We start from the raw sequence: 72,089 nt of genomic DNA on the forward strand, positions 1-72,089 counted from the left end.
AAAGAAAGACAGAACGAAGTCAGCATGAGCTAAGACACACAGCAGAAGATGAGTAAAATTAACTCAGCCTTGTTAAAAGAAAAGTCTTCTTCAGAATAACGCTTGAAGGCAAAGCCGACTGAAGAAGCTGAGTAGAATGTAACTCAGCATAGATAAAGAAAAAGATTGAAGGCCAAGCCGAACAATCAAGCTGAGTATTCGTCAGGATAGCGCCAATGATCCGTTGACTAAAAGACAAAGCCCGGCACAGGTCTGCACCAATTCAAAAGTCTCGGAAATCCGCCTAGAGACCTTTTCGAGACGCATGGATCAACTGGCATTTGGCAAGAAGACAAAACTGGCGCTAGAAGATGAACCTAGCGCAAGAAGACGAAACTGGCAAGCCTGACGCCTGCTAAAATCAGACGACCGGATTGGCATACGATTCTGGAAGCTGACCAATGAATGACGATTGAAGACCGTTACTCCCAACGGATATGTCAAAATTCAAATGATTTGAAGCTTCAGAATTCACTATAAAAGGACAAGTTCATCACTTGGATCCTTACGACACATACAAGCCAATACAGACAGAAAAGCAAATCTTCACAAGAGTGAAAATCCAAAATAGAAGCTGTCAGAAAACAAAGCAAGTTCTTACACCCAATTTCCAATCATTGTGTAAAAGTCTAGAGTGAATTTGTATTCATCTAAAGTGTTCTTCATTTAAAGAGAACAATCCCGTATCAATTGTAAACGTTAGAAGAGTGAAGCTGAGTACTCAGTTTTAGTACTCAGCGGTAGAGAAAATCTGAGTGTTTGGTTATAGCGCTCAGTAGGATTGACTCAAAAAACAGCAAAGCATATAGGGTGTTTAATAAACGAACTCAGGTTGTAGAAGAGTCTGTCCATATTGAGTTCAATGAAACTGACCATGTAGGGAAGATAAGTCAGCCTACCGAAGATGACCCATGCTCAGCTTCCGCTGACCAAAATGGAGCCACTGAGTCATCACCTCAAGGGCTGACCAAAGGTAAAAATGAACCTGAAATTATCTTTGCTGACAAATATAATCCTGCAGAGATTGTTGAAACACCGATTCCTGAAAACTCAACACTGCAAAAAGAAATCAAGATTCCAAGAGGACACTCAGAGAAGTCCATTCTTGATGCTGCTGAGAACACCTTGATGACCAGAAATCAACTCAGGAGATATCTCAGTAATGTTGCGTTCCTCTCAGCTCATGAGCCAAAGAACTTCTCAGAAGCTGAGCGCGATGAATTCTGGATAAACGCTATGCTAGAGGAACTTGATCAGTTCAAGAGAAACGAAGTATGTGATTTAGTGCCTAAACCAAAGAATTAAAAGACCATTGGAACGAAGTGGGTATTTCGCAACAAGTTAGACGAACAAGGTAACGCAGTCAGAAATAAAGCCAGACTTGTAGCTCAAGGTTACAGTCAGTAGGAAGGTATTGAATATGGTGAGACCTTTGCACCCGTAGCTAGGTTAGAGGCAATAAGAATATTGTGTGCATATGCTAGCTTTATGAACTTTAAATTGTTCCAAATGGATGTTAAGAGTGCATTTCTTAATGGAGTTATAAATGAAGAGGTTTATGTTAGTCAGCCTCCAGGGTTTGAGGATTCAAAATTTCCAAACCATGTTTATAAACTCAAAAAGGCTCTGTATGGCCTAAAGCAAGCACCACGTGCTTGGTACGAAAGGCTAACCAGCTTCCTGCTGACCAGGAACTATGTCAGAGGAAAAGCTGACACAACCTTATTCATTAAGAAAAAGGGTAAAGATACCCTGTTGGCACAAATATATGTAGATGATATTATCTTTGGTGCTACTAACGAAACTATGTGCAAGGAGTTTAGCAAACAGATGCAAACTGAGTTTGAGATGTCAATGATGGGAGAACTCAACTTCTTCCTTGGACTTCAAATCAAACAAGGTAAAAATCGCATCTTCATTAGTCAGACCAAGTACGCTAAGGAGATATTGAAGAAATTTGATATGGAAGGATGTAAGCCCATATCTACCCTAATGGGTACTGACACTGTGCTTTGTGCTGATGAGAAAGGTAAGTCGATAGACAGCAAGTTATATCGAGGTATGATTGGCTCTCTACTTTATCTAACTGCTAGTAGGCCAGACATTCAGTACTCAGTATGTTACTGCGCTAGATATCAAGCTGGCCCAAAGGAATCTCACTATATAGCTGTGAAAAGAATTTTTAGACATTTGCAGAGCTCAGTAAATGCAGGTTTATGGTATCCAAACACAAATGACTTCACACTCATTGGATACACTGACGCTGACTATGGATGAGACAAGCTGGAGCGTAAAAGCACTTCAGGAGGATGTCACTTCTTTGGAAGCTGTCTAGTGTCTTGGTTCAGCAAGAAGCAGTCATCAGTTGCCCTGTCAACCATTGAAGCTGAGTACATTACTGCTGGAAGTTGTGTGGCTCAAGTCCTATGGATTAAGAAACAACTGGAGGATTATGGAGTGCAAACGAAGACAATAGAAGTCAAATGCGACAACAAAAGTGCCATTGATTTATCCAAAAATCCAATCCAACACAGCAGGATGAAGCATGTCAGCATTAGGCATCACTTCATCAGAGACCATGTACTCAAGGGTGAGATCAAGCTGACCTATGTTCCAACAGATGAACAGCTTGCGGATATCTTCACAAAGCCCTTGGCTCGTGAGCAGTTTAACATACTAAGGGAAGCTATCGGTATGTCTAATCCTGTTCAATAAGTCTTCTGCGCTAAATGAATGTTGAGTGATTATAATATGCCGAGTGATTATTGCTTGATAAGTAACTATCATATACTGAGCTAACATGAATGACATAAAATCACCTTATGCTGAGTAGACATACATATTGAGTGATTACTATGTGTTGAGTTACTAAGCATGCTAAACATCCTATCTATACGAAACGACATACTCAGAACTCCAAACGTTTAGCATCCTAGATACTGACTAAAGCCACTTGCATAATTAATGCTAGCACGCGCATTTAAGTAGCCACCTAGGATGATGTAAGCGTAATGATTAGAAAACCATGCGCCGAATGTGTCATTAATGCCAGAGATAACTATCGATTGATCAACTCGAGGACAAACCGCCATTCCGACCTATCAGATCAACTCAAAACGACTATAAATAGTGGACGATTTCCCACTAACTTCTCTTTACACTTGAAATCTTTGGCATTCGATTTCTCTCTCTAAATTCCCAAAGTCTTCTGCACTTCTCAAGTTCTCAAGAACATCATGTCAAACGATTCTCAGAATATGTCCGAGGAGCAATACGACGCTAATCGCTCCGACATTAATCCTCCTTCTCCTGCTGAGCAGGAATATCCGGAGACTTCCACAGAGTCTCAAGAACAAACCCACGGTCAGCATGACCAATCTGTTCCCAAGGCCAGCATGCCTCGTAAAAACCCTCAAGCTGACCAAGCAACTCCATCGAAAAAGAAGAAGGAGAAAACAAACAAGAAACCTAAGGAATAGACGTTCTCCCCGGTCTTCAAAAACGTCAAAAATCTTAAGGTTTTCCGTTCCCGCTGGTTCTCCAAAGGATTCGTAGAAGCTGAGAAACCCTTTTGCGAGTGGATTTCAAAGAATGGCTGGACCGAGCATTTCTCTCTCCCTGGAACCACTTACCCGCAGTTGGTGAGGGAATTCTACATGAATCTAAGAGTTGCCGATGATAATGATGACTACATGATCACCAAGGTCAAGAACAAGGATATCATCATCACCCCGTCTTATCTCGCTAAACTGTTAAAGCTGAAGGAAAAAGGATCTGAACTCAGGTGCACGAACGACTACTTGCGAGTTAATTACGTTGTTGAGGTCAGCCTAAAAAACAAGCCCACTATATCCTGACCAACTTCCTGTTCCCCAAGGTAAACTCCTCCTCCTCAGCGTTGAACTTTGAGCAGTGCTTCATTTGGCATATGCTGAACTACAAGCCGCTCAACATGCCCGTATTTCTCATTGGGGCATTTCAAAGAAGCACCGGGATCCCCAGGATGGGTTCTCTCATCACCAGAATACTTCAGGATCACCAGGTCAGCTTAATAGAGGAAATTGAGATTGAGGGTACTGAAACCACCGCAGCAGTGCTGTTTGGCTTAGCTCACAGCCAACCCATTAAACCCAAGAAAGGAAAGGGGGCTATGGTTGAAGATGCACCGGCTGAGGAAGAAATGGTTGAAGGGGATAATATGGTTGAAGAAGCACATGCTGAGCTAACCAAGAAAGGGAAGAAAGTTATGGTTGAAAAAGAACCCGCTGAGCGCACTAGGCAGGACAGAAAGAGGAAAGCTGACCAATCCTCAACCAAAGACATTAACACAGCTCCAAAGAAGCTTAGGATAGTATCTAGTGCAAAGAAAGCTGCTCTTGTTGAGCAAGCTCAAGGGGAACCTAAGTCAGCCGAGAAACAGAAAAGGCAAGTTGAGCCTGAGGAAGAAAGTGAGGAAACACCTGATCAACCTCTGAAGAGGAAGAAAACCTCTGGGTTGAAGCCAATAGATGCTAACCCACTTGACTTTGTGATTACAAAGGAATCACACTTCGTGCAAAGTCAAGAAATTGATCTGGAGAAGACTCCTTATGATCAGGAGGAAGAACAGGGTGGTACTGAGGGTCAGCCTCAAGCTGACAAGATGGGTTCTGCTGAGCCAAGTAACACAGGTGCTGCTGAGCAACCTGCTGAGAACCAAGCTGAGTCACTAGTGAAGGACAAGGTTGTAGAAGGCCTTGATGCTGACCTTGGACTCAACTCTTCTTCTGAGTCCCTTGACTCTATTGCTGCTGATCTTTCTCCTCAAACCCACACTCAAAAGGACAGCACAAAAAAGCGGTTCAAACGCAAGGCTCTGAAACCCAAAGTCATAGACTTATTGGATGAATCTCCGCTGAGGGACCCAATCACTGATCACACTGGGCTTCAATTCCAGTTCTTCACAAACATCATTGAACCCACTCCCGACCAAGTGAAGGAAAAACAAGCCTCTATTTCTCGAGCTGAGGAACAAGCCGACCCAAAAGCTACTAAGGGTCCAATCTCTGCCGACACTTCTGCTCATCCTTCCACTGAGCAAGTGCTCGAAGTCCATGCTGCTCAACCCAACAAGTTAGCAAAGGAAACTCCTCCTGCTCAAGCCAGCTCTGAGTTGCCTCAACCTCAAAACTCTACTCAGCCTCAGACTGACACTGAGCAGGTTAATAACTCTGCTGCTAAAACTCTTCCTACTCCTATCAAGCAGACAGAAAACCAGTCAGCTCCTGCTGCTGGCCTAGATCAAAGTGCATCTGCTGACCAAGCTGGCACCTCCACTTCCAGGTAGCACCAAACACCTCCTCCATCCGGTGCTGACAACAATATGGCCCCCGAGCATAACACTGGTGAATCCTACACTTATCTGAATGCTTCTGAGTCTGGAAGGAAAATCATTGACTCAGCTCAATCTCTAATTCAGGATATTCATCAGTCTCACGACGATGCTGCTGGGTCTATTCTGTTGGTCCCTTATAACGCTACAAGTATAGTTCCAAGGGGGGGGGGGTTAGGAACTATTTAAAAATTTTAAGTTAGGGCAGACTTCTTTTTCGTGAGAAAAAGGTTTTAACAGCGGCGCTGAGTGAATAGCAAGATACTGGCTTAGTCAGCTGGTGACTAGGTCAGTTTCTTTACTTGAGTCAGGAGATAGCACTTAGAGTCTATTCCTGAGCTCAGATATCCAATGCGCACAACTCAGATTGACCTCTTTACTTGGTCAGTTTTTGTTTAAGCAAGCAATATATAAATAAAGGAGTTTAAGGTTAGAAAGATATTACTCAGCAGATTTATCCAGGTTCGGCCTCCAAGCCTACGTCCTGTCCCCGGAACACGTTCCGAGATTTCGAATTCTCTACTGAGCTCTTTAACGGTAGAGCATCAAACCTTTTACAATCTTAGCAACTGAGTATAACAAGAGTACCTTCCTCTATACCTCTACTCAATCCTAATCTCTCGCTGAGTACTATAACCGAGTACTCAGCCTCTCCTTTATAATTCTAGAAATGATAAGTGTTTGTCCTAAACAATGATTGCTAAGACACTTTAGATGATTGAATAATCACTCTAGACTTTTACACAAAAGATATGAAATTTAGTGTAAGATTGCTTTGCTTTTTCTTGCAGAACTTTGCGTAGAAATTTGGTCAGCGTAATGGCTTGATCAAGTTCTGTGTTGAATGAAGCAACTGAAGGGCACTATTTATAGAGACGTCTGAGACATCGGTCATTTCGAATTTCGAAATAACCGTTGGAGGGAAACGGCTTTCTGTCGTTGTCATCCTGTCTTGCTCAGAGCTCTCGGCCAATCAGATTTGAGTATCTTCTATCCTCGGTCAGCTTTTGGTCAGCTCGGCAGAATGTCTCTCCATTTATGGTAAGGTCAACTAGACAGCATTCTGTGTCTTCTGAACTTTACCCAAAGTGGAAACACTTTGTCTGGAGGTTGTTCTTGGCCAGCTGCTGTCTTGTACTCTTTATCGAATCAACTCAACAGCTTCGTCCCGAAGTTGTTCCATGAAGGTCTTCTAGATCCTTCTTCCGCTGAGCTGCGTTTTGTACATAACGACAGCGTTTTGACATACGCAGGCCGAGTTGCCTTAAACTGTTTGACTTAGGCTTTGACTTCCGTATTGGGCTTTGGGCTTTTTAATCTTTGTGTCTTATAAACAATTTAACTCAACATTGAACAAACACATTAGTAGAATAAATCAAAGCATTTAAACTTAGTGTGTTTAGAATATTTTTAATTACACTTAAACAATTTTGTCAAATCAAAATTATGTGGAAAGGTGTTTCAACAAACTCCCCCATTTTGATGTTGGCAAAACTATTCAGCGAAGAACTCAGTATTGAGCTCTCCCATGATAGTTGACCTAATATAACTTAGCAAACTCCTCCGTCAGGGTTGAGCTACTGACTTAGTTTTACTCTAAACATTTAAGGGTTTAATCGAGTAAATCTAAGGTCAGTTTTCAGATATAGGTCAGCTCATGAAACATATTCTATTTTACTCAGTGTTTAAGCGGAAGTTTTAACATTCAGAGGGCGCTGAGTAATTTGTTGTTCAATGAGTCTTATAAGACAGTGTTTTATAAACATACAAGTCAATGTCAAACATGTTATCAACATTGATGTAATTGAAGATACATAATAACTTAATACACAACATCGTAGAAAATAACTCAGGTTTTGGATAAGAAGATGCAAGTATTGATATTAATAGAAGTAGTCAGCGTATACAACAAAAGATAAGTAAAAAACATAGTGACTACAAACTTAGCATAACTGAGCTAGCCTAATTTCTATTTCTTTTTCTTAGGCTCATGTTGTGTTCTAGCTTGTTCTTTCTCCCCCATTTTGTCAGCATCGGGAGGAGGAATCCTAAAGGCGTTGGTTAAGACAGCTCTGGTCAGTTCCGTAGACAGCGCTTTAAGTCTATCGGCGCTTTCATTGACGCCGTCAAAGATAGCAACTCCATCATCTGAGACCTCGGTGGGTATATTGAGTTCAGCAGCGCTGATCATGCTTACTATGAAAGCTTGAGATTTACCTATCCAGGTAAGTGCATCGGACAGACCAGCAACGACTTGATGAAATGTCTTCAGTAAGGATGTGTCGTAGTATTGACGCTGAATGTTGCTGTGTCGTACATAGTTAAAGGTTTGTCTTGTGACAGACAATATCTCATTTTGCTTCATGGCGTCAGTGTCCATCTCTTGTTTGTTCAAATTCAACAATCGAACAGCCTCTCTAATTTGCTCAACTGAGCATTGAGAATAGGAGACCATTTGCTCATTGGTCTTGATTTGCTCAGTGTGAAGCTGAGCAAAGAGCATTTTGACTTCATCAGAAGTTGCATATCGCGTGTTCGCAGCTGACAAGGTCTGAACTTGACCTTGAAGAGTGTTGAGATGTTGAACTATTGTCAGCTGGAGCTCAGCCAGCTTTGTGATGGAATCCTGCTTAGGTTGCTGTGCTTGAATGGAGACTATGACACTCAGCAAATCCTTGAATCCCTTAACTTCATTGAGAAGTTGAGTTACATGGGAGAGCTAATTTGTCTCAACAGTAGAAGACCCAGCAGCAGGTGGAGTGGTTTGATGAAGGTCTTTAATTAATGTTTGCACCGAGTCGATGATTCTTTTACTAGACTCGGTGGCATACAAGTAGCTGAGAGAGCCTTCATAAACTTGCCTAGTTTCCTCAGTATGACCGGTTGGAGGAGGAGTCAAAGGAATAACATGGTCAGTGACTGGAAGTGTGTTTACAATCTGCACTTGAGTCTCGGGTAGAGCTGATTGATCGGTAGAAGTGTTGATTGGAGAAGAAGTAATCCGAATGCTGTCTGTGCTGACTGGAGCAGGAATGTCCTGAGTCAGCACAATGCTTGTGGTAACAGCATTGACGGGAATTGGCTCCATTCGGCTTGTAGAGTTAGCGGAAGCATTCAAGTCGGCGTGTTCCTTTGGTGAAGAAACAGAGGCTTGCTTTTCAAGAGAAGCCGATGGAGTAGAAGATGGTTGTTTTCTGAAAAATTTCAGCTTGAGTGCAGAAGGATCCTTGGTCGGCTTTTGAATAACAAAGTCAGGGACAGTTGGTTTTTGAACAGGAAGGTCAATAACAGACTTCTGACTTGCCTTGACTAATCTTCTTCTACGAGGAGGAGTGTCAGCTAGAATAGACTCTCCTGAGTGAGAGGGAGAAGTTTCTTCTTGATCAACATTAAGCTGGTCAGCTTGTTCTTGTTCTTGATCAACATTGGGTTGGTAAGGTTCTTGTTCTTCTCCAGCAGCCAACTCAATATTGGTTGGCTCAGCTTCAACCTCACTGGCTGTCTCCTCAGCGTCCTCAGCGTCATCCTGACCGCTTGCTTCTTCTTGTTCATCATCTTCTTCACTATCGCCATCTAACTCTTCCTCAACTTGTGCAATGAACTGATCATCCAGATGCACATCATCTTCTTGATGTCCAGCTTCAGTTCCTTCACACTGAGTGTAGTGAGAATCACCAGGAACGATGATGTCAGTGGGGATAGCATCAATAGGGGTCAGCTCTGAAGACTTATTCTTCTTCAGGGGATGCTCTTCTGTTTCAGGCTCATCTTGCCTGCTCCTCTTTTCAGCTGACTTAGGTCTTTCCTGACCTTGATCAGCAGCTGACTTGTGCTTCTTAGTCATAGGCTCAGCCTTCTTTGAAGGAGTCCCGACAGCTTTCCTCTTGCGGGAAGCTAGAGCCTTTGTCCTTTTGCCTTGCTTTGGAGCTGTTTCCTCAGCTTGTTGTTCAGCAGCAGCTTTTCCTTTCTTTATTGGCTGATTGAACTTCAAATCCCTCAGCGAAGCAGTGGTTATCTCAGATCCTCTAACCTTAGTTTCCTCAAATAGATCAATTTGATGATCTAAGAGGATTCTGGTGATGAGCGATCCTAGCCTGAGAGTTCCAGTGCTCCTTTGGAAGCCAGCAATCAAGAATACTGGCATGTTGATCGGCTTGTATGTCAGCATATGCCATATGAAGCATTGCTCAAAATTCGTTGCTGAGGTGGTGCAGTTGATCTTGGGATAAATGAAGTAGGTCAGCAGATAGTGGGCCATCTTTTGGTGCTGACCCATTGAGGTGCTGGAGATTTCTCTAGAGTGGCCAGCGGGCTTGCAGAAGGTGGTATCGTACCCAGTTCCTTCGTGATCCCCCAGATCTCCTCAGTTTTGTTCCCTCATTCTTTAACTTTAGCAAGTTAGCAAGATAGGTAGGGTTTATAAAAATGGTCTTTTCCTTTACCACAGTTACCAGATAGTCCTGGTTATCATTGGCAACTCGGAGGTTGTGGTAGAACTCCCTTACTAGGTCAGGGTAGGTGTGATCTCTGATGGAGAACAGCTCGGTCCATCCATTCTTCGATATCCATTCGCAGAAGGGTTGCTCAGTTTTTACGAAGGCTTCTGAGACCCATCGTGAGAAGTCTACTTTCCATTCCCTAACGTCTTTGAATACCTTAGTATAGGATCTGACCTTGGTCGGCTTACCCTTAGAGGAGGTAGCTTGGCCAACTTTGCCTTTGCTCGGCGTAGTGACCTTGGTGGTCTCAGGCAAAGTAGTTTGCCTGGAGGGTTCATCGGAACTGGTCTTAGGGTGACCGGCACCAGAGATGTTGACGGAAACTCTAGTCATTGTTTCCGAAAAAGGTTGGGAAGCTTTTAGAGTCTTAGAGAGAGAGAGAGAGAATGCTTTGCCAGAGATTTCGTTAAGTGTAAAAAAAATAAAAATGGGGATTTACCCATTATTTATAGCGGTGAGGAGTGGATCTTATCGAATCCATGTGTCAGTTTTGCCTTGGGATTGTCAACCGACAAAGATCCTGGCTTTTATGACACATTCGGCGCATACGTCATCCTAGGTGGCTATTCACGTGCTTTTGCATTTAATGCAACGGATCTAACACTCAGCATTTAGAATACTAAGCGTTTTATATTCTGAGTGGTCAGTAGTATATAAAAGGATGATTTCTCAGTTTGAGGTAGCTACTCGGTGTGCACATTTACTCAGTATTGATACATATTTTGCGTTAAGTACTCAGCATAACAATCACTCAGCATGCATTTGCATAAATCATTCAGCGTAGTAATTCACTTCGCATAAATTTACATTTAGAACAGGAATTTACTGAAGAGGATTAAACATACCAATGGCTTCTCTCAGTATGCTGAACTGTTCACGAGCCAGTGGCTTTGTGAAGATATCCGCAAGCTGCTCATCCGTTGGGACGTAGGTCAGCTTTATCTCACCCTTGAGTACATGGTCTCTAATGAAGTGATGTCTTATGCTGACATGCTTCATTCTGCTGTGTTGAATTGGGTTCTTTGATAGATCAATTGCACTTTTGTTGTCGCATTTGACCTCAATTGTCTTTGTTTGAACACCATAGTCTTCAAGCTGTTGCTTAATCCATAGGACTTGAGCAACACAGTGACCAGCAGCAATGTACTCAGCTTCAGTGGTAGACAAGGCTACTGACGCCTGCTTCTTGCTGAACCAGGATACAAGACAGCTTCCTAAGAAATGACATCCTCCAGAGGTGCTTTTCCGTTCTAGCTTGTCTCGACCATAGTCAGCGTCAGTGTATCCAACGAGTGTAAAACCATGAGTGTTGGGATACCATAAACCTGCGTTCACTGAGCTTTGCAAATATCTAAGGATTCTTTTTACAGCTATGTAATGTGTTTCCTTAGGGTTAGATTGATATCTAGCACAGTAGCATACTGAGAACTGAATGTTCGGTCTACTTGCTGTTAAGTAAAGTAGAGAGCCTATCATACCTCGATACAATTTACTGTCTACCGACTTACCATTCTCGTCAGCACAGAGGAGAGTGTCAGTGCCCATAGGAGTGGATATTGGCTTGAAATTTTCAAGATCATATTTCTTCAATATCTCCTTGGCATATTTAGCTTGACTGATAAAGATGCCATTTTTCCCTTATTTAATTTGAAGTCCAAGGAAGAAGTTGAGTTCTCCCATCATCGACATTTCAAACTCAGTCTGCATTTGCTTGCTAAATTCCTTGCACATTGATTCATTAGTAGCACCAAAAATAATATCATCAACATATATTTGAGCCAGCAGAGTATCTTTACCCTTTCTCTTAATGAATAAGGTTGTATCAGCTTTGCCTCTGACATAATTTCTAGTCAGCAGGAAACTGGTCAGCCTCTCATACCAAGCATGTGGTGCTTGCTTGAGGCTGTACAGAGCCTTTTTGAGTTTATAAACGTGGTTTGGGAATTTAGGATCCTCAAACCCTGGAGGTTGATTAACATAAACTTCCTCGTTTATAACTCCATTAAGAAATGCACTCTTAACATCCATTTGGAATAATTTAAAGTTCATGTAAGATGCATATGCACATAAAATTCTAATTGCCTCTAGCCTTGCCACTGGGGAAAAGGTCTCACCGTAGTCAATACCTTCTTGCTGACTGTAGCCCTGAGCTACAAGTCTTGCTTTGTTTCTAACCACGTTTCCTTGCTCATCCAGCTTGTTGCGGAAGACCCATCTTGTTCCAATGGTCTTCTGACTCCTTGGATGTGGCACTAGCTCCCATACATCGTTTCTTCTGAATTGGTCAAGTTCCTCTTGCATTGCGCTCATCCAGAATTCATCTTCCTCAGCATCAGCGAAGTTCTTAGGTTCCTGAACTGAGACGAAGGCTACATTGCTGAGGTACCTCTTGAGTTGGTTTCTTATCATCAGGGTATTCTTAGTGGCATCAAGGATTGCACTCTCTGAGTGCCCTCTTGGAATCCTTATCTCCTTGGGTAGATTGATGTCTTGTGCTGTCTGTGTTTCAACAATATCTGCAGGTGAAGACTGGTCAGTGAAAAGAATATTTGGTTCACTTTTACCTTTGGTCAGCCCTTGAGGGAATGACTCAGCGGCTGTATCTTGATCAGCGGGTGCTGAGTGTGGATCATCCTCGGTCAGCGGCAGATATCTTCCTGCAGGGTTAGTTTCATCGAACTCAACATGTACTGACTCTTCTAAAACTTGAGTTCGTTTATTAAAAACTCTGTATGCTTTGCTGTTTGTTGAGTAGCCTAAAAAGATAGCTTCATCAGCTTTTGAGTCAAACTTAGCTAGGCTATCCTTAGTGTTTAAAATAAAACATTTACAGCCAAAGGCACGAAAGTATCCAATGTTGAGCTTTCGTCCTTTCCAAAGCTCGTAGGGGGTTTTTCTTTAGTATAGGTCTAACAAGAGCCCTATTAAGAATATAGCACACTGTGTTAACAGCTTCTCCCCAAAAGTACTTTGGAAGCCTATGCTCACTCAGCATTGTCCTGGCTATTTCAACCAGTGTTCTATTTTTCCTTTCAACAACCCCATTTTGTTGAGGCGTTCTAAGAGCAGAAAAGTTATGGTCAATGCTGATGGCTTCACAGAATTCAACAAACTGTTGGTTTTTGAATTCTCCACCATTATCACTTCGGATGTGAGCCAGTTTTAGGTCTTTATCATTTTCAAGTTTTCTAACCAAATTTGAAAATGTCTCAAAGGTCTCATCCTTGCTACTGAGCAAGATGACCCAAGTGTATCGAGAGAAGTCATCTACAATGACCAAGGAAAATCTTCTTCCACCCAGACTCAGCGGCTGGACTGGACCGAAGAGATCCAAGTGTAGTAATTCTAACGGACGCTTAGTTGAGACAATGTTTTTGCTATGAAAAGATTGTTTGGTTTGTTTTCCAGCTTGGCAATCGTGGCATAATTGATCTTTTTCAAATCTGAGTTCAGGCAGTCCCTCAACCAATTGCTTTCTTGCTAATTTGGCTAGGAGGTCCATGCTTACATGACCAAGTCTCCTGTGCCATAGCCAGGAATTTTCTTCCTTTGAAACTAAGCATACAGTTTTTGAAAACTTTTTCTCTAAGTCTAGCATAAAGACATTATTAATCCGAGGGGCAGTTAAAATTAACTCATTTGTTTTTCCCTCGTATATTTTACATCCAGTAGCATCAAATATAACTTTTCTCCCATTGTCACATAGCTGAGCTACGCTGAGTAAGTTATATTTGAGTCCGCTGACTAGGGAGACTGACTCAATAGTAGGATTACCTCCGATGGTTTCTGACCCTACTATCTTACCCTTTTTGTTGTCTCCAAAACTTACGCTTCCTCCTCGTTTACACTCAAACGTGATGAACTGAGTTTCATCACCAGTCATGTGCCTCGAGCATGCGCTGTCAATATACCACATCTTTGACTTCTCAGCACACCTCAGGCTTACCTGCATTGTAACTAGTTACTTTTAGGTACCCAATTCTTTTTGGGCCCTTGCTTGTTAGGTTCAACAGGTAAAGCATCATATTTTATTTTATGGCGGCATACTTGGATGGTATGGCCATTCTTTCCACAGAAGTCACAGCTGACTTTCCGTTTAGGATTTTTCACTGCCTGGTCAGCACCCCAGTGCTGAGCGTGCCAGCACACCTTTTTGGTGTGTCATTTCTTCCCACAGAAGTCACACTGGACATTCCGCTGGGGATTCCATCTCTGCTGACCAGTACTTCGGTACTGAGAGTTCAGAGGAATATTTCTTTTGTTTTGAACCTTTAGTTGGTTCTGGATATTTGTGACGTCCTTTCTCAGTTTCTTTGAATCTGATTGGACTTCAGAGACAAACTTATGTATGATCTCCATGTTATCATGCAAAGTTGAGTTGTCCTGAAGAAGGAATCTGAGGTCACTTAGCTTGACCTCTTCAACCTCGTCATAGCGCCTGCTGAGTGCTCTAATTTTCTTATTACACTTTTTGACAAGTGTATAGAGGTCACTCAGGGCATTACCCATTTCGTTTCTGAGCTGGGAAAGTGATATTACCTCATTTGATTGCTCCTCATCATCAGATGCAATGGAAGGGTCAACATGCTCAGAGACGCACAGCTCAGCAAGTTTGTCAGCCATGAAGCATATCTTCGCTGACTCGGTGGCCTCAGCTTCTGTTGATGAAGACTCATCACTGTTGCTCCATGTTGCCACCATTGCCTTTTTACCGTTCTTCTTTTCTTTCCTCAGCGTGGGGCAGCTAGACTTGATATGGCCAGTTTGATGACATTCAAAGCATGTAATGGGCTTTGAGTTGTCCTTCTTGTATTTGCTGTCGCTGGACTCAGCTTTATACTTATCAAACTTTCTGTAAGGCTTTTTAGAATATTTGTCATTCTTTCTGAACAGCCTTTTCATCTTCCTTGTGAACATAGCCATCTCTTCATCATCTGTTGAGCTCCCATCAGTGGAGTCAGCTTTCATGACAAGAGACTTCTGCTTCTTGTCTTCAGACTTTTCCTTCACCTCGAAGTTTTTCATTGATATCTCATGGGTCAGCAGCGAGCCGATGAGCTCATCCTATTTGTAGGTGGTTAAGTCCTGAGCTTCCTCAACAGTGGTCTTCTTTGCTTGCCAGTCTTTAAGAAGACTCCTGAGAATTTTCTTGACTTGTTCTTCCTCAGTGAAGATCTTCCCAAGTCTCTTGAGCTCATTTATGATGTTTGTAAACCTTGCATTCATGTCAGATATTCCCTCATCATTGTTCATTTCGAACAGCTCGTACAGTCTCATCTGCTGGTTCACCCTGGACTCCTTTACTTTATTGGTTCCTTCGTAGGTGACCTCCAGCTTTTTCCAGATCTCTTGCGCCGACTCACAACCTGAGATTTTATTATATTCTGCAGCATCGAGCGCACAATGAAGCATGTTTATAGCCGAAGCAAGATTTTGTAGCTTCTTGAGATCATCCTCTGTCCATTTGGCCTCAGCTTTAACAACTGTTTGGCCAGCCACAACTTCGACAGGTACAAATGGGCCTTGGACTATGGATAGCCAGGCACTCATATTTGTAGCCTGAATGAAATTTTTCATCCTATTCTTCCAGAAGGTATAGTTAGACCCAAAGAATAGGGGAGGCCGAGTAATAGACAGCCCCTCAGGTAAGATCTGAGTTGTTTGGTTTCCTGGGAGAAACCGAGTGCTGTTTTCGCCCATAGTGGGGATCAGCTCAAGGTGGTTAAACCTTTTACAGTGAGCTTTTAGGCTCTGATACCACTTATTGGTCCCTTATAACGTTACAAGTATAGTTCCAAGGGAAGTTAGGGCAGACTTCTTTTTCGTGAGAAAAAGGTTTTAACAGCGGCGCTGAGTGAATAACAAGATACTAGCTTAGTCAGCTGGTGACTAGGTCAGTTTCTTTACTTGAGTCAGGAGATAGCACTTAGAGTCTATTCCTGAGCTCAGATATCCAATGCGCACAACTCAGCTTGACCTCTTTACTTGGTCAGTTTTTGTTTAAGCAAGCAATATATAAATAAAGGAGTTTAAGGTTAGAAAGATATTACTCAGCAGATTTATCCAGGTTCGGCCTCCAAGCCTACGTCTTGTCCTCGGAACACGTTCCGAGATTTCGAATTCTCTACTGAGCTCTTTAACGGTAGAGCATCAAACCTTTTACAATCTTAGCAACTGAGTATAACAAGAGTACCTTCCTCTATACCTTTACTCAATCCTAATCTCTCGCTGAGTACTATAACCGAGTACTCAGCCTCTCCTTTCTAATTCTAGAAATGATAAGTGTTTGTCCTAAACAACGATTGCTAAGACACCTTAGATGATTGAATAATCACTCTAGACTTTTACACAAAAGATATGAAATTTAGTGTAAGATTGCTTTGCTTTTTCTTGCAGAACTTTGCGTAGAAATTTGGTCAGCGTAATGGCTTGATCAAGTTCTGTGTTGAATGAAGCAACTGAAGGGCACTATTTATAGAGACGTCTGAGACATCGGTCATTTCGAATTTCGAAATAACCGTTGGAGGGAAACGGCTTTCTGTCGTTGTCATCCTGTCTTGCTCAGAGCTCTCGGCCAATCAGATTTGAGTATCTTCTGTCCTCGGTCAGCTTTTGGTCAACTCGGCAGAATGTCTCTCCATTTATGGTAAGGTCAACTAGACAGCATTCTGTGTCTTCTGAACTTTACCCAAAGTGGAAACACTTTGTCTGGAGGTTGTTCTTGGCCAGCTGTTGTCTTGTACTCTTTGTCGAATCAACTCAGCAGCTTCGTCCCGAAGTTGTTCCACGAAGGTCTTCTAGATCCTTCTTCCGCTGAGCTGCGTTTTGTACATAACGACAGCGTTTTGACATACGCAGGCCGAGTTGCCTTAAACTGTTTGACTTGGGCTTTGACTTCCGTATTGGGCTTTGGGCTTTTTAATCTTTGTGTCTTATAAACAATTTAACTCAACATTGAACAAACACATTAGTAGAATAAATCAAAGCATTTAAACTTAGTGTGTTTAGAATATTTTTAATTACACTTAAACAATTTTGTCAAATCAAAATTATGTGGAAAAGTGTTTCAACATATTCCTGCTGAGCCAACACAATTCTCCTCTGTCACTCAACTCCTGACCGAACTTAAGGGTCTCAAGGAACTAATGAGTGTCATGACTTCCTTAGTCTCTCAGCAACCCAAGCAAGAATCCATAGTGAAGCTGGCTGAACTCCAGCTGATGATGGTGAATCACATGAACTCCATCCAATGTCAACTTAATGCCTTATCAGCTGCGAACTCAACATCTGCAACCTCTGCTGAGGTTAATCACCTTTCTCCCAGCTGTCCTCTGAGCTGACCGGAGCTCGTGACCTTATCTCCTCCTCTTCTCAATGCTCCATCGAATAGATTAGTGAAGCCATTCGCCTACTCAACCTGAGCAAAGAGGAAATGGACAATGACCAAGTCAAGACCAATGAGATTATGCAATGCACTCAATCCACACTTGCACATGTCCGGCACACAAATGTTCAACGTCAGTCATATGATACTGCGCTGCTCAGGATGTACTATCAATCCTATGCACAAATGACTGAATCAATAACTTGGATCGGGAAATCTCAAGGGTATTTTCTCAGTATGCTTAGTGGCAACATCAAAATCCCCGCCTCAAGTATGGCCGATGGCGTGCAGGTCTTTAAAGGTCTACGGGAGAGTACGAGTCAAATGCAATAGTATTCCTCGATACTGACTCGTGCTGTTCTTCAAGGGACTTTATATGCCCTCCTCCTCCATCTCGTGATGCTGGCAAAACGGGGGAGAAAGATCAAACAAAGCAAGCTGCTAGAACTCAGCAGAAACCAGGGGAGAAAGATAAGTCTAAGCAGCCAGCTGCCGGAAATCAGCAGAAGCCTGGTTCAACTTCTGCTGTCCCGAGCAATCCAAGTCAGCAACAAAGAACAGCCAAGGGCAAGGGCAAATCAAACCAAGTTCAAGTCAATATGAAGAAATAGATTAGAAATAGTCTTAGTTTATGATAACTAGTGGAGAATTTCCGATTGTCTTCCGTCCCTGTGGGGGCGTCGTTGGGTTCGACGGGGGGAAGCTCCGATGCCAAAGTCAGTAAGGAAGATCAAGAGAGCAAACTGAATTGACAAAGGGTAAGTAAAAGTGTACCTTGATAGCCTAGGGATGTAGGCTATATATAGCTAGGAAGTCGTAACCTTCAGCAACTAGAAGGTCTCCATTAATGCTCCATTAATGGCGGTTACTGGTTACCTTTAAGCTGGCGGTTACTGGTTACCTTTAACCTGGTGGTTAGCTAATTGATAGCTCATTAATGGTCTTTATGGCCGAGTCAGCGGTTAGCCGTTACTGTGATGAATCAGGTGAAAAAGGAGATTCGCCTCATAGGTTCGCCAGCGGATCTCACTGAGCTGAACCGTGGAGATCCGCCATCCGGTTCTTCTTGCGGCGTTCTCAAGGTGAATATCCCTTTTGGTCCTTGGGATAATATTCTGTCAGTAAGATGAATATCCTTTTTCGTATTCTTTGATCTGTCAAGGCGTATGTACGCTCTCCTTAAGAGCTATGGCGGGTCTCCGCTACTCGCTCTCATCGGGCGTATCTCGTTATAGCGTATCTCGCCATGGTCCACGTGGCGTGGCATAATGCTAGAGACTCCTTCCTTTTCCTCATTATTTGCATATTCTCCCCTGCATTAATTATCATTAATTCCACATTAATCATGTATAAATATCTCTTTTAGAAGGAATAATGGTTTGCCATTATTTCTATTAATTTTTCCTTATTCCTTATTCAAGAATAATTTGGGTTGTTATCAGAAGCCCCCCCTAAAGGTATAAAAAGCTCTTTAGGGCTGTCTAAATAGTGTTTTATTTTTCTATCTTGGAGGAAAGTGGACCCGCCCTAGATGGGGGATCATATATGGAAATGATGCGCCTTTTGGGGCTTCCTTATGCGGGATCTTATGAACAAGATCCGCCCTATGTGGGATCATATATGGATATGATACGCTTTTAGGGGATTTTGCTTCTTCGTGGATAGGTGGCCAACCGTATCCATTGTTAGCCTCTAGGGGCTTCTTGAGAGTTATATTTCCTTTAGAAAGGGAATAACCCGCCCTTTATGGGACCATTTGTTCATACGACATAGGATTATGATTCGCCTTAGGGACTTCTTTTGTTCAGTTCTGCCATATTGAGGAGAATGACCCGCACTTAGGGATCAGTAAGAATGATCAGCCATTTAGGGACTTTTGTGCATTTTGTGGAGGCGAGACTTTGTTATTTCTATAATGAAGATGCATATTCATTACTTTGATGAAAACGAGACTTCATTGTTTGGATAAAGACGAGATTTCATTAATTGGATGAAGACGAGATTTCATTAATTGGATGAAGACGAGGCTTCATTGATTGGATGAAGACGAGGCTTCATGAATTGGATGAAGACGATGCTTCATGAATTGGATGAAGACGAGGCTTCATTGTTTGGAGATGAAGACGAGGCTTCATTACTTGGAGATGAAGACGAGGCTTCATGAATTGAAAGAAGAAGAGGCTTCATTGTTTGGAGATGAAGACGAGGCTTCATTACTTGGAGATGAAGACGAGGCTTCATTGTTTGGAGATGAAGACGAGGCTTCATTACTTAGAGATGAAGACGAGGCTTCATTACTTGGATGAAGACGAGGCTTCATTGATTGGATGAAGACGAGGCTTCATGAATTGGATGAAGACGATGCTTCATGAATTGGATGAAGACGAGGCTTCATGAATTGAAAGAAGAAGAGGCTTCATTGTTTGGAGATGAAGACGAGGCTTCATTACTTGGAGATGAAGACGAGGCTTCATTGTTTGGAGATGAAGACGATGCTTCATTACTTGGAGATGAAGACGAGGCTTCATTACTTGGAGATGAAGATGAGGCTTCATTACTTAGAGATGAAGACGAGGCTTCATTACTTGGAGATGAAGACGAGGCTTTATTATTTGGAGATGAAAATGAGGCTTCATTACTTGGAGATGAAGACGAGGCTTCATTAGTTGGATGAACCCTTTGCTTTCCAGAACTATTTTTACTAATGCATTATATCTTTTAGCAAGTAATTTTCTAGGATCTGGTTTAGGATTTCTCCAATTGTTTAGGGCAGGTGGCCAGCCGTACCCCAATGTATGAACCTTTATGAAGGTTTAGAAGTTGTTCTATTCCTTCTAGAGGAAGTAAAGCTGCATAGGGGATCAACTTGCTACCTATCTTTGAGGTGAAGCGATCCGCCCGTAGGACTTGTGAACCCTTCTTTGGGAAGGGAGTGAGAGAGTGTAAAGTCCTTGCGTCCAAGGAATGTTTTAACTCTTTCTCGAATGGTGATAATCTAAAGATGGATCCGCCCATGAGAATGTTCTCCTATCTTTGAGGAGAAAGTTGAGGGTGTAATGATCTCATGTTTGAGACGATTTTAACCCGCTTTTGATGGTGGTCAATCCTTTTCCTGTCTTTGAGGAGAGAGTTGAGCTCATTTGAAAGCTCCTGAGGGTCTGTGCTTCTTATCTTTGTGGAAAGGGGATCCGCCCGTGATGGGATCAATTGTCCTATCTTTGAGGTAATTGATCCGCCTGTGGAACTTTTCATTCGCCAGCCACTGGGCGTATATCAGCACTAAAAGCTAGGCAAATGAATATAAGAAGTATGGCGAGAAAGAATAAATTATAAAATGTAGGATACTATAACAGTTTAATGCACATATAAGAATATGTAAAAATACTGATTTTTAGGCCCATGGTTCCGCCTTTTCCGAGCAACTAGAACCACATCCTCAATGATGTTTAACTTATGAGTAATCACATCTGGGCTTACTCCTGTGGGGATCTCATTCTCCTATGTAAATATGCTTTCAGACTCAATGAGAACTTTTTTAACATCCTCTTTGATCTTAAGTTTTAATCCTTTGGCGATCCGCACCCGCTTTCCATCAGCAATAAGGAGCGCTTCTGTGTCGCCCAAAGCTGTAGTGACAAGTTAATATTTCTCACCTTCGTCCTCTTTGGATTGTGGGCGGATTGATAGTGACGCCGAGTATAAGTCTCTTTAGCCACCTTTTGGTTCCCGCTAATCATTACTCCTCCTTTGCTGGTGGGAATGTACATTGTCAGACGACGGATGGAAATTAGGGCTGCAACCTCTGGCCCTTGGTCTGGATAGTGTGACCCGTCACTCCAATGATGTCAACAATGGTTGTTTCTATTTGGACCGGATCAACCTTTAGTTTGGCGAATGCACCTTTGGTGACGACATTGCGAGAACTGCCTGTGTCTTTACTTGCTTTATTTTATCTCCCATCCTTGAATCGCCATTGTTACTACCAATGCATCTGCATGTGGAGAGATTACCGGACCTGTTTCTGCAAAAGGAGCAATGGAGGGATGTTTTATCCAGAGCGGATATTTTTGCTTTTTCCACGGGTGGCTGATACACTGGTCCATCTGCTATGACATTAATGACACTTTTGAATTTATTTTTGGGATCTGTCTTCTGCTTGTCATCTTGTTATTTGTTATTCTGGACAAAGCTATCTAGTTTGCCAGCTCCCAGCAAGCTTCAGTGTGGTGGCCAACCAATGTGGTGGCCAACCTGTAGTACGCTTTGGCGTTTCTTCCAACGGTTACATGCTCCCCTCCTTTGGGTTCGGGATATGTAATGTCCCGCTTATATTGAATCTTTTCTTTTATATTGTGGCAAGTTGGAAGCTTTAAACATTCTGTCCGCTTCGTACCTTAGGATCCGTGCTGTGAATGGCGAATTCATGTTAACTTGATGGCGTACCTTTCTGCATTGTTCTCTTGTCTATATAGAGCAGCATGCACTCGCCTTTCAATCTCATCATTCGTGTGTTCAATGTTGGATCATGATGGTGAAGCCGGTTCTTTATCTTGATCTCGATCATGTTGAGGTTATGCTTGGAGATATGGTTTAACGCGGATGGATGTTGTCACAACCGTGGGAGCCATTTTATCTAACTTCTGATATCTTGTCTCCGCATCCTTCAACATTTTGCTAACGTAATAGATGGAGAACTGCTGACCTTCTTCTTCTTAAATAACCACGGTGCACATATCATTATCCATGACAGATTGATACAAATGCAGGTCTCCCCTTCAGATTGGTCTGCTCATCAAGGGTGGTTCTGCTAGGAATTGTTTTATACCTTGATATGCTTGTTGACAATCTTTCTAGTATGATGATCCGCCCGTTCAACCTCTGGATCTTTCTCACCCATTGTGGGGTTTTCATTTAGGCGCTCTTTTCACCTTTTTCCTCGCATGGCTTTTATTTAGGTGCTCTTTTCACCTTTTTCCTCGCAAGGTTTTTTATTTTATCTGGATTTGCTCTAACTCCTTTTTGGCCAATGACATAGTCAAGGAATTTTTCTGAAGTGACTCTGCATATACACTTCTTTGGATTGAGCTTTATTTTTCATATCAGTGTTTGCACTGGTTGTAGTATTAGCAACTCCCTTGTACCTGTGGGTTAGCACTGAAAGAACTCCAGAAGTGGGGCATGCTATGTCCATTATTAAAAGATTGTGGTAAGTCATAAAAGCTATATTCACTTACCTTGGGGATCAATGGCTTGATCCATGGAACATACTTCATAGCAAAAGAATGTTTGAATTTGCCTTGTTGGCAAATATCATGTATGATGCAATTCTCTTTATGGAATTTTTAATTCATCTTGGAATCAACTTAATAATTCCTTCGCGTTGGTCCCTGACTCTAGAATGAACTTAGTCAAAGGATAAAACCGAGTAAATATTATATGTCAAACAAATTCATAATAGAATTTTAATCGTGATTGTTTTAATAATAATATCACGTATAACGGTCATAACCATAAAGATTGCCACTGCACATGAATATCATAATGAATTCTTAATAAATAACCATAATGAGAATGGTTTAAGAATAATGTCCTTTTGTATTTCAATGCGCATTAATATCCAAGATAACATATTTATTTTAAACGTCATAAAAGTTATGACATTCTATATTGGGTAAGATATCTTACATAGTTGCTATTTACTTGCAATTAATATTGTGCATCCATACATTAATGACATTCAGAGATCATTAAAGCCTCATTTGAATGATGTGTAATTAAAGAAAGATAAGTGATGATTTAATAATATAGTTATATATAAAATTACTCTTATATCATTTCATTTGTACGAATAAAATAGAAGAGAAAGGGTAATTTTAGAAGAAAAATACATGTACCATGATTCTCCTCCAATCTTTAAGGAATTCTCATGTATATCCTAAGAATTTTGCATAAATTAATGTCCTGATCCGAAACCGACACTTGCACTATTTTGTAGTTAGCTCAGGACATGAAAGTTTTGTTTATCCAATTTGGTAATTCCTCAGCCCATAATGGCCTTAATAGTTAGGGACAATTACAGGATAATTACAAATAGACTCAATATTTTCAAGTCTCTTGTGTTGGTAACAGAAATTCTAACAATGTCAAATAAACAGTTTTTATATGAATAGACACATCCTTGTAAAAAAGGGAATGAAATAACTGTTTGACAAAACAATACTCAAAAATATGAATTTTTGATATTAAAAGTACTATATAGGAGAAAAGCCATATATAGATGGTGAATTGTACAAGGAAAAACCAAATATGATTTTTTTGTAATTTCTTCTAATAGTTATATGCATGTTCATCCAAAAGACCGACCAGATCTAAATCATTTGTAATTACATGAGCCCTTTTATGATATTTTAATATCAAATGACAAAATCACATTGAATGGATGATTTTTTTTTATAAATCCCAAGATTACGGGTCTTATACATACGTTTGTACTAATTCAATGATAATATCATATTACACTTGTCATGCATAAAAATATGAGGGCATAGTAAGCATGCAAGATTTAATGAAAGATTTGTGTCTATGACTTCATCTTTCACAGCTTATTAGATTTATCATAATAACATGTACCGATATTCATAGCACTTTATAAGAGTGAGGGATCTCAATTTTCTTTAATTAAAAATGGAATAAGAAAGGGGAGGAAACTTATCTTTTTCATCATAAAATTCCAGATTCAATGTAGAAAACTCTTTCCCACCAATATATGGAGAACTGTATATTTGGATAGATTTGTTGTACTGATTGAGCCAAAGTTTGAGATTGTGATTTCTATTCCGTTGACTCCATTGTTTTGTTCTTTGTGAAACTCTATACAATCAAGATTTTGTGATGTTCTGTTTGTTAGAGATCCACCTTCACCGCACCAATTGATAACTAGTGGAGAATTTCCGATTGTCTTCCGTCCCTGTGGGGGCGTCATTGGGTTCGACGGGGGGAAGCTCCGATGCCAAAGTCAGTAAGGAAGATCAAGAGAGCAAACTGAATTGACAAAGGGTAAGTAAAAGTGTACCTTGATAGCCTAGGGATGTAGGCTATATATAGCTAGGAAGTCGTAACCTTCAGCAACTAGAAGGTCTCCATTAATGCTCCATTAATGGAGGTTACTGGTTACCTTTAAGCTGGCGGTTACTGGTTACCTTTAAGCTGGTGGTTACTGGTTACCTTTAACCTAGCGGTTAGCTAATTGATAGCTCATTAATGGTCTTTATGGCCGAGTCGGCGGTTAGCCGTTACTGTGATGAATCAGGTGAAAGAGGAGATTCGCCTCATAGGTTCGCCAGCGGATCTCACTGAGCTGAACCGTGGAGATCCGCCATCCGGTTCTTCTTGCGGCGTTCTCAAGGTGAATATCCCTTTTGGTCCTTGGGATAATATTCTGTCAGTAAGATGAATATCCCTTTTCGTATTCTTTGATCCGTCAAGGCGTATGTACGCTCTCCTTGAGAGCTATGGCGGGTCTCCGCTACTCGCTCTCATCGGGCGTATCTCGTTATGGCGTATCTCGTCATGGTCCACGTGGCGTGGCATAATGCTAGAGACTCCTTCCTTTTCCTCATTATTTGCATATTCTCCCCTGCATTAATTATCATTAATTCCACATTAATCATGTATAAATATCTCTTTTAGAAGGAATAATGGTTTGCCATTATTTCTATTAATTTTTCCTTATTCCTTATTCAAGAATAATTTGGGTTGTTATCAGTTTATGACTTGTAACTTTATATCTGGCATGTTCTACTTTGTTGAGCTGACTATCTATATTGGCATCTTTTTCTACAAACTGACCATATTTATGATGCTTACTTGATGTCTTTATATGCTGATATGTCTCATTTAACCATCCATTGAACAAACAACAAATTATAACTTGTGAACATGAAAAGTTAACAAATACAAATTACTCAGCACGCTTCAAACTCTGATACCTATATTTAAAACTGAGTAATGACAAATTGTTCCAAGTATTGACCTTCTTCAGAAACTAACCTTAGACTCATTTCAATTAGATCTTAGAAGGTTTAGAGTTGAACTAAGTCAACAGATGCAACCCTTGTGGGGGAGTTATCTCAGTAGAATAAAAAGGTCATCAATCCTGAGGGATGCTCAACACTGAGTTCCATAATTAAATACTTTTGCCAACATCAAAATGGGGGAGTTTGTTGAAACACCTTTCCACATGATTTTGATTTGATAAAATTATTTAAGATAATCCCATAATTAACACAATTAAATTTAAGTGCTTTGATTTAATTATACTAATGAGTTTGTTCAATGTTGAGTAAGTTTACTAACGAGAACATGAACTAAGTGTTCAATAAAAAGAAAGACAGAACGAAGTCAGCATGAGCTAAGACACACATCAGATGCTGAGTAAAATTAACTCAGCCTTGTTAAAAGAAAAGTCTTCTTCAGAATAACGCTTGAAGGCGAAGCCGACCGAAGAAGCTGAGTGGAATATAACTCAGCATAGATAAAGAAAAAGATTGAAGGCCAAGCCGAACAATCAAGTTGAGTATTCGTCAGGACATCGCCAATGATCCGTTGACTAAAAGACAAAGCCCGACACAGGTCTGCACCAATTCAGAAGTCTCGAAAATCTGCCTAGAGATATTTTCGAGACGCATGGATCAACTGGCATTTGGCAAGAAGACAAAACTGGTGCTAGAAGACGAACCTGTCATAAGAAGACGAAACTGGCAAGCCTGACGCCTGCTAAAATCAGACAACAGGATTGGCCTGCGATTCTGGAAGCTGACCAATGAATGATGATTGAAGACCGTTACTCCCAACAGATATGTCGAAATTCAAATGATTTGAAGCTTCAGAATTCACTATAAAAGGACAAGTTCATCACTTGGATCCTTACGACACATACAAGCCAATACAGACAGAAAAGCAAATCTTCACAAGAGTGAAAATCCAAAATAGAAGCTGTCTGAAAACAAAGCAAGTTCTTACATCCAATTTCCAATCATTGTGTAAAAGTCTAGAGTGAATTTGTATTCATCTAAAGTGTTCTTCATTTAGAGAGAACAATCCTGTATCAATTGTAAAGGTTAGAAGAGTGAAGCTGAGTACTCAGTTTTAGTACTCAGCGGTAGAGAAAATCTGAGTGTTCGGTTATAGCGCTCAGTAGGATTGAGTAGACGAATAGAGGACGGTACTCTTGCATACTCAATTACTTTGTAAACGGTTTGTGCTCTACCTTTAAAGAGCTCAGTAGTGGATTGAAAAAGCCCAGAGGGATTCTGGGGACTGGACGTAGACGGTGAGGCCGAACCAGGATAAGACTGCTGAGTAATCTCTAACCCTTTCTCTTGATATATATGTATGTGTTGCTTGCCTAAATTGCTCAGTATATAATTTGTATAAGCCGACACTGAGTAATCAGAGTGCTGAGTTGGAAGCTGACCTAAAGTGTTTTCTCCCAACTCACAACTGAAACAGGTCTAGTCAGTGTCTGATTAAAGCTGTCTCACACTTCACTCAGCCTTGCTGACCTAAAGCTGAGTTAAATTATCAAACATTTAATTAAGTCATCATTATTAAGCGAAAAAGTTATATTAGTTCCTAACCCCCCCTTGGAACTAATCATATTACGTTACACGGGACCAACATAATTGACCCTAAATATTACAAATACACTTTTATATTTTTGTTTTTTTCATATGTTTACAACATCTCTTTCTCTCTCCTCTCCTCCCACTATTATCTAATACTAATTAAAATATCTTAATATATAATCCTGGGAAATGACATTTGCAGGATATGAAATGGATTTTACAATATATCCAACATACTTTTGATGTTAGTTTGATGTTCAAGTGAGATGAGAAAGTTGGTTAATACATAGTTAGATATTGTGACTCTGACAATGTTGCTGATTTAAATAACTGACGATCAACTAGTTGTTATTTGTTTACTCTAGCAAATACACTAGCTAGTTGGAGGTCTACCTTACCTTCAACAATTTCTTTATCTACATGAGAGGCAGCGTACAGGACAGTTGTATAGACTGCTAAGCAGACAATTTAATTTCAAGGGTTGCTGAAACACTTGACAATTGATCAGAAGCATATGAAAGTACATTGTGACTGTCAGAGTGCTACCTATTTAGCAAAAAAAAAAAAACTAAGACTATCATGCAATGATGAAACATATTAACGTATGTTATCATTTTGTAAGGAAAATTCTCGAAACGAGTCAAATACTGCTTTAGAAGATTTCAACCGCTCCTGCTGACATGATAACGAAGGTGGTAACATCAATCAAGTTTGAACATTATTTTAACTTGATTAATGTTCTTAAAATTTGAAGATTGCATTTTTAAGACATTACTGAATTTGGAAAATGATTGTAAACAAATTTGATTGCGATTTAAAAAGAAGGCAAAGGTGGAAATAGTTGATAATTAGCTTTGTTGACAAGTTGGCTTATGTTCTAGATCCCACATTTCTCGTTTTAGTTTTGTAATGGATTCTCAAGGCTATATTATATAAAAAGAAGGTCATATGTTCGAATCACATAGAATCAGGTGAGGATTTTCTTTTATTATTTAATGTAAATGCATTGTATAAAAAAAAATTTAATATATATATAGCTTTGGAATCTTTAGAAAATACATTTCACAACAATTGTCTCCTTTAATTCTAAGACTATTTTTTTTTTCTTTTTTCTTTTCTCTTGTAATATTTTGCTCACTAATATCTGAAAACCTACAATATTGATCGAACCTTTTAAATTTTGATATTCTCTATATTTATTTTATGCTTTAACTTTCTAATTGTTAATTGTTTCCACAACATCTCCTATAAAAAATTTCTGGGTTTTCTCGTAAGAAGAAAGTAAATCTGTAGAAGGTTCTTTTCATGCTACTTGCTAACAAGAATTCCTTATGTATGACATTGATGAACCTTAATTCCTTAACCGTGCAAATAATTCTTTTTTGTTAAAAAGTTTAGGTAAAAGTAGATTTTTGAGTATCACTGTTTAGAATTTAAAGATTAACTATCGATAAGAGTTAAATTTTGACGAACAAAACTAGCTTATTAATTAATTCTTCTTTTTTCCCTTTTAAATAAGTTGTGATTTAATTGGCACATAGAGTATACATAGTGTAAAGGTTATTCTATTTACACTTCCTTAATGAAGGAAAAGAATATCTGAAAAATTAGAGTATTTTAAATGAAGTGGATAAGAAAGAATGAAGCTTAATTTATAAGACAAAGAAACCTCAGAAAAACACACATCTTTCTTCCCATGAAATTCTCCTAAAGATTGCTTTCTTCATTCCATCCTTTTTTCTTTTTGAAAACTTGAATTCTATAACAGAAGAAGAAGATATGGATGTTTGTGGTAATTATTGTAACAAAAAACATAATAATCAGAATAGTAAGGAAAAATATAGTTTGGGGAAGGTGAAGGTCATGAATCCAACTCTAAATACGAAACCATCTCCTTTGACGGTTCGGAAACCGCGGCGGGAGGGCAGGCCGAGGAAGCGAGCTCTGCTTATTGCGGTGAGTTACAAGAAGCAGAAGTATGAACTTAAAGGAACTATCAACGATGTTAAGAAGATGAAAGATTGGTTGATGTTTAACTATGATTTCAAGCTTGCCAATATTCTCATTCTAACCGGTATGTTTAACCGGTATGTTTTACGATATCGATTTTAAGCATCGAACTTCTCATCTTCTAAATGATATATAAAACTACGCATCAATTATAATCGCATATATTGAATTTTTAACTAATGAGAAGTGTCCAAGTGAACTAAAAAACAAAGTATGTTACTTTATTATTTTTCTAAAATAAAAAACAAAGTATGTTACTTTATTTAGTATTGTATTTTTTATTATATGAAATACAATTTTATAGTTTTTTTATGGTCAAATTTAACATATAAGATCTCATTCTTAAACGTATTTATAATTAATTTCTCATAAAATAAAACTTTTTTTAACGTGTCCCGTAAGTATTCAATGTCTCAAATTAAAAAAAAAATCGAGCTTAATGCATAAAAATAAAAAAATATCAGCATGCCTTAATTTTTACGAAAAAAACATAAAATTAAATTTTGTGGTTTGACCAATTTATAAACCGTTCTTATAATTTAAAATTTTGTAGTTTAGTTGATTTGCAAAGTCGGACCCTGTATTTTGACTGATTTGTAAATACATTCTTTTTAATTATTCAAAGTAGTCATAAAATGTACAAAATACAGAACCTATGTTTGTAAGTTTTTAAACAATGCAAAATTATTTTTGCAAATCAACCAAACCATAAAATTTGTTTTTATTTTTGTCCCTTAATTTTATTGTTTTGAAACTAAAGCACCTCATGGTTTAAGGTAGGTCAAGAATCAGATTCCTAATATATTTAACATATACCTTAATAAGGAAATAAGTTACTTCAAGGCTGCTTTAATAAAAAAGTATCATCATATTCCAAAACTATGCTATTTTTACACATTTAACTCTTAAACTTTTATGTATGCATATTATGAATTAAGTTCTTAAATAGGCTTAATACATCGTGATTTTGAACTTATCCAAATAGCATTGTCGAATCCACAAAAAATAATTAATACTTCACAGCCCTTAGTTACAGGCTTGCACAAGGGTAAGTAAAGATCGAACCCAAATGATTAGTACTAATTTAACTAAATTAATAACCAAGAAATAATAAAATTAAATAAAAGGGATTTGAGTAGATTGATGAACTTTTTTTTTTTAAAACAAGATTGATGAACTAAGTTAACAGAAATAACAAAATCAAAATTGAAGTTGAATATAATAAATAAAGAAAATTTCAGCTAATGGGTTCTCAGGCAAGGAATTCAATTAGTCTTGATCATTGACAGATAAAATAAACTATTATACACATACCAGATCGGTTTGGAGTATTCTTGCTTAATATTAAACTGGTCAAGCACGACAAATAACTAGTTCCTAATCAATAAATAATCTAGTCTCAGCGGTCAAGATTCAATCTATTGACAGCCTTATGAATTAGCGGGGTGTTTGTTAGAAGGGATATAGGAGGTGGGATAGGGATAAAAAACACGAGATAAGTTATCCCGTGTTTGTTTGGGAGATAGAAGAGTGAGACGGGTGAGAGATAAGCTTCTTATCCCTCAAATCCTATACCCAGGAGGGGGTGGTATAAGGAGGTGGGATAAGCTCCTGCGATTTTAATATGATGGAAAAGTCCATCTTATCCCTCAAATTAATGTTATGTAGTTTAAATAAGGTTAAAATAGTAAAATGTATTATTTTATCCTCATCCCTATCCCACATACCAAACATTGAATAATAATTCTCGACTATCATATTTTTATCCTTATCCCAACCATTTATCCTTATCCCTATCCCAATCTTTATCCCTATCCCTATCCCAATAGAATACCAAACGCCCCGTAGAAGAATCCGATCTTAGCCAACCGACACTCAGCGTAGACGATTCAGAAACTAAGTTACTTGTTCATTCGACTCAAATAAACCCAATTACTTTTGTATTAATGTCACATGAAAGACAATCTCAGGTTGTCAAATCTGAATCTATTCTTTCAAATACAAAACTAACTTAATTTATATTATCGATTGCTACTATGAATGGTTCGTTTAGGTAAAACTCCAACTTTACCAATTCAGTCGTATGACAATCCAATTCAAAGAACGACCTGCAGTTATCATTCAAAGTATGAATAATCAATTGAGAATAAATCCCTAAAATGCAATGAACAAATAGAAGAAGAATTAAAGCATAACAGTCTCACAATAATGAAGAAAACCTCATTTGAATTAACCATTAACCGAATATAGAAGTTTAGCTTTGAATAGCCATAGAAGAATGCATGGTTTCTCTTCACGAGATAAATCCTAACTAATTATAAAAAATAAATATTCTAACTTCCTAATACTACTTGACTTCTTTCTTGCTGATTTATAGGCTTAAAACTCCTTAATAGACATTTGAAAACGTGATGGAATTGAACAAATTCGCACTTGATGTATTCGGAAAGATTTCTGCCCCGTCTGCTTTAGTCTTGGGCAAGACTAACTCTCAGTTTCGACTTTAGATCTTTAAAACAGTTCCAGGTTTTATCTTCAGTCAAAATAGCTTCAAATAGCCCAAATTCAACTCATTTCTTCATAATTAGTCCTTGTAGAGGTATAATACACAAAACAAGCATAATATCTCAAATAGTAACCAAATCACCTAAACGATTTATCACTAAAGTGGGGATTTTAGTGCTAAAATACACACTTATCAATTGACTCCTGAACTTTTAAAGTGTACTGATAGTATTCTCAACTTTTAACTTGCTTAAAATATATCAATTAATCACTCAATTACAAAGAAATAAACTGCATGCAAAATATATATTGAATGACCTTTGTATATATACAATTCACGGAATATATTTAAAAAAAGAAGTTATTACGATGCTCAGAAGAAGAGGCAGATGAAGAACATTTAAGTCCAACAAAGAAGAACATTGAGATAGGCATGAAATGGCTGATGGAGGAAAGCAAGAGTGGTGACTCCTTGGTGTTCTACTTCTCGGGGCATGGACTACGGCAACCGGACTTCGAAGGCGACGAGAGAGATGGGATGGATGAATGTATATGCCCTGTAGATTTTATGGAAGCAGGCATGATTCTTGACAATCAAATTTATTCAACAATTGTTCGTCCACTTATAAAAGGTGTCACTCTTCATGCTATTATTGATGCTTGTCACAGTGGAACTGTTCTTGATCTTCCTTATATGTACAATAGAGAAACGTAAGTCTCAAATTTCAATTAGATTGATTAATAATGTTTGATTCAATTAGATTGAAAACAATGAACTTTTTTGGTTGAATCAGGAAGAAATGGGAAGATAATAGCCCTCCTTCTGGAGCTATTAAACAAACAAGTGGTGGATTAGCTATTACATTTGGTGCTTGCAGAGATGATCAAATGGCTGCAGATACTAATGTAAGTTACTTTTGGTTTTATTTTGGGTTCACGTTTAAATTTGCTCCTAACGTTTTTTAAAAAGTATAGATATATGTAATGCTCTAGCCAATGTAAAATCTATATCAACCTGAACTTTTAATTCAATTTATTGACATTGTATCAGAGGTCGAGATTTCGAATCCTAACAATCCCATTATTGGTGGATTTCAAAACACATGATGAGATAAGCATGTGTTGTAAACCCGGCAAGCCCAGGAGCATTTGCGTTTGGGGTGTGTCAGAGATTAATATAAGATCTATGACTGAGTCCTAACTATCAACTTAATCTCCTAGTTCAACTAGTTCCATGACAGATATTGTTAGTTTTGATCCAAATCCAACATTTTGATGCTCACCGATTTAAAACGTGTCAACGTGTATTGAATAGACACATTACTAACAAGCTTTAGTCACTCTCTATCCATTTCCGATCTAAGATTCAGTTCATTCCTGCACAATCATCATCCCTTAAGATTCCTCCTTGCTCGTGCTTTCTATCTTTGTGTCACCCACTCAGACAGGAGAAATTTTGACCCAAATATTTCCTAGAGATCCTCTAGAGTTGAAATCCTTTAGAGTTGGTGGAGTTATATACATCTCAACCATTAATTACAAAATGAATGGATGAGATTTGATTGATCAATAAATGACTAATTAAATATTAAAATATATCAATTAAATCTCATCTATTAATTGACTAATTAATGGTTAAGATTACAACTCCACCAACTCTAGAGGCTTTTCAACTCTAGAGGACCTCTACACATAAATATTAGTACATAAACAATTTTAAACTCATATAATAGAATTCATAAAACAAGAATCGTACAATTGGATCTAGAGGAGGACGGAGGGGATGTCGACGAGCGTGGGAAACCACCCCTGCCAATTCCTCCAAATTTAGACATTTATGGCTTTTATTTTTGCTTGTATTTGTCTAGAATGAATATTGAAATTAGATGTCCATAAACATAAATTAAGGGTTATTTAATTAGAAAAGGCTGGTTGAATTGGATGCAGGCATTTAGTCCAGCTGATTTGAAGATGAGTGGAGCATTGACATTTACATTAACAAGAAGCATTGAAAAGAGAGGGAGAGAAATAACATATGGAGAACTACTTGATGATATCTATAATGAGATTGAGAGGGCTGATCAAGATGGTTGCCTTCTTATTAGGCTTTTCAAAAAACTACTCAATCAAAGATTATTTCAGGTAACCCCTCATTGGTGTCAATTGCCAAATTAAATAAAGTATAAGGATCAAATATGCTAGATATATGGTGGCTAATTGAAGTTTTGTTGGCAGAAGCCTCAACTTTGTGCTTCAGAACCATTCGATGTGTACAAAAAGAAGTTTGCTTTATAATGGAGCATATAAACCAGAATTATTTGCTTTGGAGGAATCAGAATCAGAATGTATTCTAAATAAGGTCGTATTTCCAGGCTTAAATCCCGAGACGGAAAAAAAAAACAAAGGAAAAGAAGCAAAATACGAAGTATAAAAATTCGTAATCAAGGATTTCGACTATTGTAATCCGCAAATAAAATGTCTTGGAAATCTGCGGGAGGAAAATATTATTCTAATAAGGTTGTTTATGTAATTTTCAAATATGTCAATACATCCATGAAATTCATATATTTATATAGACTTTGGGTTTTGGGATCAGGTCACTTTCTCTTTTTCACTGTAAAGTTGTGTTTGATATATACAAAATCCTTTAGAAAAAAACTACAGCTTATACTTTAAGAAAGAGAAGCTTTTCGAAATAAAAATAGTCTAACTTTCAACTTTATTTAAAAAACAACTCTAGCCTTCTGTTTAATTTCAAAAATAATTATAACTTTCAACTTTTATCATGTATTTACGGGTTAATTACATACGTAATGTACAACCGTTGTGCTACTTTATAATTTGATATAAACCTTTAATTTTATATACAAAACTGAATAATCTTTTGGTGACTTGTAACTAAAGTATATAGCCGGTAATTGTGACGGTCAGCATGAAGTCAACGCGTCACATCGGCAATTTCTCTAAATGTCAAAAGTTGTCTGCTCAATGTAAAGTCAACACACCACGTCAATAATTTTGACTTTTAGGGATGTCAATTTGCTGGCGTGGCTTGTTGACCGGTCATAATTACTGGTCGTACACTTTTGTGAGTTATCACCAAAAGGTTGTGCAGTTTTGTATGCAAAATTGAAAATTGTACACTAAAATGTGAAAAATGATAAAGATTATACACCACATATGTAGTTTACTATGCATTTAGTAAACACTAGCACTTTTCTCTACAACATGTTCTGTTGGACACAATAATGTCAAACCTTCTCTTAATACATGATGCCCTTTATACTTCGTCAGATAATCTGACTGATCTCTTAAACTATAAAGATATTTTATTAGATCAATAAATTTGTTTAAAATAATTTATTTACCTTTTAAACTTTTTTAATATAACTTATTGGTCACTGAATTTATTTAAAATGTCTTATTAAACTCATAAACTTATTTAAAAGTGGGTTCTTCAATTTCTCCGCATCGCCACTTTACTCAACCATGTAGGATTTGGAGGGTTATACATGTCACTTTAATAAGTTAAATGAGTTTATAAAACATCTCCAAGGTCTAGTGACTCAATCGGAATATTTGACTAAGTACAGGGCTCATTTGATATACATCTTTATAGATAACCACACAATTAAATATTATGTACATATGAATTGAGGTATTTGGATTTCTTAATAATATATATTAATTTTATCAGGTATTATCCCATTAAAAAAATTAAACTTCACTACTACTATAGATAAAATATCTCCAAGATTTGTAGTTAGCCATTAATTGATGGTTATAATTAACTATTAATTACAAAATAATAATAAGCATAATAATAATAATTATTATTATAAAAAAATGAGAATAAGAAAAAAAAAACATGTTGCATCACCAATCATCCTCCTATTCATTTTCTCAAGCCATTGTGTTGGGCTAGGACTCTTAGATCCAAATTGAATTTATATAAAAAAAAATCATTAAAGTTTTTATCAGTAAAAAGCTTTAAAAGAGTTAAAGTCATCTCATATTGTTTAGAAATGACTTTGTAGTGATATTTATAAAGAATGTCATGACATATATTGGTGTGTCCTAAGGAGGTACTCCACTTTTATGAAAAAGTGAATACTTAGGTTATCTTCTTTGTTATTTAATTTCAGTATACTTACCACTCAAGAGGTCATATTAATAAGTTTGAAAGCTATATGAGAGAGAAGAAAAGACGTGAGAAAAGAGAAAAAGATAAAAATATATGTTCACAAAAGAGGTTGTTGCATGTGTGTGAGAGAGGAAAAATAACAATGTAAAGCGTTTTGGAAATCATTTATATAAATGTTTTAGGAAAACTATTGGGTTTGAAGTTCCATAACTTCTTTTATAATTAATTGTTCTTATTTGCTTATTAATAAAGTTTTTCCTCTATTGTGAAAGACACAAATTAACCGAACCACATAAATATTATGTTTTTAGTATGTAATATTGACAAAACGTTATTGTCAACAAATGCTAAACTGAAGCTCTAGATTGCTATTATGCTTCAACGATTCATCGACTAATGATAATCATACTTTCACCGACTATAGTAGAGCTATGTCATTTCCTATCAGTAATATGTCATCCACATATAGTATGAGAAATGCTACTGAGCTTCCACTAATTTTCTTGTAAATACAAGCTTCTTTGCAGTTTTGTTCGAAACCAAATTGTTTTATGGTTTCATCTAAACGTTTGTTCCAGATCCTTGATGCTTACTTGAGTCCATAAATGGATCTCTGAAGTTTGCAAACCTTGGTTGCATCTGTCGATGTGAAACCTTCAGGTTGCATCATATATACATCCTCAAGCAGGTTTCCATTTAGGAAAGCTGTTTTCACATCCATTTGCCAAATCCCGTAATCATAGTGAGCGGCAATAGCGAGCATAATTCTGATTGATTTGGACATGGCTACTGGAGAGAAATTTTCACCATAATCAACTCCTTGTTTCTGACAGTATCCTTTCTCTACTAACCTAGCTTTGTAGGTGCTAACCTTTCCATCCATGTCGGTCTTCTTCTTGAAGATCCACCTGCACCCAATGGGTTTTATCCCTTCGGGTGGATCAACCAAAGTCCACACTTGGTTGGTGTACATGGAATCCATTTCAGAATCCATGGCTTCAAGCCATGCTTTGGAATCTGGACTGGTGAGAGCCTCTTCGTAGTTTTCGGGTTCGTCGTCTAACACGAGAACCTCTTCATCATCTCCCACTAGAAAACCATATCTAACTGGGAGGTCACGAACTCTTTGTGATCTACGAGTAGGTAAAAGCACTTGAGTCTCATCTAATGGGGCTGCCTCGGGTTCCTCAATCGTCTCTGTTGTTTCAGCTGGTGTTTCCTCTTGAACTTCCTCAAGTTCAATCATGCTTCCCATTTGTGTTTCTTTAAGAAACTCTTTCTTTAGAAACACTGCATGTTTGGATACTATTACTTTCTGATAATTTGGATGATAGAAGTAATACCCTATAGTTTCCTTAGGGTATCCTATAACACTATGCCAAAACCCTCTTCAGACGACGGTTAAAAACCGTCGTCTCGTGAGATATAAATATATCACGGGGCTCGCTGCCGTCTATTGCACCTTCAGACGACGGCCAGGTTCTGTCATGTTTCGTCATCACACATGACATTAGCCTATTTTCTTAATGTCATCTTACCCTTGTTACGATGCGGCTTATTTATTACTGTCGTCACCTTTAATGTCATCACATGACATTCTAATAATTAAAACCGTCAGGTTAGCGTGAGGGAAATTGGCATATTGAATTCGAGATGACAGTTCGTGTAATAATTTATGTTGTTATAACCTGTTTAGATGGCATAGGTCTTAATCAATCATGTCAAAGGATTTTTTTTTCAGATGACAGATACGTTTATTTTAATGTCTTTTTATTGCTGTTCAGATGACATTTTTAAAAATTAAAATGTCACTTTTTGCCTTCTTCTTCGTTTGAATTCTGGTTTTTACCTGAATACTGAAACATACTAAAATATGAACATGAAATTCTGTATATCAATGGTTTTAATTTTATTAGAGACCAATACTCATAATATATTTACATTTGTGCCTATAACGTCAATCCATATCTTGAATAACCAATACATTTCTGAATTAAAACACAAAAAAATAACCAATAATCTTCCATAACGTCAATCCATATCTTGGAGTAATAATTAGGCCTATAATCCCAAAGGTATTGGTATCTGCAAAAGCCAAGCAGGTCATTAATATTACACACAACCCTAAACTTAGTAATTACAGACCCTTCCCCTTTCACGGCCTTTCACTTACCACAATCATATCATTATAAATAATATGCATCATACGCGTTCAGAATCCATACCTTCAACAACCAGAAAACTTACGCTGTAACAATGGATCCCCTTATTGAAACTCCACAAGAGATAATTGCTGACTTGGAGAAATTGTACATGGAGAACCCAGAGTGGCTTCTGGCCATCGATAGTATGTAATGTCAATCCATAGTTGTTCTGTAACTCTTCCTCGTTTCTTCTGTGTATTTCTAATGATTCTTCTTGGATGATAACGTACAGGTCCTCTTAATGGTAACTTCTTCAAATGGTCGATCAGAATGAAAGGCCCCCAATACACCCCATATGAAAGGGGTGTATTTGAAATCAGAATCAGCTACCCTCCGGATTTCCCAAACAGTCCTGCAAGAGTAATATTAACTCAAATCAGTAAGATATAATCACCTACATGAAACATACACTAATAAATCTCTCCTCTTATTCTCAATTTCGCTTCTAGAATAGGATATATCATCCTAACGTGGCTCCTTAAGGGTTGATTCGTCTTCCCAGTATCCTTAATACCCATCACTTATCCACTGCCACGATATAATGCAACTATTTACCTATTTCATTTGATAAACATACAACATCATATTTTTGATCTAATTATTCTATGCATTTTGTAGTGTCTGTGGCACCTATATGATCTACTTCTACAGCCCCACAGTAAGGAGCCATATCCTAGGCAAGAAGCAGTTGCTGAGCAATACCGCAGCAACAGGGAAGAGTATGAGGGGCTCGCCCGGATATGGACTGAGGAATATGCAAAGTGGATATGAGGGTGTCCAAATCTCATAAACTATCTTGAGTGAGAGAAAGGAGAATCGAAAGGCAATGTAAGCTCCAAATGTGGTTCTCATTCCAATTCCAAATTTCCTTTCTATACTCAAAATAGTTAAGGAGATTTGGACCTTTAATTCCAACCGAAAGGCAACACTCATCCCCCCTTTTGTAATATAACATAGAGCTTTGCTATTCAGTTCGTATGTCTGTGCAATTAGACTAAACTGACCCTTTTATAATGCTCCTTCCACTTGGGTTGTACTCGTCGTACTCTGAACTTGGTAATGAGGGTTATGATGTTGTCACGCCCCCACCCTTATATGCTTTTCGTACGTCACATAATCATGCCCCCTTTGCTTGCTATTCGTACATCATACATCCTCTGCATACTCTTCAGTCCATCTCCTGGCAGTTGCGTTATAACCTGCCCTGTTGTTGAGGTATCGCTCAATGATTCACTCTCGGTCAGGAAATGGGTCCTCAATTAAGGGCTCTATCAGCATTCCATAAATATTCCAGAGCAGCTAGAAAATGCATTTATAAATTAGACCCCAAACATATGAATATATAAATTAGAACCCAAACATAGGCAAATGCATAGATTTATAGCATCATCTTACCGTGGCAATACTATGGGAAGGGCGATCAAGTAGCTGGGGCATAGATACATGCCCCAAAGGACCGATATTAGGATGATAAATTTTGGTCCTAAACATGAGCTGCGAATAATAGTAATGTCATGAGTGTATATGCATATATATGAATTGCTTACTATGTGTTAATAAGTTCATGTTCTTACAACTAGAGGTGCACGGTAGGGGAAATCGATAGAGAAGTCCATATGGACTATGAATACACCTCTTTCATAAGGGGTGTTTGGAGGGCCCTTCATCACGAAAGTCCATTGCTGACGGGCAGGACCTGCATAACTATTGATGAGCCACCTGGGTGCCTCATGCCGGAGTAGGGAAATTTGTGCCTCAACACGAGTATAGAGGTCCCTTATACGTCTATCCATGATCGATATAACTAGCGTAAGTATAGTGTTGGGTTGTGGACTCTTGAGAACTGGTAAAAGCTTCATATTTATACTGTGGGTAATTGAAAGGTCTAGGAAGGGGAAATGGTAAATGAGAGTTATTAGGTATATTTGTATATGGTACGTGATTAATGAGCATCAGTTGGTTTTGCAGATATCAAGACTTGGGGATTCTAGGCCTAATAATGACTTATAGATATATGTAGATCAAGTTAGATTTTGCTTCCAACACCACGCCTTTGAAAAATTGACAGATTTGGAGATGTATTAATTACAGTATTATGTCAATCCCTATTCAAAACATATTACTTGACTTGGGGTGGTTTTAAGTTTATTAGTTTATTATAATGTTTTGTCTCACTTCATGCTTGTATGAACACTTTATAATCACTCTAAATAAACTTTGGGATTTCCTTTTATTAGACTTATTTAGTTCTTAAAAGTAAATGCCTTTATACAGTTTGAAAATCATATCTTATTAAAACAAATGATATAGAGAACAATTCATTTACAGTTGGTTTATATCCTAGAACAATTGACTATAGGACACTAAACCCCAACAGTCCACACCATCCAGCTCAGTGTTTGTTTAGCATCAAAATCTCCTTTGTTGCTATTCGCGCATGATGCCCCCCTTGTACGCTATTCGTATGTCACATAATCATGCCCCCCTTGCTTGTTATTCGCACAACATATATCCCATGTATACTCTTCAGTCCATCTCCTGGCAGTTGCTTCATAACCTGCCCTGTTGTTGAGGTATCACTCAGCGATTCGCTCTCGGTCAAGAAATGGCTCCTCAATTAAGGGCTCTATCAGCATTCCATAAATATTCCACAGTAGCTAGAAAATGCATTTATAAATTAGACCCCAAACATATGAATAGATGTATTAATTCCATAAATAAACATATCTCTACTAAATGGATTATTCATATTAATCGTAAACTTGATGGTTTTATTGATATTTATAAGGCTCAAATTGTACATCGGGGTTGTAATCAGATTCAAGGAATTTATTATGTTGAGATTTGTTTTTCTCCCAACACTATACTTGTTATAGTTCATTTATTGTTTGCTATTGATGCATCTAAGGCATGTCATATTCGTCAAATTAATATTAACAATTATGACCTTTATGGATTTATCAATGAATTAATCTATTTCAATCTGCCACAAGGTTATACCAAAGCGCTTAACAGTCAAGTTTGTCAATTGAGGAAATCCATATATGGGCTTAAACAGGTTGGTCGATAGTGGAACAAGGAATTTACTTCTCAAATAATAGTGTTTGATTTCACCCAAACTATATTGATAGTTGCCTTTTTACATATGTTCAAAAAGGTGTAATTCTTGTTCTTATTGTCTCTGTAGACGATGTTCTTATAACTAGTAACTCTGAAACTTCTATTGAAGATTTTAAACAATATACTCATTCTTCTTTTACCATTAAGGGTTTAGGCCACGCTAAATATTTCTGTGGTATTGAAATAGCAAGGGAAAATGAAGACATCTTTTTTTTATCTCCACATAAATATTTCTCTAATTTGATTTCTGATGTTGATCTTGATCAGGCTCTTCCTTCTTTTCCTATGTGACTAGATATTGACATGGATCTCTCTATTGGATCTTTTTATCACACACCTTATGTTCGTCATAGGTTTGTTTGTTGGTTGATTTATCTTAATTTTACTCATCTTGTTATTGGGTTTGTTATCCAAGAACTCAATCAGTTCATGCACATTCCTTGTTCTCACCATATGGATGATGTTCTTATTCGGTATCTTAAAGGTACCATGAACTATATATTGTGATGGTGATTGAGTGCCATGTAAAGAAACTCGACGTTGTGTTAATGGATATTGCATATTTTTTTGGAGATTACCTTATAACTTGAACATTAAAATAAGCAAATAGTAAATGTTAAGCAAACAACTTTTCTTGGTAATGATAAACCCTTCATCGTTACATCCTAGCTTTATGATTAAATATGAATAACCACTCAATAACATGTGAAGATAAGGCAAGCCCATTGCCGGTGGTGTAGTTCTTGACTGCATTTTTTAAGAGATGCTCAACTTTTTTTTAATTACAACTGCATTATCATCTCCAGAATAGATGATCGTGTGCCTTAACCAACCTAAACCATATACAAGTGGTGGTTTTAACTAGTAGAGAAAATTATATTATATTTTGCAATTAGGTAGCAAGTATCTAATGTTATGGTACAAATGCATCATCATACCATAAAAATGTATATATATTAAGTGAAGGATATATAAAACATGTGGAGAAAAGGAAAAGGTAATGGAAAGGAAACAGAGAATCACAATTCTCAAAATAATTAATTAATATATTCTAAAAAAAAAGATACAATAATCCATTAGCATCAAGAGAAAAGATGAATTAATATTACATATCAATATATATAACCAAAACTGCAAAAACTCTCACATAGAAAATTGTATTAAGGTCAAAAATAGGTGTGGATTTGCATTAATTAACATTAACATCCTGCAAGATTCACAGTTCCGGTCATAGTTGGCTTAATATTGGTACAATTAGCTATTGGAGGTCCTTTAGTTCCAGTAAATTTGAGATCAATGTCAGCAAGTCCTATATTTGTGCAACGGAAAATGGCGACATCTTTTTTTTATCTCAACGTAAATATTTCTGTAATTTGATTTCTGATGTTGGTCTTGATCAGGCTCTTCCTTCATTTCCCATGCGACTAGATATTGACATGGATCTCTCTATTGGATCTGTTTATCACACACCATATGTTCATCATAGTTTTTTTTCGGTTGATTTATCTTAATTTTACTCATCTTGTTATTGGGTTTGTTGTCCAAGAACTCAATCAGTTCATGCACATTCCTTATTCTCATCATATGGATGATGTTCTTTATCTTATTCGGTATCTTAAAGGTACCATGAACTATGGCTTATTTTACATTTTTGTAAGTAATTTACAGCTAACTGGATATTGTGATGGTGATTAAGTGCCATGTAAAGAAACTCGATGTTGTGTTAATGGATATTGCATATTTGTTTTTGGAGATTACCTGATTTCTCGAACATTAAAATAAGCAAATAGTAAATGTTAAGCAAACAACTTTTCTTGCTATTGATAAACCCTTCCTCGTCACATCCTAGCTTTATGATTAAATATGAATAACCACTCAATAACATGTGAAGATAAGGCAAGCCCATTGCCGGTGGTGGAGTTCTTGACTGCATTTTTTAGGAGATGCTCAACTTTTTTTTAATTACAACTGCATTATCATCTCCAAAATTCGAACCCCAATTGAATAGATGATCTTGTGCCTTAACCAACCTAAACCATATACAAGTGGTGGTTTTAACTAGTAGAGAAAATTATATTATATTTTGCAATTAGGTAGCAAGTATCTAATGTTATGGTACAAATGCATCATTGCCATAAAAATGTATATATTAGGTGTAGGGATATATAAAACATGTGGTGAAAGAGAAAAGGTAATGGAAAGGAAACAGAGAATCGCTATTCTCAAAATAATTAATTAATATATTCTAAAAAAAGATACAATAATCCATTAGCATCAAGAGTAGAGATGAATTAATATTACATATCAATATATATATAGCCAAAATTGCAAAAACTCTCACATAGCAAGTTGTATTAAGGTCAAAAATAGGTGTGGATTTGCATTGATTAACATTAACATCCTGCAGGATTCACAGTTCCGGTCATAGTTGGCTTAATATTGGTACAATTAGCTATTGGAGGTCCTTTAGGTCCAGTAAATTTGAGATCAATGTCAGCAAGTCCTATATTTGTGCAACTTCCAGGCATACAATTGATTGAAATTGCATCAGGAGTGGGTGTTGAACCCTTGATGCCTTTAAAGGAAATATCAGTAAGCTTGACCTTTGACGGAGCCTAGAAATTAAGCAATAAGGTTAGTGATATGATAAGAAAAATAAGACATGAAAATAAAACCAATCATTGTATAGCATTTTTGTATAGAAATATGTGGAAATTCGTACCGTTGTACTGCATCCACCGGGTGGACAATACATCATATCTATAATGATAGGATTCTCAACCTCTTCCATGGTAATATCTGAAAAGTGTATGCCCGATGCTTCGCAACCGTATTTGTCCGGCCATGATTTAACTCTCACACCATTATCACTTTTTGTAAGGGTGCATCCTTGAACAGTGACTCCGGTTACAGGTTCCTCATTCTGGTAAAGTCCTAAACTTCCGATACTAATTCCATGACCAGGACCACATTTGACGTTTATTACCTTTAAGTCTGATGTTCCATCACCAACAGAGACACAATCATCACCAGTACCAATGTTAACGTCAGTAATGGTAACTCCCTTTGATCTTGCAACATGAATTCCATCTGTATTAGGGCTTTCAGCGGGTGCAGTTATTGTAAGCTTTTGTAATGTGATGTCAGTGCTAGACAAAACATTGATATGGAAATTCTTACTGTTGAGGGATGTGATACCTTCCACAAGACCAGTTTTTACGAAATCAAGCCTTAGATTCTGCATAATTTTAATTAGTTAGAATCACAAATAGATATATGTTATATAACTGTTGATGCTAAATGAGCAAGCTTAATTACAATTGCTGTTGTCTTGCACATTTTTGCACTCTTGAAACAACCAGGTTGGCTCTTCCACATTTCTTGGCCTTGACCATCTAGAGTTCCAGTCCCACTTATTGTGAGTTTATCAACATGTTCAAAAGTAATCCAACCAGAAGTTTCCACTTTAGGTGGTGCCTGTAAGGTTCCTATAAGGTTAAATTTCATCTCCCCTTTACAAGGACCTGCCAGTAACACTGGCCCTGTTAGAAATGTTCCTGTAGGAACTGTCACCATACCGGTACCTGCTGCCGCACATGCCTCTTTCCAAGCAGTCGTTATAGCCTAACAAAGGAAAATTCTAATTAATTAATGCATATATTTGTTCAACAGTAATGTAATCTTGTTCCTATATGAATTACCTGAGCACTATCTGCACCAGGTTTTGCTCCAAATGTCATTATATCCCCTCCTCCACCCCCTCCCGGTGCTGCTGGTGCTTGCGCTTTTACATTAGATAACACAATCAAAATCGTAAATAGAGTTGACAACATTAAACAAGATTCCATTTATCTTTCTACAATTTCTTTTGGTATTTTCTTGCTTAATTGGATGATGGTTTTATAAGTGTTCATTATCTAATTTTAGGAATTAGTTGTTAGATCTTCTTTTGTTTACGGTTGACTCTTCCTATTTTTGGAGAAATACCATATGTTTCCTCAAATGCATGCATGAGGACCGCATGAATTTCCTATTCATGTTTTATATTTGTGCAACTTTTTTTGGTAACACTATTGTAGAATAGTTCAATAACTTCAATTGTTATTTTCATAAAATAATGATTATAAAAAAGAGATATGATAAATAAAATGTAATGTAAAATGGAAGGTGATAAGAGCAGTGAATGTATATCGTTTTCTTTATTCATGAGTTGATATATATACTTTCAATTTTTTTTATCAACAAATACGGAGCTTTGTAGTATTGTAGGATAAGGTATAAATTTACCTAATGGTTATTGGGAAAAAAATTAGTCTCTACGTTCAAAACATTGAAATCTTAAGTATAACATTTACAAGACCGTGCAATTTCAAACCTTATTAAGGAAAATAAGTTTTTTATTTATAATTTCATATTTCGGCCATCCTTCAACATCTAACATGAAATAAAAATAAGCTTCGGTTACGAGATATTAATTATTTATGTAAATAACTTTTAACAATTGAGATCTCAATAATTATTATATTATAATTGAAATAAGTTTTATGTATAAAAAATTGGAGGGAAAGTTCTACAATGAAATGGACTTTATTATCAATGAAAAGATGATAATTATACAATTTTATTCTTTAAATCAATCATTTTTCAATGAGCTTATATATATCTTATTTTTTTTTACATATCCATTTAATTAAATCCATTATATTCTCAATTTAGAGGCCCTGTAAATGAAACCCTTAGTTCCCCCTAGAGCCACCCACCATAACTATATAATTGGAAAATATCCTTAAGCTATATCAGACATCATACATGCATGAACATTGTGGCATTACTGCTTAACGGACAAAAATATCATCCCAAAAGGATTTTATATTCACATGGTATGTCATTCTTCTTGTAGAAGTGAATGAATACGAGAGTGTGTTTGTGGGTCAAATCACCGTTATCAAATCGGAACTAGACCATATGGGCCAACCTTGTTTGATTAGAATTAGTCATGAATCCATTCGGATTATGCTTAGAAATTTTATATCTTTAAAAATCGTCTAAAACTGTTCAAACATATTACCATTATATAAACATGAATTAATTATAAAAAAATTCATTATGTTTATAGCAGAGAAACTGATAAGTTAACAAAAACTTGAAAATTTTGATTAGATGTGGTTGAAACTATTGTTATGTTTCAAATTTTTGGAACTTCTTTTTATGGTAGTACTAATATAAGAAAGTTCAATAACCCCAAACATTAATTTTAATAAAATAATTGTTAGCGATATTTTTGAAATATACTAATTTCAACTTTGGCGTTTGTGGATGTGATGCAGGCATGCAAGAAAAATTAATTCCCCAATGATTTATTATATTTCTAAGAAAATAATTGAGCTTAAAAACTGAACTTCTAAAAACGAATTGATTAGTGAATGACCCGAGGACTGAAAAAATCTCTCTTAGGTCCGCTTATAAAAAAGCTTAACTAGCTCACAAATGACTACCAAGACAACGCCAAAACATAAAAATCAACACAATAGATTTTTTTAATTTTTCTATTTGTTATTGATTTTTTTATAATATTTTGATTACAAGTTTGGAAGGAAAAATATGAAATTACAACGTGAATCTCACAAAGGAATGGAAATCCCAAAACATAAGAAATTAATGCCAAGAATGTAAACTAAGGAAATAAGAATAAAAATAACAAACTTGGTATTGATGGATGAAAATGAATTATGAAATTTGAAGTTTTTCGATGTTGCCCACGAGTCACTAAAACGGTAGTTTCGTAGCTTGGGAGGGTTCGAATTGATGTTGGAAAACATTTCACTTATCTAATTGAAGAAAAATGCAGATAAATGGCAGAAAAAATCAGCAAAGATGGTGTTTCGAGGGGTCGGAAAGGGCTTAGAATTTTGGGTAAGAGTTTGGGCGAAATGAAAGGTTTAGGGCCGACTTGGTATATCAGGGATTGAATAAGTGTAAAAAGTTTTTGATTTAACGAACTGGAGGGGGTTGCAAAAGTTGTTGGAAAAAGGGTGGCAGAATCTGAATTTTTAAAGTAGAGAATCCAACGAAAATTTGTTTTGGGGCCAGAAATGGATTAAAAAGTTGGATTTTAGGCACCGTTCAGGATAAAATGAATATTTAAGGCCAAAGTTGGTATGTTAGGGATTCAAGATGAAAAAACCATTCTGGGTTTAATGAACTCGAGATTTGTTGTTGGAGAGTATTTAAAAATCGAAATTAAGAAAAATAAAGGTCAGAAAGTCGGTTGAAATATGTGTTGGTGTTAGGTTTATGTATTGGTTAAGGCTATATAATGATGTTTTATTCTCTATTTTTATAGTCTTTAAGGTTTGAGAATCTAGGTTTGCAACTTCCACTAACTACGTCACTTCTTATTTTGATTCTCCACCATCCCCCCTACTTAAAGGTGTATATTAGAGCCCAAAAATGTGGATGTAAGTTGAAGAAAGGGGCCACCAAAGTGCCATGAAAATAGTTGTCCACGTTTTTTTTTTCAGCTTTCGATACTAGCCTGTTTGATCTTCATCAGTAGTTCCTAAATTTCTTAACATCTCTAGTTTCAAAATTTGTTATCCTCGTACCAAAATTCCACCCTTGGATTGGATGCTTCGAAAAAATTCGTTGAAGAAGCGTACATGCTATTACTAAACAAATAGCAACTAATTCTTCCATTTTTCTTTTATTCTTTAATTGCTTTTCTGATTATGCTTTTTCATTTTACCAAATTTTATATTAAAATTTATCTCATGTTTTATTTACATAAAAATTAAAAATTAAAAATTAAAATTAGCCCCAACAATAATGAATAATAATAAAAAAATAGATGTGATAAAAAAAAAAATGATGTATTGTTATGGTTTTTTTTATTCATTTGCAAATATATCATGAGTTCATATACACTTTGAGACCTCATTTGTTTGTCGGAAAATATTGTGTAGGAAAATATTTTTCTGATTTTCCGGTGTTTTTTTCATTAGGAAAACAAGTGAATGGAAAAATTTTACGTTATTCAACAGAAAAATATATGAAGAAAATAAGGAAAATGATTTACCCTTTTAAAAAGAGTAAATTAGTTTCCTATTTTCCTCAAGGTTGTCCAAAATATTCTCATGATTTTTATTTAATCATTGCCAGCATCTAGCAGTTCTGATTTCTGATTTTTGATATTTTCTGAAAAATGTTCTCCATTCTTGCTCAAAAAAGCAAGATATTTCGTTTTCCAGAAATAGGTGTATCAACAAAATAATAACAATTGAAAAAACTTTGCCAATGTCTTCTTTTCTTAAGTTCTGATACATGATCTATTTTATTTCTGATAAATGCTCCTACTTGTGTATTATATGTTCTTATTATAAATTCTATAGGTAACAAATGATATCTAAATGTTTTGATTCCATTTTTAACAACTAGGAACTCTTTCTCATTAATATGATAATTTTTCTCTGATGGTCTCCAAGTTCCTGATTTATACCCACATATTAAAGGAGTTTCTTTATCTATATCATCTTTTCTATATGCTATGAGGATTGGTCCCCACCGGATATCGATAGCATCTGTATATAACTCGATTTGATCATCATCTTTGGGTAATCTTAATTTTGGTAGAACTTTTACATCTTTTTTTTATTATTTTTTGTTATACTGTTAGTGTGATTTATTGTCCATTTAAATGGTTTATGTTTTTTAATTAACTCCTGCAAGGGTTGTCTTAATTTTGGTAAATCTCTTACATAATCTCATGCATAATTTATTATTCCTAGAAATTGTTGAACTTCTTTCTTAGTGTTTAATTTTTCTTTAAAATTTTCTATTCGAGTTATTATATGATCTTGTAGTTGTAGTCATTCACTATCTATTATATACCCTAAATATTCTATTTTATTTTTAAAGATTTGTGATTTCTTTTCTGATAAAAAGATTCCATGTTGTCTTGATGTTTTCATAAATTCATCTAGGTGTTGTAAATGTTCTGCTATATCACTATTATAGATTAATATATCATCCACATAAACTACACAAAATTCATTTAATTTTCTGAATATTGTATTCCTTCTTCTTTGAAATATCTGAGGTGCATTTTCAGACCAAAAGGTAACACAATCCATATTCATAGTGTCCTTGTGGCGCACTAAATTATGTTCAAGGTCTAGATTCTTTATAGAGCTTAATTTGCCAGAATCGACTTTTACAATCAAATTTACTGAACCACTTCTTTCCTAATAATCTATTAAGTAAATTTCTCTTATAGGGTAAAAAATATCAATAAAAAATCGTTTTCTTATTTAGTTCTCTATAGTCTATTACCATTCTGGTTTTTCCTCTTTTTTTGTTTGCTATGTTTTCTTACTAAGAAAAGCTGGACTACTATGAGGGCTTTTACTTTCTTGGATTAATTTTAATTCTAGTAACTCTTTATTTGTATTTCAAATTCTTTTTTATCATCAAGACGATATTTTATTGGTCTAGTTCTAACAACATCATTAGAATTTATGAGTTCTATCTTAGCATATACCTTTTCTTTTTCCCACAAAGTTATGAGGTTTTCACTAAAGTTTATCTTTAGATATTCACTACGCCAAATAGCCTCTCAGACGATGGTTAAAAACCGTCGTCCTGCGAGATATAAATCATTCATGGGGCTCGTTGTCGTCTGTTGCACCTTCAGGCGATGGTTAGGTTCTGTCATGTAAAGATACGACACATGACATTATCCTAGTTGCGTATTGTCATATTAATCTTGTTATGATGCTGCTTTTTATTATTAACATCACCTTTAAGGTCATCACATGACATACTAATAATTAAAAAGGTCAAGTAGATATATAGGAAATTGACATATTGGTATTCGTGATGGCAGTTTTTATAATAATTTATATCGTTGTAGCTTGTTTTAGATGATATAGGTCTTAATCAATCATGTAAATGGATTTATTTTTAGATGACAGATATATTTATTTTAATGTCTTTTTATTGTTGTTTAGATGACTTTTTTTTAAACGTAAATGTCACTATTTGCCTTCTTCTTCGAATGAATCTGGTAATGAAACATAATCAAATGAACAAGAATTTCTATATATTAATGATTTTAAATTTATTGGAGACTAATGCTCATAATCTGTTTACATTTGAACTAGACAAATTTCTTAATGTAATTAATATAAGGTAAAAACAATAAGCAATACATCTCAAAATCTGTCAATCTTTCAAAAGGCGTGGTGTTGGAAGCAAAATCCAACTTGATCTGCATATCTAAGTCATTATTAGGCCTAGAATCCCCAAGTCTTGATATCTGCAAAACCAAATGATGCTCATTAATTATGTACCATATACAGAGAGACCTAATATCTCTCATTTACCCTTTCCCCTTCCTAGACCTTTCACTTACCCACCCATAATATAAATATAAAGCTTTTACCAATTCTCAAGAGTCCACAACCCAACACTATACTTACTCTAGTTATATCGATCATGGATAAACGTATAAGGGACCTCCATCTTCGTGTTGAGTCGCAGATTTCCCTACTCCGGTATGAGGCACCAGGTGGCTTCTCAATATTACAGGTATATGTATCTTACTCACCCAGTTGTGCATTGTTCTTCCTTCTTTATTTCTGTTAACTCATGTACGCTTGCTGCTATATATGCAGGTCATCACCATCGGCAATGGTCTATCATGATGAAGGGCCCTCCAAACACTCTTTATGAAGGAGGTGTCGATTTCCCCTCCACACCTCCAGTTGTAAGATCATGAACTTATTAACACATAGTAATCAGTTCATATACATGCATATACACTCATGAAATTACTATTATTCGCAACTCATATTCAGGACCAAAATTTATCATCGTAATATCAGTCCTTCGGGCATGTATCTATGACCCGGCCACTTGATCGCCCTTCCTATCCTATAGATGATGCTATAAATCTATGCATTTGCCTATGTTTAGGATCTAATTTATCTATTCAAGTTTGGGGTCTAATTTATCTATGCATTTTCTAGCTATTATTGCATATTTATGGAAAGCTGATAGAGCCCTTCATTGAGGGGCCATTTCCTAGCCGAGAGTGAATTGTTGAGCAATACATCAGCAACAAGGCAGGTTATCTAGCAACTGCCAGGAGATGGACTCAAGAGCATGTAGGGGGGCATGATGATGTGCGAATAGCAAGCAAGGGGGACATGATGATGTGACGTGCGAATAGCGTACAAAGGGGTGTGATGTGCGAATAGCAAGGAGATTTGGATGCTACACAAACACTAAGCTGGATGGTGTGGACTACTGGATGGGCATAGAGCCAATCTTGAAGAACAGAATGATTACTGATTACAAATCTACTTGGTATTCAATCTGATCTTCAATGTTGGCTCCATGCCCCACCAGTATTCCACTCCATCCAGCTCTAGTGTTTGTTTAGCATCCAAATCTCCTTTGTTGTTATTCGTGCATTGATGCGTGGCGCCTAGTAGCTGTGTAATAGAGTGTGGATGATGGATGAGAAAATGTAAGAGTAAGGTGTTATGTGTGCAATTGAACTCTACTAGACATGGCTACTTAGGGGCAAGTGTACCCCGTCGTATCAAGTAATAATCCGGTTAAGACCGGGTATCGAATCCGCGGGATTTATAACCATAATTATTAAACTACTCGGTTCTATTTGTTATCTAAGCGGTGAATACTTTAGGTTGGTTTGGGTGACGACTACAAACTACTCCTAAACTACGGTGAGATAGACTCATGTAATCGAAACTCTACGGGTTGCGATAAGTTATAAATATAATAAACAAAAACTCCGAATATATACGATTGATGATTTACTCTTGCAAAGACGACTACGTGTAGTTCGACTGACCCGTGAAGTACTTAGACTACGTGGTTCCTAGTCAATGCATGTCTAATGCTGGGGATCAGAAACTAGGGCCTGTAAGTTCCGTGGCTTGTCAATTCCTACAGTTTCTGGGGTGTTACTTCCAATAGGGCAGCACCTATATGGTTCCCTAAAGATGACCCATGAAAGGGCGCCGGTAATCACGCTCCCCTACATAATAATCAATCACAAATATCAAAACAAGTAGTAAACATCAACACGTATAGAGAAACGGAAATTGCAAATCATATATTATAAATATGGAAGGAAAAATATGGAATACAACCAAACCTAGTACATAGGAAGAGTACAAGCTAATTAGCAAGTAGAAAGGGGAGAATCGGCCCTTAGAACTAGCTAATCGGACTCAAGGCCGTCTCTTAGGTCTTGGAGGTGGAACTCTCGAGCTTGGTGGAAGAGGATGGAACGAAACTTCGGCGGAGTGATGGAATAAATGAACAAGCTCTCAAGGTGGTAGAGTTTAGTTACATGAAATTCTGAATAAGAAAATGAATGTTAATCACTCTTATTTATACACATCAAGTTCAGGGGTAAACTCGTAAATACACAAGTTACAAGCAAGAATTCACATTTTTTGTGCAGGTTTCACATGGCACGCCCCGCGTGGAAGGGAGGACGCCCCGCGTGTCTGCCATTTTCCCCATTCCGTTGATAATTTCTTCACGCGTGGACTAATTTCAGAGTTGTTGACTCAACCACGCTTTGCGTAGACCGGAGTACGCCCCGCGTGGTTGAGCTCCTAGAACTTTTGTCACTGTTTCACACCTTGCACGCCTCGCGTATACCTGGGGACGCCCCGCGTAGGTGAGCTCTTGGAACAACTGTCTCAATTTCACACCTTGCACGCCTCGTATGCTATGCCATACGCCCCGCGTGGTAGGTGTTGACTGTGTGGGAATACGTGGGTTGACTGTCGTGATTCAATGGGAATCGTCCTACGCCCCGCGTGTAGCCTTCCATGCCCCGTGTACGTGCTGAATTATCACTTGATCATTCCTTAACTCGTACCTGCAAAATACGACTATCGAGAACCGAATTAGCTTGATGTTTTATTTTTCTGAAATTAATCGAAAGTAAGTACACATACCAACCCATCACCACATATACATGCTAACCTATCACATGATACATAATCATTTTGTTTTCCCCATAATACTAGTGCTACTCCTAATTCAAAAAGTTATTATATCTTACCAACTTGTCCTGATCCTTTAAAAGACCATTATCTTCCTTTTATCTCTTCAACTCTTAAAAACCTTATTGCATCTTCAACTTCACAAAAACCACTATGTAGCAACCCATCCTTACCTAGTAAATTGTTCCCTTCGCATTTTCCCACACATACTTGACCGTTAGCTACAACTATAACTCTGTCATTAGCTCTTTCACTCGATACTAAAAGTGGAATATCTATTAAACTATCAACGTGGTTAGATGGTTTTTTGGCACATACCTCTTATCCCTTATCCCCCTTCTTTTATTAAATTACTTCCTTTTACCCATACAACTAATGCTTATCTCACCACAATCGACACTACTAAAGAACCTGCAATATATTTATAATCTAGTCACGATCCTTGGAAGACAACAATACATTGGATATTACTTCTCTTCCTAAGGGAAATAAACATACATCTACTAAATGGATTTTTCGTATTAATCGTAAATTGGATGGTTTTGTTGATCTTTATAAGGCTCAAATTGTACATCGGGGTTGTAATCAGATTCAAAGAATTTATTATGTTGAGATTTTTTTTTCCCAGCACTATAGTTGTTACAGTTCATTTATTGTTTGCTATGGATGCATCTAAGGCATGTCATATTCATCAAATTAATATTAACAATTATGACCTTTATGGATTTATCAATGAATTAATCTATTTCAATCTGCCACAAGGTTATACCAAAGCACTTAACGGTCAAGTTTGTCAATTGAGGAAATCCATATATGGGCTTAAACAGGTTGTTCGACAGTGGAACAAGGAATTTACTTCTCAAATAATAATGTTTGATTTCACCCAAACTCTATTGATAGTTTCCTTTTTACATATGTTCAAAAAGGTGCAATTCATGTTCTTATTGTCTCTATAGACGATGTTCTTATAACTAGTAACTATGAAACTTCTATTGAAGATTTTAAACAATATATTCATTCTTCTTTTACCATTAAGGGTTTAGGCCACGCTCAATATTTCCTTGGTATTGAAATAGCAAGGGAAAATGACGACATCCTTTTTTTTTTATCTCAACGTAAATATTTCTCTAATTTGATTTCTGATGTTGGTCTTGATCAGGCTCTTCCTTCTTTTCATATGCGACTAGATATTGACATGGATCTCTCTATTGGATCTGTTTATCACACACCATATGTTCATGATAGGTTTATTTTCGGTTGATTTATCTAAATTTTACTCATCTTATTATTGGGTTTGTTGTCCAAGAACTCAATCAGTTTTTGCACATTCCTTGCTCTCATCATATGGATGATATTCTTTATCTTTTTCGGTATCTTAAAGGTACCATGAACTATGGCTTATTTTAAATTTTTGTAAGTAATTTACAGCTAACTGGATATTGTGATGGTGATTGAGTGCCATGTAAAGAAACTCGACGTTGTGTTAATGGATATTGCATATTTTTTTTTTGGAGATTACCTGATTTCTTGAACATTAAAATAAGCAAATAGTAAATGTTAAGCAAACAACTTTTCTTGCTATTGATAAACCCTTCCTCGTCACATCCTAGCTTTATGATTAAATATGAATAACCACTTAATAACATGTGAAGATAAGGCAAGCCCATTGCCGATGGTGGAGTTCTTGACTGCATTTTTTAGGAGATGCTCAACTTTTTTTTTAATTACAACTGCATTATCATCTCCAAAATTCGAACCCTAGTTGAATAGATGATCTTGTGCCTTAACCAACCTAAACCATATACAAGTGGTGGTTTTAACTATTAGTGAAAATTATATTATATTTTGCAATTAGGTAGCAAGTATCTAATGTTATGGTACAAATGCATCATTACCATAAAAATGTATATATTAGGTGTAGGGATATATAAAACATGTGGAGAAGAGAAAAGGTAATGGAAAGGAAACAAAGAATCACAATTCTCAAAATAATTAATTAATATATTCTAAAAAAAGATACAATAATCCATTAGAATCAAGAGTAGAGATGAATTAATATTACATATCAATATATATATATAGCCAAAATTGCAAAAACTCTCACATAGCAAGTTGTATTAAGGTCAAAAATAGGTGTGGATTTGCATTGATTAACATTAACATCCCGCAGGATTCACAGTTCCGGTCATAGTTGGCTTAATATTGGTACAATTAGCTATTGGAGGTCCTTTAGGTCCAGTAAATTTGAGATCAATGTCAGCAAGTCCTATATTTGTGCAACTTCCAGGCATACAGTTGATTGAAATTGCATCAGGAGTGGGTGTTGAACCCTTAATGCCTTTAAAGGAAATATCAGTAAGCTTGACCTTTGACGGAGCCTAGAAATTAAGCAATAAGGTTAGTGATATGATAAGAAAAATAAGACATGAAAATGAAACCAATCATTGTATAGCATTTTTGTATAGAAATATGTGGAAATTCGTACCGTTGTACTGCATCCACCGGGTGGACAATACATCATATCTATAATGATAGGATTCTCAACCTCTTCCATGGTAATATCTGAAAAGTGTATGCCCGATGCTTCGCAACCGTATTTGTCCGGCCATGATTTAACTCTCACACCATTATCACTTTTTGTAAGGGTGCATCCTTGAACAGTGACTCCGGTTACAGGTTCCTCATTCTGGTAAAGTCCTAAACTTCCGATACTAATTCCATGACCAGGACCACATTTGACGTTTATTACCTTTAAGTCTGATGTTCCATCACCAACAGAGACACAATCATCACCAGTACCAATGTTAACGTCAGTAATGGTAACTCCCTTTGATCTTGCAACATGAATTCCATCTGTATTAGGGCTTTCAGCGGGTGCAGTTATTGTAAGCTTTTGTAATGTGATGTCAGTGCTAGACAAAACATTGATATGGAAATTCTTACTGTTGAGGGATGTGATACCTTCCACAAGACCGGTTTTTACGAAATCAAGCCTTAGATTCTGTATAATTTTAATTAGTTAGAATCACAAATAGATATATGTTATATAACTGTTGATGCTAAATGAGCAAGCTTAATTACAATTGCTGTTGTCTTGCACATTTTTGCACTCTTGAAACAACCAGGTTGGCTCTTCCACATTTCTTGGCCTTGACCATCTAGAGTTCCAGTCCCACTTATTGTGAGTTTATCAACATGTTCAAAAGTAATCCAACCAGAAGTTTCCACTTTAGGTGGTGCCTGTAAGGTTCCTATAAGGTTAAATTTCATCTCTCCTTTACAAGGACCTGCCAGTAACACTGGCCCTGTTAGAAATGTTCCTGTAGGAACTGTCACCGTACCGGTACCTGCTGCCGCACATGCCTCTTTCCAAGCAGTCGTTATAGCCTAACAAAGGAAAATTCTAATTAATTAATGCATATATTTGTTCAACAGTAATGTAATCTTGTTCCTATATGAATTACCTGAGCACTATCTGCACCAGGTTTTGCTCCAAATGTCGTTATATCCCCTCCTCCACCCCCTCCCGGTGCTGCTGGTGCTTGCGCTTTTACATTAGATAACACAATCAAAATCGTAAATAGAGTTGACAACATTAAACAAGATTCCATTTATCTTTCTACAATTTCTTTTGGTATTTTCTTGCTTAAGTGGATAATGGTTTTATAAGTGTTCATTATCTAATTTTAGGAATTAGTTGTTAGATCTTCTTTTTGTTTACGGTTGACTCTTCCTATTTTTGGAGAAATACCATATGTTTCCTCAAATGCATGCATGAGGACCGCATGAATTTCCTATTCATGTTTTATATTTGTGCAACTTTTTTTTGGTAACACTATTATAGAATAGTTCAATAACCACAATTGTTATTTTCATAAAATAATGATTATAAAAAAGAGATATGATAAATAAAATGTAATGTAAAATGGAAGGTGATAAGAGCAGTGAATGTATATCGTTTTCTTTATTCATGAGTTGATATATATACTTTCAATTTTTTTATCAACAAATACAGAGCTTTGTAGTATTGTAGGATAAGGTATAAATTTACCTAATGGTTATTGGGAAAAAAATTAGTCTCTACGTTCAAAACATTGAAATCTTAAGTCTAACATTTACAAGACCGTGCAATGTCAAACCTTATTAAGGAAAATAAGTTTTTTATTTATAATTTCATATTCCGGCCATCCTTCAACATCTAACATGAAATAAAAATAAGCTTCGGTTACGAGATAGTAATTATTTATGTAAATAACTTTTAACAATTGAGATCTCAATAATTATTATATTATAATTGAAATAAGTTTTATGTAAAAAAAAATTGGAGGGAAAGTTCTACAATGAAATGGACTTTATTATCAATGAAAAGATGATAATTATACAATTTTATTCTTTAAATCAATCATTTTTCAATGAGCTTATATATATCTTATTTTTCTTTTGACCTATCCATTTAATTAAATCCATTATATTCTCGATTTAGAGGCCCTGTAAATGAAACCCTTAGTTCCTCCTAGGGCCACCCACCATAACTATATAATTGGAAATTATCCTTAAGCTATATCAGACATCATATCTGCATGAACATTGTGGCATTACTGCTTAACGGTCAAAAATGCCATCCTAAAAGGATTTTATATTCACATGGTATGTCATTCTTCGTGTAGAAGTGAATGTATACGAGAGTGTGTTTATGGGTCAAATCACAGTTATCAAATCAGAACTGGACCATCTGGCCAACCTGGTTTGATTGGAATTAGTCGTGAATCCACTCGGATTGTGCTTAGAAATTGTATATCTTTAAAATCGTCTAGAACTGTTCAAACATATTACCATTATATAAACATAAAGTAATTATAAAAATTTCATTATGTTTATAGCGGAGAAAATGACGAGTCAACAAAAACTTGAAAATTTTGATTAGATGTGGTTGAAACTATTGTTATGTTTCAAATTTTTGGAACTTCTTTTTATGGTAATACTGATGCTCGCATAATATGTAGTTTTTAACAGGACAAGTGTATCCTATTGCAACAAGTAATAATGTGCTAAGCACGAGATCGAACGCAAGGACTATTTGTTATAATTAGTAAATCTACTTAGGCTGATCTAATTAGTTAAAGGGTTGAATCAAATTGGGGTTTGTTTAATTAACTAATTGAATTAAAAGTAATAAAATGAACAATTATCAGGGTAGAGAGTGAATTAATGGAAGGCACAACCTAGGATGAGGGATCATTTGATTAAATCCTATGTGTGATTTTAGGGGGTTCAGGCTTATATTCTTCCTATCTATTGACGGTAATCACCCTAATAAGAAATAGGAACGTGATCAAGATCCATATAACTTATTTACATTCATTCAGCTAACGGCTTGGTTAGGCATATAACCTAGGACATGTAAAGCATTGTGTTTTCTGGTGATTAAGACTAAAGTCATAGCCCAGCCACGAAGCCGCACTCCTAGTGTCCTAGCGAGGCCAAATCATGCAATTTCAGATTAGATAATCTCCTGTCGGTTTCATATCTATCTATAATCCTATCTTTGTCAGGTTCTAGGCATTAAGCATATATATTTCAGACTAGATAATCTCCATCGGTTTCATATCTAGCTATAATCCTATTCCTGTCAGTTTCAAGGCATTAAGCATGCATAATTTGATCAATCAATAGAAACCATATAAACCCTATAGGACCCTAATCATACAAAATCATACAATCAATTTCATCCCCATCCCAGATTGGATGGGGATTAGTTCATAGACAACCCAATCAGAAAGGCAAGGTAAATATGATTAATGGAAAACATCTTCAATCAATTATAAAGGTAAAAGATGAAAGGGAAAGAGAGAAATCTAAAACCCGATTTGTCGATTCCGATTATAAAACAGAAGATCTAGTGCTTTTCCCGTCCATTGTTCTTAAAAAAGAAAAGAATTGAAAACTAATCTAGAAAGCTGGGAAAAATAAAAGAAAAAGGAATTGCTGAAAAGTAAAATCTATTATATAAAGCTGAAAACTAAAAATGTCGATCCCCCTCGGGATAGCCGCTACAGAAGAGATATCTCCCTATTTGTAGAGTTAGGAAGAAAAACCCTAATGTCATAGGGGCAAAATAGACAATTACTTAGTGTTTTAGTGGGCCCCAGAGCCCAAATCCGCGCATTCCAGCAAAGGGGAAGGCACTGGGAACGCCTTCCCCCACCTCGTCTCGGCGAGACAGGTCTCCCAAAGGGGCATTTGCCTCTTTTGGTCCCTGATGAGTCCACAAATGCTCCAATGGTCCCTGGTCTGGTCCGAAAATGCCCAAAAGTCCCTGAAAATCCCTACAAACACTAAAAATACCATAAATAGCAGAAAATACTAAATTTAACTAAAAACTATCAAATTAATACCAAGATTAACTAAAAACTAAGTCAAGACAATCTAAATTACTCCTAAAAATACTATAAATTAGGGAGCTATCAAATACTAATGTAATAAAGTTCAATAACCCCAAACATTAATTTTTAATAAAATAATTGTTAGCGATATTTTTGAAATATCCTAATTTCAACTTTGGCAGTTTTTGGATGTGATGCGGGCATGTAAGAAAAATTAATTCCCCAATGATTTATGATATTTCTAAGAAAATAATTGAGCTTAAAAGTTGAACTTCTAAAAACAAAATTATTGGTGAATGACTTAAGGACTGAAAAAATCTCTCTTAAGTCCGCTTATAAAAAAAGCTTAACTAGCTCACAAATGGCTACAAAGAGAAAGCAAAAACATAAAAAATCAAATACAATGGATTTTTTAATTTTTCTATTTGTTATTGGTTTTTTTATAATATTTTGATTAAAAATATGGAAGGAAAAACAGGAAATTACAACGTGATCTCATAAAGAAATGGAAATCACAAAATATAAGAAACTAATGCCAAGAATGTAAACTAAGGAAATAAGAATAAAATAACAAACTTGGCCTTGATGGATGAGAATGAATTGCGAAAATTGAAGTTTGTCGATGTTGCCCATGAGTCACTAAAATGGTAGTTTCGTAACTTGGAGGGTTCGAATTGATGTTTGAAAATATTCCACTTATCTAATTGAAGAAAAATGCAGATAAATGGCAGAAAAAATCAGCAAAAATGGTGTTTCGAGGGTCGGAAAGGGCTTACAATTTCGGGTAAGAGTTTGGGCGAAATGAAAGCTTATGGTCGACTTGGTATGTCAGGGATTGAATAAGTGTAAACAGTTTTTGACTTAACGAACTGGAGGGGGTTGCAAAAGTTATTGGAAAAAGGGTGGCAGAATCTGAATTTTTAAAGTAGAGAATTCAGCGAAAATTTGTGTTTTAGGGTCAGAAATGGATTAAAAAGTTGGATTTTAGGCACCGTTCTGGATGAAATGAATATTTAAGGCCAAAGTTGACACGTTAGGGATTCAAGGTGGAAAAACCATTTTGGAATTAATGAACTCGATATTTGTTGGTGGACAGTATTTAAAAATTGAAATTAAGAAAAACAAAGGTCGGAAAGTCAGTTGAAAAATATGTCGGTGTTGGGTTTATGTATTGGTTGAGGCTGTAAATTGATGTTTTATTCTCTATTTATAGACTTTAAGGTTTGAGAATCAAGGTTTGCAATCCACTAACTCCGCCACTTCTTATTTTTATTCTCCACCATCCCCCCTACTTGAAGGTGTATATTAGAGCCCAAAACCATGGATGTAAGTTGAAGAAAATGGCCACCAAAGTGCCATGAAAATAGTTGTCCACCTTTTTTGTTTCAGCTTTCTATACTAGCCCGTTTGAGCTTCATTAGTAGCCTCTGAATTTCTTAACATCTCTAGTTTCAAAATTTGCTATACTCATACCAAAATTCCATCCTTGGATTGGATGCTTCGAAAAATTTGTTAAAGAAGCGTACCTTCTATTACTAAAAAAACAGCAACTAATTCTTCCATTTTTCTTTTATTTTTTAATTGCTTTTCTGATTTTATGCTTTTTCATTTTACCAAATTTTATATTAAAATTTAGGAGAATGTACAAAAATAAACCATATGGTTTGGACCATATTTAAACATAGACTATGTGGTTTAAAACTTGACAAATAGGTATCAAGATGTTCATTCTGTTAGCAAACAGAGTCCAAATTGACTAACGGTGTTAAAAAAAGTCGAAAGTCAAAGGGAAAATAGTTAATTTTATCCTTATAATTATTTATTTTATAAATTAACCCTCTCACTATCTAATTATCACAAACAAACCCCAAAATAAAAAATAAAAATCAAATACACCATATTCTCCATCTCTTTTTAATCTTTATTGGCTGCACAGTTAATCATGTGGTTGGTAACTGTTCATCTTTTTGTCATTTCTTCAAGTCCTGGTCAGAAATTAGCCGTTTCGGCTGTGATATCTTATCCAGGCCTCTGGTGTTTTCATTGCATATAGGTGTTGATTGTACTGTTAGAAAAAATGGCTTTGTTGTTGAAGACAATGACTTTGAATTGTGGGGGTATATTTGTCTTTAGGGACTTTGCTCTTAAGAGCACTTTTCCTATCCCACATGGGAAACTTACAATACCTTTGAGTGGGTATAGATAGAGTTGGGATTTATAAGCCTCTAAATTGTGTTAAGTCAGTTTTAGCAAATATATCACACGTGTGCGCTCGCTCGTTCGCGCGACGCCCGACTGCACTGGGCCTGAATTTTATTTTTATTTTTTTATCCATTTCACTCCTTTGAATTTTTCTTCAACAGTTTATTTAGTCAAAAAATGGAACCTTATTTTTCTCCTGTTCTACCTCCATGTTCTAACGTATATATGAACGTTCTTATTTCTGAAGCTTATAAATACAAGAAGTTTTCCAGCTTTGCAAACTCAGTTTTTTCTTTTGATCTTTTTCAATCAAACTTTCTGGGCAATTAAAACACTATTGTTGTTCCATCATCTTCGATTTTGAGTGCAGAAGTTCGAAGGTCTCTGTGTTAACCTTGGGGAGCGACCGGAATTTCAGATTGCACCTCGGTTTGCCAAAATCGCTTTCAAGGCAGTGGCCTCCGCCACGGCACAGTTTGTTTCTTATTCAATTTGTGATTTTTTTCTGTTACCCTAATTCTTTTCCTACAAATTGAAAGCGAAATTCTCTGTTTTGTAATCATGTCTTCTCTGATTGCGAAATCCCTTTATGCCCTCTCCAAACTTGAGCCTCTAGACGGTCTTAATTATAAAAGATGGTCGCAGAAAATTCTGATATTCTTTGAACAACTCGAACCGGACTATATTGTTGTCCAGGATCCACCCTCTGGCCCAAATGGTCCTGCCATATCTTTAATTGTTCAGCAGTATGACACCCAATCTACAAAATACGAAAAAGACAAAAAAACAGTTAGGGGTCATCTGTTGAATCATATGTCGAACCCACTGTTCGATATTTTTGTCAATCAAAAATCTGCCAAAGAAATCTGGGATACCCTGAAAGAAAAATACGGGTCTGATGATGCTGGTAAACATAAGTATGTGGTTGGAAGATGGCTCAATTATCAAATGGTTGATGAAAAACCCATCATTGACCAGATTCATGAATATGAGAATCTTGTTGCTGAAGTTCTGGGTGAAGGCATAACTATGTCTGACCTGCTGCAAGCCAATGTCCTCTTGAAAAAATTTCCACCTTCCTGGAGTGATTTCAGAAACCACCTGAAGCACAAGAAAAAAGACTTCAGTCTCTATGAGCTTGTCAGCCACATGAGAACTGAAGAAGCAAATAGAATGAAAGATAAGCAACTTCCCTCAAAATCTGTTTCAATTAATGCTAATATTGTTGAATCTGTTGTGGTGCCAAAAGACAGGACCAAAGGACAATCCAGCAAATTCCAGAAAGGCTCAAACTAGAACAAACCTTTCAAGAAGAATGGAAGAATTCAAAAGAGGAAGGTGGTGGAATGCTTTGTGTGTGGTAAACCTAGCCACAAGGCATTTTAGTGCTACCAAAGGAAGAACCAACAAAACACCAATCAGAATCCAAAAACAGAGCTGCTCCACAATCCAATCTGGTGGAAAATGAAGAAATTATTGCTGCTATTGTGGTTGAATCTAATCTGGTGGAAAATAAGACGGACTGGGTACTAGACACTGGAGCTACAAGGCACTTATGCTCAAACAAGGACCTGTTTCATCACTTTGAGGACGCTACTGATGGGAATGCGTCTATATGGAAAAACCACTACTGCTGGTGTTGTGGGTAAAGGAATAGTTTTAATTAACTTCTGGAAAAAGCTTGTCTTTAAATAATGTGTTGTATGTGTCTGCTCTTCGTAGGAATCTTATTTCTGGTAGCTTGCTAAATAAGGCTGGTTTGAAAATTATTTTTGAGGCTGATAAGGTTATTCTCACTAGGAATGGGACTTTTGTAGGAAAAAGGGTACCTAGTTGATGGCCTTTTTTATTTTGAACACTGTCTATGTGAATTCTTTTAGAATTAATGCAATTACCTCTACTTCTGTTTACTTGAGTGAATCCATTGATCTGTGGCATGGTAGATTAGGACACATAAATTTTGCTTCCATTAAAAAGTTGGGAAATATGCATGTTATTAATGTTACTAATTCTGAAATTAATTCCAAATGCTCTATATGTGTGGAAGCAAAATTTGCAAAGAAACCTTTCTTACCTGTTGAGAGTAGAAGTACATAACTGCTTGGTTTAATTCACTATGATTTGGCTGATTTTAAAAATTCTGTTAGCAAAGGTGGTAAAAGGTATTACATTACTTTTGTTGATGACTTTTCTAGATATACCAAAGTGTATTTATTAAAATCAAAAGATGAGGCTGAGCAAATGTTTATTAAGTTTAAATCAGAGGTAGAAAATCAATTAGATAGAAAAATACACCATATTCTCCATCTCTTTTTAATCTTTATTGGCTGCACAGTTAATCATGTGGTTGCTAACTATTCATCTTTTTGTCATTTCTTCAAGTCCTAGTCGGAAATTAGCCGTTTCGGCTGTGATATCTTATCCAGGCCTCCGGTGTTTTCATTGCCTAAAGGTGTTGATTGTACTGTTAGAAAAAATGGCTTTGTTGTTGAAGAAAATGACTTTGAATTGTGGGGGTATATTTGTCTTTAGGGACTTTGCTCTTAAGATCACTTTTCCTATCCCACATGGGAAACTTACAAACCTTTGAGTGGGTATATATAGAGTTGCGCTTTATAAGCCTCTAAATTGTGTTAAATGGGTTTTAGCAAATATACCACATGTGTATGCTCGCTCGTTCATTCGCGTGACGCCCGCCCGTCCTGATTGGACCTGAATTTTATTTTTATTTTTATTCGTTTCACTCCTTTTGAATTTTTCTTCAACAGTTTATTTAGTCAAAAAATGGAACCTTATTTTTCTCCTGTTCTACCTCCACGTGTATATGAACGTTCTAACTTTCTTATTTCTGAAGCTTATAAATACAAGAAGTTTTCCAGCTTTGCAAACTCAGTTTTTTCTTTTAATCTTTTTTCAATCAAACTTTCTGGGCAATTAAAACACTCTTATTGTTCCATCATCTTTGACATTGAGTGCACAAGTTTGAAGGTCTCTGTGTTAACCTTGGGGAGCCACCGGAATTTCAGATTGCACCTCGGTCTGCCGAAATCGCTTTCAAGGCAGTGGCCTCTGCCATGGCACAGTTCGTTTCTTGTTTAATTTGCGATTTTTTTTTTCTGTTACCCTAATTCTTTTCCTACATGTACTTCCAGGTCCGTTCTGCTACCGTTGAAAGAAAGGGTTTTCCATTTCACAAAGGGGAAAATTGCAGAACTGAAATCCAAGGCGAATTCGGAGTTCGGAACTAATAAAATTTCATCTTGACAAGCACTTTTATCACACATATGGCAATCAATTATCCGTTGTAGAAATTCTGATTTTGATGATGTGACTGATTATAAGTTATTAATTGGAGCAAGAACAAGATTGAATCTGCCATTACCAGGTAAATAGTTTGGAAATGCAGTTCAAGCTGGGACACTGAGTTTGAAAGTGAAGGAGTTGCTCGAAAATGGAATCGGGTTCGAGGCATGGAAGATGAACAGGATGGTGGCATTTTATAGTGAAGAGAAGTTAATGAGATTTTTAGAAGAATGGAGGGAAAATCCGAAGCTGATGACGATGGAAAATGTGACAAAAAAAATGCACTGGTGACTAGTAGTTCTCTGAGATTTAATGTTTACGGCAATGATTTTGGATGAGGAAGTCTGATTGCTGTGAGGAGTGGATGAGGGAATAAGAAATTAAAAAGAGATGGAGAAGATGGTGTATTTGATTTTTATTTTTTATTTTGGAGTTTTTTTGTGATAATTAAATAATAAGGGGTTTAATTTATAAAAATAAATAAATATAAGGATAAAATTAACTTTTCCCCTTTGACTTTTGACTTTTTTTAACACCGTTAGTCAATTTGAATTGTGTTTGCTAACGGAATGAACCTCAAAATATCTATTTGCCCACTTTTAAACGACATATTCTATGTTTGAAAATGGCCCAAACCACATGGTTTATTTTTATACTTTCCCCTAAAATTTGTCATATTCTTCAAAATTAAAAATTAAAATTAGCACCAAAAATAATGATAATAATAAAAAAAAAGATGTGATAAAAAATAAAATAAGATGTATTGTTATGGTTTTTTTATTCATTTGCAAATATATCATGAGTTCATATACACTTTGAGACCTCATTTGTTTGTCGAAAAATATTGTATAGAAAAATATTTTCCTGATTTTTCGGTGTTTTTCATTAGGAAAATAAGTTAATGGAAAAAATTTAGGTTATTCAATAGAAAAATATATGAAGAAAATAAAGAAAATGATTTACACTTTTTAAAAGAGTAAATTAGTTTCCTATGTTTTTTGGAACCCCACTTCATTTTTTCCCTTTTCAAAATAATAGCCACTGACTACTTCTTTTCATTTTTCGGTGTTGTAGCCAAACACTTAAAATATTTAGGGTAAATTTCGAAAAAAAAACTTATGGTTACACTGTTTGTCATTTGCATCAGTGTGGTTTTTTTGGGACATGAAGACGATTGTGGTTTTTGTTTTATTAAAAATAACCGTTAACGACCTTAAAATGTAAAATCCCAAGAATTAAAGTTCTTTAGTGCAACATTTCATATGAAACCAAATTTTTTATTTTTTAAAATTATCATTTTCAGAGCTCTCTCTCTCCAAACCAAACAACATCTGAATTACCTGAAAATCAAAAAGTTGAAGAATTAAACACTAGTATAGAAATGCAATGTAGCTACGCCTCATTAGCTACGGTTATATCTAATAACCGAATCTAAAGGGCATTGGTATCAGTTATTACAAATAACCGACTCAAATAATTACTTACTAGCATCGGCTATTTGAAATAACAAATTGTAAAACCCCTAAATCAAGAGGGTGCACGTTTTTTAGGGTTATTGGCTTTGGTTCTTGGAAAGAACCGACCAACTGACCATAAATATTAAGGTTAGTTACATTGTAACCGATGCCAATTACATGCATTACAAATATAAGAAAGGTATTATGCTTATTTTCTTTTCTTCTCCTTCGTTAACCAACTATTACAGAACAAATTCTCCTTCCTCTTTTTCATGAAAACCGCATTCCATGCTTTGAGTTTAATGTTTCGTTTGTGTTTTGACACAGAAAAGTAGTAAGTTTTGTTCATTTTTCATCGTCTCCTTTCATCTGTTATATGGGTTTCATTTGTTATATGTGTTTCGTTCGTGTTATAGAGAAAATTTCTCCTTTGCGTGAAAACCACATTTCCATGTGTTGAGTTTGAAGTTTCATACGTGCTTAGTGGCTGTTTCGTTCGTGTTTCGACACGAAAAAGAGGTAAGTTTCGTTCATGTTTCGTTTTTCATTCTCTCCTTTCTTCTGTTATATGGGTTTCGTTCGTGTTCTATCTTCAAATCATATGGGTTTATGATATGGGTTTGTTCGTTTATGATATGGTTTCGTTTGTTTCTGTTATATGGTTTCATTTATGATATCGGTTTGTTCATTTTCTGTGTAAACTGGCTCGATATTTAGGTCGATTGTGCTAAGATTATTGATATGCTCATGGGTTTTGTAGACCATTAGGGTTTTTGTTAGGGCTTCCATTTGCTTTAGTTGCTGTCATTTTATCTCTTGTTGGTGTTATTGTGTGGATTATTAATAGGGGTAAAAAACTCCTATCTTTTAGTACGGTTTTGTGATGTTTTTAATGCCAATTCCAATAAATTAACATCAGTTTTTCATACTTTATTTCATTATTGTCAACTATTGAGCTCTTAGTTCTCTTTTAGCACTTTTATCACTTTTATGTATTAATTTATGTCATTTTGAATAAAATAATGCCAAGTTAAGTGCTCACCTAAATTTTCCTTAATTTTTTTAGGCTAATTGATTCTCCAAATGTCAATATAAATTAATTCGATACTCAAAGATTTAGTTTGGTGAATCAATTTAGCCTTAGGACTAATGATTTTGGAGTTTTACTGTGATCTTGTAGGTCAATACAGAAGGGGCAAGACCATCCAAGATGTGGAATGAGGAAAAATTCACATACGGGCCTCCTAGGGGCCAGCTTGGGGTTGGCATAGCCCTCCTAGGGTCCAGCACGACTAGTTGGGATCCCTAGCTCGGTGAGCTGGACCTACGAATCAGTCTTTAAAGACTGATTCCACCCCTTTATTTTGGGGGATTTAAACTTGTATAATCCCATTTGAAATTGTAACGTTAACTTAGGCATTTAGGGTTTATTTTGGGTTGTATGAAGGCATGTATTTCAATTTGTAAGGCATCCACTATCAATTACATAAGTTGTGTACCTTTGAGAATTCATCCTCCATACCTCCATCAGCCATTAAAGCACCATAAAGCTTCTTCCATCTCCACTTCAAGGATTCTCAAGTCTTCTCCTCTAATCTCATCAAGGCAACTACTTGAGTCGACAGGTTCCAAAAGGGATTTTTATCCTCTTACTCTATGTCTGCTTTTTAGATATTTCTCTGAATTTGGTTGTATCTCTGAAAATTGTTCTTCCATCTTTAATATAATTTCAGTATTAATTTCCATTTGAGTTTTTGACATATCTTTGACAATCGTCTGTTGGAGTTTAGTGTCCTAAAGACAATTGTTTTAGGATATTAATATTAATGAATAAATTGTTTATTTGATCATTTGATTAATCGGATATATAGCATTAAAATGAAACTATATATAAAGGCAAGAATCTTTCATAAAGAAAGTAACCCTAAGTTTATTTAAGTAGTTATAAAGTGTTCATACAAGCATGAAGTGAGACTGTACTTTATAATAGACCAATAGAATTAAAGTAAACCCAAGTCAATTGATATGTTATAGGGGTTGGCATATTACTGTTGAGACTTGCATGTAACAGTGTTTTCTGTTGAGACAGAAAGCTGATCTCACAAGCTTTAGATATTCGGATATCTAGATAGTTACATGGATCCGGTGAAGGAGTTCATTAGGATTGGGACCTAACTTGAGATAACAGAATGGATTGATTTATCTAATGTGTCAACTGTTCATCTCATTGGTATTAGTAGGTATAACTAATCCTCAGACTCAAACATTCGTTAATTAGTGATTCTAGATTATGGAGTCTGATACTTTGATTCTGTGCGAGCACGATCCAATAGGTGAGAGCCTAGGGTGTGTGAGAGCAGGGTTGGGTATCACACAAAGTAGTTGTAGAATAGTTAATGTCAGATTGAGCATTCGTCACTCCCGGTAAGTGGGAGATATATCCAAATGGCCGCTTGTGGTGAATTGACTGAAATCATTGCAAGGTGATACAGTTAAGAGTAGAAATGAACATTTCACTTAACTTATCTTTTCAGAGTGAATTCAACCTGTACAAGTAAAACCGGACTCTTCGTTATATGTAACCTTGACACATTCCATGGTTATAAGGAATTGATCGACAGGATATAGTTGATGAAGGATCGTATTATACTGTACCTAATACAGAAAGGTTAACGTCAGTTATCAACCTGACTTCTTAATTGCTCTAGGGGAATATCATAGGTTCTGCTAGTAACAGCTCGCGACGGTATTCCGTTATATATATGTTGGAATTAATCGTGATGAATAATTTCAAAGGATATATACGGCTAGTGGCAATAAAGAACCTAATGGGTCGCTGATATGGGCGTTTCGTCCCTATCTTTTAGCGTGATTTACGGTTTAATTTTGGAATAAATAAATAAGTTTAATTGCAAAAATAGCATGTTTTGATAAAATAACGAAATAAAAATAAAATCCGTACTTTCGGTTATTTATCTTTATTTTTAATTAATTTAGAAAATAAAACGTCAAGCTAACTCGGCTCTCGAGAATTGTATTTCAGGTACGAGTAAGGAGCAAAAATCCACCGACATACGCGGGGCGTATCACCCTCCACGCAGGGCGTGAGACATCTAGTCAGAGATGATAAGATCAATCATGAAAGTCAGGCTGCATGGTCTCCCAAGTCAACTGCTACTACGCGGGGCGTATATGGGAAGTTCTTCAATCTAAAGTTCTAGGGACTCATATACGCGGGGCGTGCTTCAGGCTACGCGTGGCATAAAAGACCTAATTCAAGCTACTAAATCTCAGGAGCTCAACCACGCGGGGTGTACCCCAGTCTACGCGGGGCATGGTTGAGACAACAAGATCTGAATTTGGTCCACATGCAGGAGATTTCTGACGGAATGGGTCAATACGCGGGGCGTCCCCTACCATACGCGGGGCGTATCATGGGAATTCTGTAGAAATAATGTATCTCCATGCTTGTATCTTATGAACTTACAATTCTACCCCTAGCTTGATGTGTATAAATAAGAGTGACTAGCAGTCATTTAGACATCTAGAATTTTATGTATTGAAGTTCTTGCTACATAGTTTTAGATTTTATTCAGATTTTACATAGCAAAACTCTATCACCTCGAGAGCTTGTTTGTTTATTCCGGCATTCCGTCAAAGTTCCGTCCATCTCCGTTCACCAAGCTCAAGAGTTCCACCTCCAAGTCCTAAGAGACGGCCTTGAGTCCGGTTAGCTAGTTCCGAGGGTGGATTCTTCCCTTTTCACTTACTAATTAGCTTGTACTCTTCCTATGTACTAGGCTTGGTTGTATTCCACATTTACATTTTCCATATTTATAATTTATGATTCACAATCTCTTTTTCTATATATGTGTTGATGTTTGTTACTTGTTTTGATATTCGTAATTGATTATTGTGTAGGGGAACGCGATTTCCGACGCCATTCGGGCTATCTTTAGGGATTCATATAGGTGTTGCCTTACCGGAAGTGACGCACCGGAAACCGTAGGAATTGACAAGCCACGGAACTTACGGGCCCTAATTTCTGATCCCAAGCATTAGACACACCTTGACTAGGAACCACGTAGTCTAAGTACTTCACGGGTCGGTCACACTACACGTAGTCGTCATTGCAAGAGTAAATCATCAACCGTATATATTGGGAGTCATTGTTTATCATATTTATAACTTATAACCATCCATATCATTTCGTAGAGTTTTCGCTATATAAATCTGTCTCACTTATAGTTGGGAGTAGTTTGTAGTTGTTTCCCACATCAACTCAAAGTATTCACCGCTTAGATAACGTATAAAACCGAGTCGTTTAATACTTGTAGTTATAAATCCCGTGGATTCGATACCCGGTCTTAACCGGATTATTACTTGATACGACGGGGTACACTTGCCCCTAAGTAGTAGCGTCTAGTAGAGATATAACATTTAGGAAGATCACATCCGTAGACATAACGAACCTATCATAATATACATTTCATAAGCTCTACCTAGGCGTACGCATCAAGTTTTTGGCGCCGTTGCCGGGGATTTATAATTTCGTGCAATATTAGACAAAAACGTTTTATTGTTAGTCTAAGCATTTGTAAATATTATTGTTGAAACACCTTTCCACATAATTTTGATTTGACAAAATTGTTTAAGTATAATTAAAAACATATTCTAAACACACTAAGTTTAAATGCTTTGATTTATTCTACTAATGTGTTTGTTCAATGTTGAGTTAAAAATTGCTTATAAGACATAAGGATTAAAAGGCCCAAGCTCAATACAAGAGTCAAAGCCCAAGTCAAACTGTTCAAGACAACTCGGCCTGCGTATGTCAAAACGATGTCGTTATGGACAAAACGCAACTCAGCGGAAGAAGGATCTAGAAGACCTTCAGGGAACAACTTCGGAACGAAGCTGCTGAGTTGATTCGACAAAGCGTACAAGACAGCAGCTGGCTAAGGAAAACTTCCAGACAAAGTGTTTCCACTTTGGGTAAACTTTAGACGACACAGTATGCTGTCTAGTTGACATTACCATAAATGGAGAGACACTCTGCCGAGCTGACCAAAAGCTGACCGAGGACAGAAGATACTCAAATCTGATTGGCCGAGAGCTCTGAGCAAGTCAGGATGACAACGACAGGAAGCCGTTTCCCTCCAATGGTTATTTCGAAATTCGAAATGACCGATGCCTCAAGACGTCTCTATAAATAGTGCCATCAGAAGCTTCATTCACACAGAACTTGATCAAGCCATTACGCTGACCAAATTTCTACGCAAGTTCTGCAAGCAAAAAGCAAAGCAATCTTACACTAAATTTCATATCTTTTGTGTAAAAGTCTAGAGTGATTATTCAATCATCTAAGGTGTCTTAGCAATCATTGTTTAGGACAAACACTTATCATTTCTAAAGATTAGAAAGGAGAGGCTGAGTACTCGGTTATAGTACTCAGCGCGAGATTAGGATTGAGTAGAGGTATAGAGGAAGGTACTCTTCTTATACTCAGTTGCTAAGATTGTAAAAGGTTTGAGGCTCTACCTTTAAAGAGCTCAGTAGAGGATTGAAAGCTCAGAACGTGTTCCGAGGACAGGACCTAGGCTAAGAAGCCGAACCTGGATAAATCTGTTGAGTAACATATTTCTTACCTTAAACTCCTTATATATATTGCTTGCTTAAATAACCAAAAACTGACCAAGTAAAGAGGTCAAGCTGAGTTGTGCGCATCAAACATCTGAGCTCAGGAATAGACTCTAAGTGCTATCTCCTGACTCGAGTTAAGAAACTGACCTAGT

The 72,089-nt window shown here is 36.6% G+C and overlaps 3 protein-coding genes across 5 annotated transcripts; 1 reads left to right on the forward strand and 2 right to left on the reverse strand.

The window, feature by feature from the left end:
• The first annotated feature begins 28,598 nt into the window (after positions 1-28,598).
• LOC136227016 (metacaspase-1-like) lies at positions 28,599-34,018 on the forward strand. 3 transcript variants are annotated; one of them, XM_066015746.1, is made up of 5 exons: positions 28,599-28,993; positions 31,812-32,145; positions 32,229-32,340; positions 33,382-33,576; positions 33,670-34,018. In XM_066015746.1, the coding sequence occupies exons 1-5, from the start codon at positions 28,699-28,701 to the stop codon at positions 33,727-33,729; spliced, it is 996 nt and encodes a 331-aa protein (XP_065871818.1). In that variant the 5' UTR covers positions 28,599-28,698; the 3' UTR covers positions 33,730-34,018. The 3 variants fall into 3 exon arrangements, with proteins under 3 accessions (XP_065871818.1, XP_065871819.1, XP_065871820.1); XM_066015747.1 differs by having other exon boundaries at positions 33,673-34,018; XM_066015748.1 differs by having other exon boundaries at positions 28,885-29,006.
• Positions 34,019-43,187: 9,169 nt separating this feature from the next.
• On the reverse strand, positions 43,188-44,753 carry LOC136227778 (exopolygalacturonase-like). The gene is made up of 4 exons (XM_066016529.1): positions 44,604-44,753; positions 44,221-44,526; positions 43,625-44,140; positions 43,188-43,517 (listed from the first exon to the last, which is right to left on the reverse strand). The coding sequence occupies exons 1-4, from the start codon at positions 44,748-44,750 to the stop codon at positions 43,296-43,298; spliced, it is 1,191 nt and encodes a 396-aa protein (XP_065872601.1). The 5' UTR covers positions 44,751-44,753; the 3' UTR covers positions 43,188-43,295.
• A 10,248-nt stretch (positions 44,754-55,001) lies between these two features.
• Positions 55,002-56,562, reverse strand: LOC136227831 (exopolygalacturonase-like). The gene is made up of 4 exons (XM_066016600.1): positions 56,414-56,562; positions 56,031-56,336; positions 55,435-55,950; positions 55,002-55,327 (listed from the first exon to the last, which is right to left on the reverse strand). Exons 1-4 carry the CDS (start codon positions 56,558-56,560, stop codon positions 55,106-55,108), a joined length of 1,191 nt encoding a protein of 396 aa, XP_065872672.1. The 5' UTR covers positions 56,561-56,562; the 3' UTR covers positions 55,002-55,105.
• Between the last annotated feature and the right edge of the window lie 15,527 nt (positions 56,563-72,089).

This window comes from Euphorbia lathyris, chromosome 4 (assembly GCF_963576675.1).
Source record: "Euphorbia lathyris chromosome 4, ddEupLath1.1, whole genome shotgun sequence".
NCBI classification, from domain to species: Eukaryota; Viridiplantae; Streptophyta; class Magnoliopsida; order Malpighiales; family Euphorbiaceae; genus Euphorbia; species Euphorbia lathyris.

Coding starts and splice junctions, on each gene's coding strand:
- LOC136227016 (XM_066015746.1), top strand. CDS start 28,699: ATGGATGTTTGTGGTAATTATTGTAACAAAAAACATAATAATCAGAAT. Junction 32,146..32,228: donor TATATGTACAATAGAGAAAC/GTAAGTCTCAAA, acceptor TGGTTGAATCAG/GAAGAAATGGGAAGATAATA. Junction 32,341..33,381: donor AAATGGCTGCAGATACTAAT/GTAAGTTACTTT, acceptor AATTGGATGCAG/GCATTTAGTCCAGCTGATTT.
- LOC136227778 (XM_066016529.1), bottom strand. CDS start 44,750: ATGGAATCTTGTTTAATGTTGTCAACTCTATTTACGATTTTGATTGTG. Junction 44,141..44,220: donor TGTGCAAGACAACAGCAATT/GTAATTAAGCTT, acceptor AAAATTATGCAG/AATCTAAGGCTTGATTTCGT. Junction 43,518..43,624: donor CCGGTGGATGCAGTACAACG/GTACGAATTTCC, acceptor CTTAATTTCTAG/GCTCCGTCAAAGGTCAAGCT.
- LOC136227831 (XM_066016600.1), bottom strand. CDS start 56,560: ATGGAATCTTGTTTAATGTTGTCAACTCTATTTACGATTTTGATTGTG. Junction 55,951..56,030: donor TGTGCAAGACAACAGCAATT/GTAATTAAGCTT, acceptor AAAATTATACAG/AATCTAAGGCTTGATTTCGT. Junction 55,328..55,434: donor CCGGTGGATGCAGTACAACG/GTACGAATTTCC, acceptor CTTAATTTCTAG/GCTCCGTCAAAGGTCAAGCT.